General features: G+C 45.8%; 1 protein-coding gene across 1 annotated transcript; it reads right to left on the minus strand.

Annotated features, from left to right (window-relative positions):
* Positions 1-18430: 18430 nt before the first annotated feature.
* EHF (ETS homologous factor) lies at positions 18431-34542 on the minus strand. Its single transcript, XM_014792490.2, has 8 exons — positions 34443-34542; positions 30500-30745; positions 28575-28637; positions 25862-25930; positions 25675-25743; positions 20546-20608; positions 18818-19013; positions 18431-18710 (listed from the first exon to the last, which is right to left on the minus strand). The coding sequence occupies exons 1-8, from the start codon at positions 34537-34539 to the stop codon at positions 18611-18613; spliced, it is 903 nt and encodes a 300-aa protein (XP_014647976.1). The 5' UTR covers positions 34540-34542; the 3' UTR covers positions 18431-18610.
* Between the last annotated feature and the right edge of the window lie 37547 nt (positions 34543-72089).

The raw sequence follows: 72089 nt of genomic DNA on the forward strand, positions 1-72089 counted from the left end.
GCCTAGCTGGAACTGTGGTTGAGGAGGGGAGCACAAGTTCTTTGGGCCAAGAAAGGAGAAAACCCAACAGGAGTTGCTCATTGAGAAAAGCCCTTAGCCCTGTGGAGGAGCGGTCCTTTCCAGCCAGAGAACCAGGAGGAGGCAGCACGTGGGAGGGTCCTGCCCAGCATCATCACATGCGGAAGCGCACTGCAGTCAGCCGGCACTGCTGACCCCACACCGCGTCACTGGAACAGCAGTAACCATCTAGTGACAACTCCCGCTTACTGACTGCTTCTCCTGTAGCCGCTCACAGGCCTCATATTCCCACCTCAGAAGGTCGCTGTGAACATGCAGTAAGGCAATGCTTCTAAAACACGTAGTAGAGCTCGTGGCTTATAGTAAGTGTTCGACAAATGGTGGAGCACTTTGCATACACGGTCACATATGTGTGAGACATGTACAGACATACATGTACATGGCGCTTTACATACATGGTCTCATTTCATCTTTGCAACAACTCTATGAAACGGTTATGACTATTGTCTCTAGTTTACCAGTGAGGATACTGAGGCTTAGGGCGATAAAGGAACTTGGCCACGGTCAAAAAGCTGGCAATCAGTGGAAATCAAGACAAACGAGATATGTCTGAGTCCAAAGCCTGTGCTTTTAACCATTAGGATACACCGGCTCACAGGCCTGCTAGTGGAAACAGTGACCTGCTGAATAGTCTCAGTTTACTGTTGCCAGAGTTTTTCCTCTCCTGCGAGGCCTGAGGCTCGACGCCGAGCACCACAGGAGGGAGTCGAATGCTGTATTGTGCCGAAGGAGGTCTGGCTCCGTCCCCACTCTTCGTCGCCAGGAACCTCTGAGACAGAAGACTGGCTGCTCAGGAGGGAGGAGCTGGACGGGTTTTTATAGTAGGAACATTAGAGGTTACCTGGTCATCGAGGTCAGTGGACTCATTGGTGTGTTCCAGTTTGATTTGGTTTGATTTTGCTTTGGTACACTTTGCTCAAATGAAATTTTATAGGAAAGCCCAAAGTGTAAAGTCAACACAAGTAGAACGACTTTGTTGAAGATGAGTGGGAGAGCCAGACCCTCACCTCCTCCCAGGAGCCCTGACATACGCACCTCTTAACCCAAGGGTGACCCTGCAGCTGGGGACAGAAGGACCCCGTTGTCGGCATGTGGATAGAGACAGTATGGGTAGTGGAGAGTGCATGGGGCTTTGAAGTCAGACAGTCCTAGATTCATATCTCATCTCTGCCCTTTATGATGTGTGTGATCTGGGCAAGAAGAATCGCTTTTCTGAGCATGTTTCCTCCTGTGTAAAATGGAGCTCTGCCTCCAACTCGAGAAGGCTGCAGAGAAAAAACTGGAATAATAGGTGAAAGTGGCCTCAGACAGTAAACGAGGCACAGAAGGGCAACGACTGTTAGCTATTAGATCACCAATCTAGGTTTTCGTTTTGGTTTGTTTTATTTTTGTGGTTTGTTTTGTTTTTGTGGAAGGAGGAAGAAATTTTTAAGGGTTAAAATGAATAAAGAAAATATATCTTAAAACAAGCATATATAATCACAAAGGCTGAAAAACGCACATCCTGGTCTTCATTCAGCATTCACCATGTGCCCAGCACTGTGTGAACTGAGATGAAACAGTCCACATGACCGGTGCCCGCCCTGTAGGAGCCTACAGTCTGGTGTACGTACAATCAAATGTGTGCACACACACAGGAAAAATTTCCAAACTCTCCCCTGTGTGGCAGATTCTGACAATGCAGCAGGTGGAGTTCTGGACCCAGGGAATCCCTGTCCTGGTTCTTGTTACAGCAGGAAAAACACCAGAGTCTTCTCATAGGGGACAGGTTTTGTCTGGGGTCCTAGTGGCTCAGATCTGTATCTTTCTTGGACCTGGTCTGACCCTGGGATTCATCGTCAACCTCTGCCTTCATTTTCCCAGGACCTAGTATTACAGGATGACTTGAAAAGCCTTTCTTCTTTCCCACGAGTGCCCCTTCCACCCCTCGACCTACTCTCTGGAAAGAAATATGAAGACCAGAATGCAACAATCTTAAAATGATGCTTTCCTTGGGGGCTCAGACATAAGCTTTCTTAGCTAATGTGTTGAAATTTGTAAGAAAAACAGGCCCAGAGGGAAGCAATTATTCCCATAGCTTCTGGATGCATAATAAGGCCAAGATTATTATCTCTTATGAAAAACAGACCCAATGATTGCTGGTGGAGAAGGACCAACCCAAGTCGTGAAGCCCACAGTCTAACCATCTTGTCCCATCAGGCTGAAGGCAGGATGTGAGCAGGAGCAAGACCTGGGGAAACACCATGATCAAGAAGACAGAAGGCAACTCGTTGGTAAGGAAGAGGCAAGTGTGGGATCTTGGGAAGTTACCTAATGTCTTGAACTTAGGGTGAGAAACCAGATACAGATGCATTCAATTATTCCATAAATATTTATCAAGCCCCTATAACAGGTGTATTAGTACCTAATGCTGCATAACAAATTACTCAAAAACTTAGCATCTTAAAATAACGAACATTCATTTTCTCACCCAGTTTCTGAGGATCAGGAGTCTAGGAGCTGCTTAGCTGGGTGGGTCTGGCTCAGGGTCTCTCGTGAAGTTTCAGTCAAGCTGTCAGCCAGGGCTTCAGTCATCTGAAAGCCTGATTGGGGTCCAAGGATTCACCTCCAAGCTCATTGCTGTGACCGTTGTCTGGAGGCCTCATCTCCTCACCACATGGGCCTCTCCATGAGGCTGCTTACGACCTGGCAGCTGGCTTTCCTCAGAGCTAGTAATCTGAGGGAGGAAGAAAGAGAATGCCCAAGACGGAAGCCTCAATATCTTCTGTAATCTAATGCTAGAAGTGACATACCATTACTCTGCCACAGTCTATGAGGCCCACGGACCAAACCTGGTACCTGAGGGAACGAACTATACAAGGATGTGAAGACCAGGAAGTGGGGATCATTGGGAGGCCATCTTGGAGGTTGGCTACCACAAGGTGGTACAATCCTCAACCCCTTTGCCCCGAAGCGTGAACCAAACCATTACCCCCCTAAGTTAGACATTGTGGAATTCTTGGACTTTATGTATCTGAACAAAGTCATTTTTCTATTATTCTTCATCCAACAAGACCAGAAAGGCAAAGATTTTAGGTGAATCTTTGCAAATATCCCTTTCATTTATTGAGAGCTCATCTGTCAGGCAATGTGCAGACTTTCCTCAGATTGTCACTGGGCTCCAAGCTGCTTGAGAGCAGTGAGTTTGTATTCCTGGAGACAGAGGAAAGGACTGGATGATCTTTTCAGGTCCTTTCCAGACTAGGATAATTTTTCTTCTTCTCAAAGAACTCCTTTTAGTATTCATTTTACTGTAGGTCTGCTAGTGACTAATTCTGTTTTTGTTTGTCTGCAAAGTCTTTATTTGGCCTTAACATTTGAAGAACATTTTTGCTGAGTATAGAATTTTAACTTGGAGATTTTTTTCAGAAATTTAAAGAAGTTATTTCATTGTCTTCTGGCTTCCATTGTTTCTTAAGAAAAGTCATGTTATTCCTCTTTTTTTTCTCTGCTGACTTTTAAGATTTTCTTTGTCTCTTGTCTTTGTCTTTCAGAGTTTAGCAATAAAAGCCTAGGTGTGGTTTTCTTCTGATTCTTCTTGGAGTTTGCAGGAATTATTGAATCTGTGGGTTTCATCCATTTTGGAAAATTCTTGCCCATTATCTCTTCAATGTTGCTTTGGCTTATTCTCTCTCCTCTCATTCTGGGACTCCAATTATACAGTTTTTAGACCTCTTTACTGCCTCCATATGCCCTTTCTGTTGTTTAGTTTTTCTCTAGGTTTTTGTCATTTGGTCTTTTGGTCCTAGTAATGTTTTATTGAATTGTGTATGAAAAATTGTCAATACTCTGAATAATGTTATTTTCTTCCTGAAAAGGTTCACCCTTTCCTTTGCTAAGCAGATAGATTAGGGGCTATCAACTTTCAACAATCAAGCTGATTTGAAGTAGATTTGCAATTATGGCAACGGTCTGTCACTTCTGGTTTATCTTCCTTTTCTAGATAAGAGCCAGAAAAGAATATCTAGGAATAAAGAACATCCAGGAAAAATGAATAAGATAAGGTCTATCTTCCTCTTCCCAATAAGAGCCTGAGGTGTTTATTGAGGATTTTTTTACCTATTTGGTCCTGAATCCTAATCCTTGTCCCTTTGGCACTATGACATTAACAAAATTTCATTCTACTTTTCAAAGCCCAGGTTCATTAGTCTCCGGCCATAAGCAGCTTCAGAATTTGGCAAATATTGAAGAGTGGGGAATCTGTTGGGGTGTTGGGATCAGTTCTCCACCCCTCTCTTCTCACTGGTATTCTAACTCCTCAAGTATCTTCTTTTTGTCTCTCCAGCCCCGCAAGACTATCAAACTCTCTACTGTTTCTCTGCCTCTTAGTAGCTGCCTCCTGCCTGGGCCCTTTGTCTCAAATTCGAAACTGAAAAATGCCCTGAGATTAAAACGTCACTTAAAATGTCAACTCACCTTTTTACATGATGCCCTCTTCCTTGGGATTCTTTTCCCTCCAGCCCTAGTTGCCTTAGCAGCTCTCAACATCTTCAAACTTTTCAGTCATTTTGCTGGGAGCTACTATATTGTAGCTGGAAGTAGAAGTCTATAGTGTTATTAAGAATTTGAGGAGTGTTTTGGTGGTGTTTGACCATAATTTTATTTTATTTTTATGAAGGGTAAGAATAGGAAATGCAGCTGAAGAGTCTCATATGTAGATAATGGGAATGTTTTGAAGACTTTAAAGCCCAGAGGTGGCATGACTAGAAGTGCATATTATATGGAGTTTCTTGGCAGAAGTGTGTGGAATGGATTGAAGAGGGAGAAAATGGAGAGATCAGCAATTGTTTCCCTACTTCTTGTTCCTGCTTGAGAAATGACCCAATCTTTCAGGTTCCTGCTTCTTGCTCTGGAAAAATCAGAAAAAGCTGTTCTCTCTGCAGCAGTGACCTTATGGGTGACATCTCCTAGAAGAAGTGATGAAAAGTAGTTCAGGGGTAAAAAGAAGGAGTTTGAAGCCAGATGGAACTTGGTTTAAATCCTATCTCTGCTACTAACTAAGTATATGAATTTGATAAGATCACAACCTCATTTTTTTTATCTGTAAAATGGAAATACCTATGCCACATAGAGTTACTTCACATATTAAATGTGATTTTAGTATCATTGTTGAGCCAGGATTTAAACCTAAGCAATCTGGCCCTGGAGCCAATTGTTTAAATCCTACAATACATTGCCTCTCTGAGAATCAGAGATTATGGCTGAAACTCCCAAAGTCAGATATTTCCAAAAGACAATATTTTCCATTGTGGAGGTCAGTTTGGAGGCAAGAGGGATCCTATCAAGGTCGCCCAAGTCCTGCAGTTGTCCTGGCTCATGTTTTGACCAGATCAGAGGTCAGTGGCTCCGAAGTGGGACTCTCTTGGAGATTACAGGAGAGGCCGTCGTCCTGTAGACAGACGGCTGCAATCAAAATTTCTGAGAAAACGTCACCTTCATGAGTGTGAGTCAAGGTTTCTCTCACTCAGGATTCTGTCTCTGCCTGTCCCGGGCCTGTACTGTACCCAATGCCTTAAAATACTCCACAAGAGAAGGAGATGGGCTCCATCTATATGCCAGGACAAGTCCTTTCCCCATCTCCCAACTCTCGCCCTGGTTTCTTCTTGGCTCCCTTGCATTCTCCCGGTCCCAGGTAAAACCTTCCTGTAAAGAAATAACATATTATGATAGGCAAGCTGTCACTACAATGTCCTACTCCTCTGTAACAAGAATAAAGCCCCAAGGAGAAAAAGATAAATTCCCGAAGACTAGGCCACATGTTCTCTGTTCTCTGGCTTCTGAAGCTTTGTTTATGGCATTTTCTTTACAGGAATACTCTTTCCATTAGTCCCTGTCACCATCTACCTTCACAATTGTATTAACTAGTACTCTTCATTTTGCAATCCACAGAAAACTCAGAAATCTAAAATAAGGCCTTTTTGGCTCCTGTAACTAAAAAGTCTAGAAGTAGAGAGGGCTTCAGGTGCAGCCTGATCCAGGGATCCCTGATATCATCATGGATTCAGCACCAGTTCTCTGAAATTTGGTTTGGTCTGCCCCCCCTCAGTGTATTGACTTTATCCTCAGGCTAATTTCCCTTATGGAAGCAAAAAAAATTAGCTGCAGTAGTTCTATGATTCACATCCTCATATCGTGCAATCTGGGGAAGAGGGTTCTATGTCCCAACATTCCCACGAAAAAGTCCTGAGATTCACTGTGACTGCACCAGCTTACATCACAGAGATACACCCTCACCAAGGATATAGAATGCTCCTATTTTCTTAGCCTGGGTCATGTGCTCCATACCTGGAGTTGAAGGAAGGGCTTGTTTCCTCAGAACACTGGAGAACATTGGATCTCCAATGGAAATTGAGAACTACTACAGAGAGAAGAGAAGAATGTATACTTAGGAGGGACCAATAGGAATTCATTATATTGCAAATTCCAGACATCCAAAAGGTGAATCAAAATAAAGAAATACAAAATAGATAACTGAGCTAAAAGAATGGGTGGCAAACACTTAAGACACTTGAATTTAGACTTAATACCAAACAACTTTGGAATTGGGGTTTCAGTTTTGTCAAAAAGAATAAATCCTCAGCAATGTAAAAATAAAAAAATACTAACCCACATCAGTAAGTGGGGGAAGGGAAATATGAGGAATAACACGCTTTAATTTTATCATCTTTCAGAACGAGTCAATCAATCCTGTCTAAAATGGAAACATGTACTTTTAAAAAGCATAATTACTCTGTCAGCATTTTCGTACTTTATTTTCGTGAACTTAAAGGTATTTTTTTGAACTAATATACTTTATATTAAAGAAACATTTATTTGAATTCAGAGATTCCTTCCCTTTCTTTTTCTTCTTGTTGTATTCAAGTCAAATTGAATGGTTTTTAATTTTTAAATAGCATGTAAGATCACATTTTTATAAAGTTCTCTCTGTCTCCACACCTATCTATTCTTTGTTCATTGAATAGCTAATACATTAATATGGCTCAGATACAAAGTTTTACAGCGAAAAGTCTTGCTTTCACCCACATCCTTCACCTTCCCAATTCCTAGCCCTCAATCCATCTATCTTTTTATTATTCTAGAAGCCTGGACTTATGTCCACCAAATGTGTACTTGAGTGGTGGAATTTGAGGTATTTTTTAACTTTCTTACTGTTTTTCTATATTTCTTTTTTTTCAAATAATGATCAGACATCATTTTTTAGAAGTTATTTTGTTAAAAATGAAAATAATTCCTCTCCTTCAACGGTCAACTAAATCCCACTCTTTCATGACAACTTTGTTGGTTGTCAGGACCAGAAACTACCTCTCTTCTCTGTCGTCCTGCGTCCCTCACTCTGCACCACTCACATGGCACACTCAGACTCCCTGAGACCAGCACTACTCGTGGACAGGGAATGCCCTACTACTGCCTGAGCTCCTGGAGTCCAGTCTGTGGCTCCACTGGTAGCATGACAGGGACCAATCAGACTCAAGAAATGGTGAGATCGCTCGTGAGTTTTGAATTTCAAATTACACCCAATGCCCCAGGGACCTGTTTATTTTTGCACTTTTGACAAAATTCTACTTCCTGTTTCTAAGAAAGCCTACTCAAAGAAAGAAAGGACTTCACTCAGCTGTGCAAACCTCAGGTGGTGCTTCCTTTAGCAGCTTAGGAGTTCATGCAATAGAAACGTCATTGCTTGGGAGCTGGGTTTGAGTCCTAATTCTGGCACTTGGGCAAGCTGTTTAATCCTTCTGAGCCTCAGTTTCCTCATCCCAACAGAATGATGGTAATAATGATATTATCTACTTCACAGAATTGAATGAGATCGTACAAGTAAAGTGCATGGTACTCTGCCTGACAGAGTAAGCACTAAATAAATACTAGCCATCACTGTCACTGGTGAGCCATAACCTGGGGGGCAGCCTTACCAGGTGGAGACAAGGTTCTTAGACCCAGAAGGGCAGCTTCCCCCGGAACTGGCTCTGTGTGTCCAGGGATCCAGGCCCTGCTGCCTTTGTCCCCACTCCCTCCCCCTCACAGTCCCACAAAACCACCAGGGACGACTCCACGTTCACTCTGACTTCCCTATCCATCCCAAGGCAGAATCATAAATATTTAAATAAATTTTGGACTACATTAAAACTTTCTTTCATAAATTCCTGCAACTTTCTACTTGGAACAACCTCAGAGATGATCTAGTCCAACCTGTTGATTTACAAATGAAGAAACCAAAGCAAGAGAGGTTTTGGAACTTGCTTGAGGGCCGTGGTACTTCGTGATGGAGCCATCGTGGAGGTCAGGCCCCATCTTCCTGCATCGCCCTGTTACTGGTCACTCTGCAATGTAACACTCTGGTTACTTGGCTGTCTCCCCCACAAAGCATAAGCTCCAACTTAAAATTCCCGCTTGTCCACGAGGAAGTTGAGGTTTAAAGAGGTTGAGTCCCTTGGCCAAGTCACTCGGCTTGTAAGTGAAGGTATGAGATTTGAAACTAGGGTTGTTCCAACTCAAAAGCCTGTGCTTGTTACTCTGTTAGCCTGTTCCTCGGCCCGGTGACTTAAAGACGTCTCCTTCCTAGAGAAAGAGTGGCACCAATGGGGGCAGCGTGGTGGAGGAGAACTGGAAGTCAAGTGGGCTCTCCCACCAACCTGCTGTGTGACCTTGGACCGGTCGCTTGACCTTGCCTTACTCTAGTGTCCTGTGGCAACACGTGGTGCAGGGCCTGGCACCTTGGTTGTGATCAACAAGCAGTTGGAAATTCTTGAATACATGAGGCACTTTTCCCCTCTACTGTGCTGCCACGTCCCTTACTGCTTGCTTTCCCTCTGCAGGGAACCTCGCTGGAGAGTCCAACGGGGGCCTGGAGTCCTGCGTATCCCCCTCAGGTGAGACGTGTCCTCAGGTCAGACTTAAGAGAGTGCCTCTGTTTTCACAGCTCCGGCAGGGATCACCGACGCTGTCGAGTGTGAATACACTGTTTGTTTTCCTTCTTCTCTTCTGTTTGCCATTGGAAAAGTCCATTCGTACTGAATGACATGACTAAACAGTCAAGGAGAGAACAGTTGATGTGTTAATAACTCTTAGGTAAATACCATTTGTCATTGTCACCACGGAGGCTTTCAGAGAGGTGGCACCATTCCTGGTCCGGGACTGTCCTCTTGTCAGCTTTCTGTCTTTCAGCAACCTGGAAAGACGGGTTTGGAGAGGGAGGGAATCTGAAAGGGACTGGTGAGCAAGAGGAAGGAAAGGTGTGGGAAAGAAACAGGGACTCTGAGAGACACACACACACGCACGCACGCACACACACACACAGAATGAAGCAGTGGGGAGACGTCCGAGAGCTGATGATTGATAGGCTCTTTTACCAGATTCCATCCTCGCTTGTGCTCCTCCCTCAGTGCCAGGAAGGACTTCCTCCACTCTGCACTCCTCGTTTCTTGGCAGCTCTGACTTGGTCCCTCTGGTTCCACATCTTCCCTTCCACTGACTTCTAGGCTGTGTAGCTTTTCCTCCCTGAAGATGTTAGCTGGATTCAAAGAATCAGCTTAAGAAAGCTGCATGGCATCACTATGCAGGCCAGTAGGAAAAGGAACTTCCTTGAGGATGTCTCCATGTTGGGATGGAAGACCCCTGTGATTATGAGAAACCCACTGCCAGGAAGGCTCTAACTTAGGCGAAAAGATTCATGAACAAGAAAACCAGAGAGCTGGCTTTCCCTCCTAACTAAGAGCCTACGCGACCTTGGGCCTGTGCATTAAGCTCTCTTTGCACAAAATGATCTTCCAGTTGTAAGCATCTCTGGAGCTATGATTTTAAGACTGATCAGACACCAACTCCTCTTTGAATCTTAGTCCCTGGCTAGGGATAGTCAGGTATGACTTTAACATGGGGTAAAATGATTTGAAGACACTCATGTTGACACATGAAGACACTAGACAGCATTGTGTTCCCAGACTAGACACTCTCAATACCTCTCTTTGAGTTGTCACAAGTTTAGAAATAATTCCTTTACTTTGTTCAGCGCTCAATTCTTGTCATAACTCTTTCCAAGAGAGACAATAGAGCATCATGATTAAGACCCCAACTTTGGACTCAGCCGGGCAGAGGTTCAAGTCTCAGCTCTGCCTTATACCAGCAGCATGAACTCAGGTACAATTCTTTACCTCTATGAGCCTCAGTTTCCTCATCTGCAAAGTGGAAATAACAGTAGAACCTATCTCATGGGGTTAGAGTGAGGATTAAAAGAAAGCAAACAGCTTAGCACAGTGCTTTCATGTATAAACCCTCCATAAATTATAGAACGATCAAATATTGGAATCTGTCCACTCCGTTCCCACAGCACTACTGGGAAGTAGGTATGTACCCCCATTTAAGAGATGAAGAAACTAAGGAATGGAGAAGTTAAGTGACATGTCCACAGTGTCTAGCCAGTTAGAGTTGAAGCCAGGACCAGAAAGAAAACAGCCTACACCCCCCCCAAGTCTCCTTATGAAGTCTCTGAGCTGAGCTCTCAAGAGGCTAAGCTTTGAGGGAGAGAATATAAAGGGAGAAGAGAAGAGGGCTGAGGATTCAGTCTTGGAGAACACACACAGGAGGATGAGAGGAGTAAGAACTGAAGAGTGAGCTCTCAGGAAAGATGTTGCAGAAGACAAAGGAATAGACCTTTTCCAATATAGGGAGGTCACCCGTGTCAAAAGTCATGAAGTCAAAAGAAAGCCCTTGGAATTTTAAAATAAAAAGGTCATGGGCCAGCCTGGTGGTGTAGCAGTCAAGTTCACACGCTCTGCTTCAGTGGCCCGGGGTTCGCAGGTTTGGATCCCAGGCACGGACTGACGCACCACTTGTCAAGCCATGCTGTGGCGGCGTCCCATATAAAGTAGAGGAAGATGGACACGGATGTTAGCCCAGGGCCAATCTTCCTCAGCAAAAAGAGGAGGATTGGCAATGGCCATTAACTCAGGGCTCATATTCCTCATACACACACACACACACACACACACACACACACAAAATGTCCTTCATTTATTCAAAAAATATTTATGGAGTCAGGTGCATATATTAGGCACATCTTAACTCTAATAATATGTTGGTGAGCATGGCAGCTCCCTGCTTTCCTGGAGCTAACATTCTAGCAGGGAAAATAGACACTATAAAAGTAAACAAATAGAATAAAATATAGCTTCGGTTGGTATAAGTTTGAAGAAGATAAAATGAGGATAATACAATAGGAAGTGATGGGGGAGTTGGCTGAGCAGCTGAAGCTATGGTGATCAGGAACGGTGACTTTCTGAACTGAGACTTGCATGCCTAGAAGGAGCCAGCCACATGAAGAGCAAACGTGCACTTTAGGAGGAGGGAAGAGCTAAGGCAAAGTCCCTGAGGCAGGAGTGAGCTTGACTATGACCTTCAATAGGGCATTTGCAGTGACTGGATGTGAACCGAGGCCAGATCACGTTAGTTAACGGAAGAGAATTGACTCATGAGGAAATAGAGAGCCTACGGGTAGACTACTTATTCCTGAAAAGAAGGAAGAAAATGGTATCAGTGCCATCTGTAGCAGACAGTGGGCAGTGCCGGCCATTTTTATTTGGGGGCCTTTCATCGCTCTTCCCGTTTCTGTGATCTCCCCTCAACGCCGATATTCTCAACCAGAAAGCAGCATCCATGCAACACTCATATTAATGCCTGTAGGGTATCTGTGGGATTTGGAGATAAGAATAATCAAACCTTCCCACTCCAAAGCTCCACTGAAGGGATCAAACTTGTTTGTTCTCACAGATACTGTCACCATTCCAGCAAACACAGAGATATTTGCTTTGGATCTTTATTTTATTTTTTTGTTGTTATTCTCTATAATTCAGGATCACCTTTGGTTTCCAGGGCTCATTAGATCTTGTTTCACTGTTGGTCAGTTTTGCTCACTACCCTTTCCACCCTTACCCCATCCTCCCAGGTCAGATTCTAGTGCAATGCTGTGCAACAGAACTTTCTTTGATTATAGAAACATTCTACAGCCCTGCCGTCCCAATACAGTAACCGCCAGCCATATGTGGCTATTCAGCACTTGGAATGTGGATAGTGAGATTAAAGAACAAATATTTAATGTATATAATTTTAACTAATTTAAATTTATTTATTTATTTATTTTTGTGAGGAAGATCAGCCCTGAACTAACATCCATGCCAATCCTCTTTTTTTTTTTTTTTGGCTGAGGAAGATTGGCCCTGAGCCAACATCCATGCCCATCCTCCTCCACTTTATGTGGGACGCCTCCGCAGCATGGCCCTATAAACAGTGGGTCGGTGCGCACCTGGGATCCAAACCTGGGCCGCCAGCAGTGGAGCGGGCGCACTTACCCACTACGCCCTGGGGTCGGCCCCTTAACTAATTTAAATTTAAATAGCCACATGTGGCTAGTGCCGATAGTTTTGAACAGATAATTCTAAAGAGTTAAAATTTAGGAGAGTTTATATTTCCCAAAGAGGAGTCATTTTGCAAGTTCTTTGAGATTACTAAGAAATGCATCAATGCAAATAAATAATGCCCAGGGCAGTGAGGGAATTTCTTCTCAATCAGAAAAAAATGGAATACATACAAAGTGGGCCAAATTTGTTGTAAGTGAATATTATCAGAATACTAATTTGGCCCAAATATGAAAATACTGCTTCTTCTAAGTCACAGAAGTGATCTCTAAAGATCATCGCTTCCCTAAGTGTGTTCTAAAGGGTACTGGTTTCATGAAGACTTCTTTGATGGGAAGGGTCCATTGTCAAATGGGTTTGGGAAATTGGCAACACTTTTTCCTTCTCTTATAGATTCACAATGCACATCATCACAATTAAGGATCTGAGAAAGTCTACAGTAAATAACTCTGTAATGCATTGTTTAACTCAATATTTCTCCAATATATTCAACCATGAAACTGTGTGTGTGTGTATGTGTGTGTAAGATTAGCATTCTGACAAACTAGAGAAACTAGAGGGTTAAGAGTATGCACTTTGGGAAAAAGAGATCTGGGTGAACAATGCCAGGCCTCCCACTCATTACTAGCTGTGTGACCTTGAGAAAGTCATTTAACCTTTCTGACCTTCATTCCTTCACATGGAAATTGGAGATAATATTTACATATCACAGTCTTCCATGAGGATTAAATGTAAGAATGTATGTAAAGAACATGTCACAGTTCCTGGGACCAAGGGGATCTTCCCCAAATGGTTAGCTATTAGTATTTTCATTATTATTTGTGAAGTTAAGTGACTGAATGACTGAGACTTTCTGGGCCCTGGGAGAAATATGGAACGAACTGGTAGAGCTCACTTACTGCCTTGACATATTTTTAAGTATTGCATTGGAAACCTGGATGTGAGAGTGATCTTTTCTACCTCTCTTTGTTATCCTTCACTAAATGTACATCCAACATTGAAGGTCTTCCTGCAATTCATTCTCCACACAACAGCCAGAGGGGTCACTCCTCTATGGCTCCCCATCTCACTCAAAAGAAAATTAGAGCCTTCATAGTTGTATGTGATCTGGCCTGCCGGTGCTTCTCTTGCATCATTTCCTACTATTTCTTAATCTACTCTGCCAAACAGACTTCCTTGCTGTTCCTTGGACATGTCAGGAACACACTCACCTCAGGACCTTTGCACTTGCCGGTCCCTTAGGTGTCATTCTCCCAGTTATCTGCATGACTCCTTCCCTTAAATCCTTCAGTTCTTTACTGAAATGTTTCCTTCTTAACCCTGCCTAAACTTGCAATACACCCCTACACGCTCCAGCACTCTTTACACCTCTTCCCTGCTCTACATTTCTTGACTACACATACGATATGCTATGTTTTGTTTATTTGTTTGTTAGTGTTTTGTTCCTTGTCTGTTTCCACCCAACAGAACATAAACTTAAGGAGAGCAGAGTTTTTTGTCTCTTTCATTCTCTGCCATAACTCAGTGCCTGGGATGGTGCCTGGCACAGAGTAGACGCTTGATAAATGTAGGAACTGTGTGTGTCTTATTGCTATAGACTACATGCATTTCCTCTAAACCCAGTTGTGGATGGCTTGCTGAAGCATGAAACACAGCTACAGGCTGGTCTCTGTGGTTTTTATTAGTGTTTTCTGGGACCCATCAAACAAAAAAAACATATTTTGAAAAATATAATTCTTTCATAAAACAGAAATATTCAGTTTGAATTTAACATTAGGGCAAGATGTCTGATTTTTCAAAAATAGCAGCAGTAGGGTTGTTTCCCACAAATGGTCAACCCAGAAGCCAGATGAGAGAAAAGCCAGAATGATGCAGATAGCTACAGAAAGACCAACCCCAATGTAGCCAAACTTGTGAAGGCTTGTGCATTTCAGTGGTTCGTAAGGCATGGTCTCAATGGGTTTTTATTAAAGCTCTACCTCTAATTCCAGTAACGGAATCCTGAGGACCAGTGCGGAGGGTGGCTCAGCTGGGACACTGTGATTGCTGTGCTCTCTCTCACACAGCGAGTGTCCATCCTAGGGTCACAGGGAGTGTCTACTGCACCCCATGTAATCAGACAAGCCCCTCACATATATGGTTCCATGCTGTGCACATAGTAGGCACTCACAAATGCTTTTTTAACTATAAAAGAACTATAAAAGAATAATATAATTGCCTTTCCCTCTTACTATTTTACCTTTTCCTGTATTTTATACATTTGAAAAACAACACACTTACAAAACTAAAATCTAACATGTATGACTAACCTTATCAAAAGATCCCTCAGTATTTTTCAAAAAGAAAAAATATATATAAACCAACCCAAAGATACTAAAACTTGGAACTGCTTTACACTTAAATAGCAATTTACATCATATAAACACATTCATAATCTTCATTGGTCAAAACAGGTCAAAGGTTCATTACTGGCTTCTTGTACCAGGTAAGTCTCACAGGTCCTCATAAGGCAACAGGATTCTCATCCAACGTGTACTGACTTGCGGAACCAAACAGTCTGTTTTGGTTTCATTTCAGCGCAGGTAGGAAGGCAAAGTAGAGTCTCACAGTAAAATGTTCGTCTGATGGATAAAATGTCCTTGAAGGTTTGGCCGTTGTCTTCTTATTCCAGTGAAGACACGATTCACATCTCAATTACGGATATGGCCTCCCAATCTGAGGAGTCTTCCAGAAGACATTTAGTCATTTACTCAACAAATATTGACTGAGCACCTATCTCATACTAGGTACTGGGAAAACATTGATAAGACGTGGTCCCTGCCCTCAAAGAGCTCACAGCCTAGCAAGGCAAAAACATTGAGGAAGGACCAGCATGTCCAAAGGAAAATGCATGACCTGGGCTGCCCTGCTCAGAAGGCAAGTTCAAGGAGCTGCAGGTATGTCCCTGGAGCCAGGGCCTGCTCAAGTTTCACCAAGTCAAATATCCAGGAGCCTTGGATGATCTGAATCTGCTAAACTTTTAGCAATACATTTCCTGCCTTGGGTTTCCAGGAAAACTACAAATAAGAGCCCAAGCCTTTAGCTTAAGGAGGGTTCAAGGAGACCATGTGTAGTGACCATGTGAGCATCCAGCACAGATGAGCTTCTCAAGTGAGAAGCCATGAGTCACCCAAAGGAAGGGGGGCTTCACCTGATGCCGGCTTATCTCTGGGATTTGCTCTCTCTTTCAGCACTGTGGTGGGAAGTATTCAGTTCACATGCCAAGTTGGCATGGCTCGATTACCTTGAGTTGTCCAAGTCACGAACAGCACATAGAAAATGCACCCAACTCAAGCCAAGACAATAGAGAGATATGCTGAGAACTTGATACTCCAGCCTACTTAAGCAGGAACTGGGTGCCAAGAAACTGTCACTTTCAACAAATAACACAATCTGTTAATTATCTGCAGAACTGTTCCAGTCGGTACTCCCCACTCTCACCATCCAGCAAGGATTGCTCTTCAATGGAGAGGGTGCAGAAAGAGCCAAGGCCAACGTGGAGCAAGGTTAGAAACTTACAGGCTTGAGGAAGGGCGAACTCAGAGAAGGACCTAGCCACCTTAGGTGACAAACAGGCAAAGCCAGGAGAGGAATAGCAGAGAGCGAATTAGCAGATGTCCCTAATAACATCACACAATTCAGACACACGAACACTCCTGTGTTTACCTCAATTCAAATATCTGGATGTTTACTTAGTTCTGTGTAAAGTATAGTCAAATGCTGGGAAGGCCTCCTGGTTCTTGAGCCTTGCTTGGAAAGCAAGGTGTGTGTTTTACGCAGGAATGTCTCAGATCTGTGCTGCTCATTGTTACTGCGCTCAGTTTCCTCAGTAACCGTTACTTGACAACACCAAGTAACACCTTTGTGGACGTGACCAAGCCAGACAGAAATACAAATGTGCTTGGTGGTACCTTCAGAAGGTCATTCATCTCGCTAAGCTGCTGCTCCAAGGTCACCACCCATAATGGTTCTCATTATAATTGGGACAAATTCTTAATTCCTCTTACTTCCAGCCTTCTGAATACATTACAAACGCTTTGCAACCTTTGACTATGAATCATTCACCCTGCTGGGTAGGTGCTCCAGTAGTTGATGAAGAGCACTCCCTCTTTTTGGTAGGAGTCTTCGTCCTCATATTATTGTTCAAGATAGAGAGGCAGGAGGGAAGAGAAAGCCAAGGACATGAGGAGCCAAAAAGAGAAGTTGCAAAAGGGATCTGGATGTTCAAACCCATTTTCAAAGTGTCCACAGGCTCCTGTTCCTCCCAGCTAGCAGGACCCAATGATAAGTCTGCAGGTACTCCAGAACAACCCATCACTGAAGACCAAGTCTCCTTCTCCTTACTGACATGCCTCCTGAGCTGAGTTTTGTTTTTCTTTTCCATCTTTCCTTTCTTTTCCATTTCTTTCTTTTTTATAAAACATTCTTCTGAATGCAGATCTGGGCAACACACCATTCACTTTGAGATGAGTGCAGATGAGACAGAAAAGAGGTGCTCCAACAGAGGAAAGATTATGAGAATTAACATCTGAAAAGATTTTCCTTGGAACTAACTCTCCCTCTCTCTGTCTCTCTCTCTCTCTCTGTCTCTCTCTCTGTCTCTCTCTGTCTCTCTATCTCTCTCTCTCTCTCACACACGCGCGCGCGCGCGCGCACACACACACAAACTCGTCTCTCAGCGTTTCATTCTGCACTATAATTTTGCCTCTGCTTTGTAATGCCAGTGCAAATGTCTTCTATTGTAGTTCTTGCTACATTACTATGTTTAATTTATCAGACTTTGGCTCTCCTCTGGGGTTCTGAAGAGAAGTCCCTCCAGATATTTCAAACCACTGTCCCCACCATTTTAAAAATTCAAAATAGGTTGACTTTGGAGTCTTGCTTCTGTCTCACTCTTGGGACCAAAAGATCTTACACATCTTTTTGTTCTGAGAATAAATTAGCATCTTCATCTTGACTGGCTACATCAGTAGTTCTCTATCAAGGGATATTTTGTCCCCCAGGGGACATGTGGCAAGGTCTGGAGACATTTTTGGTTGTCACAACTTCGGGGATGGGGGTGCTACTGGCATCTAGTGGGTAGAGGTCCTGGCCACTGCTACACAGCCTGCAATGCACAGGACAGTCAAATAACGCACAACAAAGACTCATCCAGCCAAAAATGTCAAGTATGCCAATTAAGAAACCATGGACTACAGGACTACAAGAGCAAGCTCATCACCACCTCCTTTTTCTCACTTATTTTTAAGCAATTGGGATAAAAATAACCAACGCTGGACCCTTTCTTAAATAACTAGAAGTGAGCAGAGGTGGCAGTTGAAGTTTTTCACCAGTCATCCAAGGGGGAGGAGGGAAGATAGCCTTGGCATCAGGTAAATCATTTCCAAATGAGTATAAAGCCCCCCACCATTATTCTCGCTGATTTAAACATTACAAGTCACGTGATTATGGAGTAACTGGAGTTACTCCATACTGGAGTAAATCCAACTGGATTTTGGAAGTCCTCATCCTCCACTCACTGGCTCCTAAAGGTCAGGTTCAACTTCCCAGCATTTTCTGGTTCATCTCGTCAATCTGAGATGCTAGAGCTAGAGCTCATCCTCGCAACCACGCCCACCTCTCTGGTCGAGGCCCTGTGGATGCCTATGTGCGGAGGACACGGCACCTTTTCCTAAACCATTTTGCGTATAAAAACATTTAATGCCCTCTGATTTTCTCTTTCTCTTAGCAAGAAGCACAAGGCTACACACCCTGTTTCTCCTGCAGTGGTAAAGAACTTCACAATGGGGGCGAAGCACATCACAGCCACGGACGGCATCATATTTCACAGAGAACTGTGTACGCTTGTTCCCCAGATAGGACATACTTCAAAGTAACAAAATAATTTTATCATCTGTAGTGTTCCTTCTTCCCGTTAGAAGTAGACTTTTTTCCCCCTCATGGTACATAAATATCAGAGAAAAGTAGTCTTTGAGATATTTAAGTCCAGGAGTTCTCAGTTTGTTATCACTTGGGATATGTGTTGGTTTGTGTTCAAAGTGTCAGCAGCTTCAGTTTTCATTTTCTCTCCAGCCACGCGCATTCTTCCCAAATTTATACACCAGCCTTCGCCCGTCCACACGTTCCAGAATTTCTCTTTTGTAGTAGTACCTGTAACAAAGGACATGGCATAAGGCGGCTGGTCAGACAAAGACTGCCAGGGAAGTGACTGGCCGTGTGGCCTGATCACGTCTGGAGACTGGACAGTCCTCACCCACCTCATGGCTCGGCTGAGTTTTTCGTAGGTCATGCTGCTGTTGTTTTTCTTTTTTCCCCACAGCTGAGCCACGGCCTCTGATTTCAAGAACCTGAAGATGCCCTCAGACCGGTCTTCCCACTTGATTAACCCTGGATTCTTGTCTGGGTTCAGGAGGATGTCACGGATGAATTCCCATAAGTGAGTCCCTCGCGGGTCTGAGCAGAAGCAGAGAAAAGAGTCTCAGGATGGCCTGAGTCACAGCAAAGAAGGGACAGAGGAAGTACAGAGTCTGGACATCTTCCATCAAGTAGGAGACAGTCAGTTCTCTCCTACTCTCCAGCAAAGCCAGATCACAGAGTCACCAAATATTGGATATTAAAAAAAGGCATTTGAGAATGAGCCAGCACAATTTTTTATTTTACAAATCAGGAAACTGAGACACAGAGAATGTAAGTGTCTTGACCAAGGTCACACAGTTACCTAGTAGCAAAGCCAAGACTAAGAAACAGGCCTCTGGCCTCCTATGCCAGGACGAGTATCTTCTAAGTATTGTTGACAAACTGCTCGGGATTCATGTCAGCCTGTTACTTCCTCAGAGAGCAACCTTCAACCACTTTTATTTAGTACCTCAACCAAGTAACTCGCTCCCATCTAGCAGCTGTGCTTCAGCCAAATACACATCAATAGGGTTCTAGAAGTTTAAATCCTAGAATATACTGGGGGGAGGAGTACACAGGGGTTAAGGGGGCCAATTTGAAAATGAAGCAGCTACTGTAATGAGATTAGCAACCAAATTCGATTTTCCTTCCCCTAAACTTGTGACACACAACACTCCGATGTAAGGGGCTGTGTTAATTCAGTTCTGGGGGGTCACCTGGGGTAGCAGACAGTAAAGATGTCCAGTTCCCTATAATTTCTACATTACACCATCTTGATTTCTTTCCATGCCCCCTAACTCCATGTCTCTGATATTTCATATACTTTCATAAGGTGTTGTTAGTGGGGAAAATCCAGCTCGCCAAGAGGTTGTTTTTTTGAGGAAGATTGGTCCTGCACTAACATCTGTTGCCAATCTTCCTCTTTTTCTTTTTTCTCCCCAAGCCCCAGCACATAGCTGTACATCATAGCTGTCGAGTTGTAGCTCTTCTGTGTGGGACTCGGCCTCAGCATGGCTTGATGAGCGGTGAGTAGGGCCGCGCCCAGGATAGGAACCAGGGAACCCCAGGCCAACAAAGCGGAACGTGCGAACTTAACCACTATGCCACCGGGCTGGCCCCCCAAGAGCACTGTTGAATCTTAAGAATAAACAGTCATTTCTTGGAACAATAGCTTCACAAAGGTAAGAAGCCAACATTCAGCAAAAGAAAAAATAATACCTCTCAACTGTTTCTTCCCATCTTTCTCCTCTTCCCACCCTTTTCTCTAGAGAGAGGGAAATCGCTAACCCACGCCTGCAAGAAGTTCTTATTCACAGGTGTCTCAGGTTGAGAACAAATAGGCAGCCTGGGGAGGAAATGCGCACTGGGGCTCCACTCGAGACAGCGGCGGGGCGGAGGGCTGCTTCCCCAGCAAGCGACGCCTGCATTCTCCACCCCCCAACCCCCCCACCGCCCCCCCCCACCACCCGGCCTCAGGGGAGGAAGTGGAGGCAGCGGGCAGAGGCAATACCTGTCCGAAAACTAGCCACCTCCAGTTACACCCAACTTGAGGGAAAGGCCAAGAGCCTTCGGTCGGCCCGCCAACTTACTGTGCTTTTTGGTGTGGGTCTTGGCGGGGTGGTCTGGCTCCTTTTTCATATCAGGTGACTCAGCTAAAGGGAAAAATGAGAGCGGCTTAATTTACATATTTCCCACAATCATCATTTTCCTTCATTCATCCACTCAATTTACTGAGTACCTACTGCCTGCCTGCCTGGCGCTGTTCACATGTGTGGTATGACCAAAACAAAACAGAGATGATAAGTCCTGTGGAGAAGAATATCACAGGGCAAGAAATGGGGCTAGAAGTGTAGAGATGGGAATAATTTATGATTTAATATAAGGCGGTCACAGAGGATCTCTCTGATAAGGGGAACAGAAGGGTGTGAGGGAGACAGCTGTGCAGAGAGCTCGTGTAAGAGCCTTCTACGAATGAGAAGTGCTACGCTCAGAGGTCCGTGCCTGTTTGTATGTCCACAGAGCAGAAGGAAGCCAACGTGGCCATCAGCAAGGGCAGGAGGTGGGAGCTGAGGTTCAGATAAGGCTTTGTGAGATGTTTTGGGATTTTAGCTTTTATTCTGAGAGAGATGGGAAGCCATTGAAGGATTTAAGTCATTGAAAGGTGTTTTTTTTTTTTTTACATAATACAAAAATGTAAACGTTTATAACAAAGAAAGATGGCATTTAAACCAGAGGAGTGCCTTTTCTTGGCATGGAAAGTTACATTTTAATCAGCCTGACAAAGGGGCCATTGACTGGCCTGAGCTCAGTACAGAAGGACATGGTGGACTATGAAAACACAGATTAGTTTAACAAATGACTCATTTTGGTAACCCTTGTGACTGTCACCAAAGAGGAGATGACAGAGGCAGATCTGTGAAGTAAAACTTCTTAAAAAGAAAACTAAATGATCTAGCAGTGTGTGTGTGTATGTCAGTGGGCCATTTGGGTGTTGGGAGGACCCAGGCAGATCTTACCAAAAAATCTCACAATGGAAAATCTGCCAATAGAGCAGTCCCTAAACACAAGCCAACCCTGTTAAGAAACTGGGCCAGTCAAATGCATCTCTTCTGTGCACATTACTCCAGGGCTTCTTAACCTGGGGTTCACTGCCCCATGTGTGGCCTTCAAGGGCATTTTGGACTGACTGAAACTGGATGCAAAGGGAGAGGGTCCATAGCCTTCATTCTGATTGTCAAGAGTGGTCCATTATTCAAAAAAGTTTGAATAACCATTAGCTCCTAATTCAAATGGTTAAGAAGCATAGCTACTGTTTACTGAGCACTTACTGTATACCAGGCACTGTGCTAAGCACTTACATGAATCACATTATTTAATTCAAACAGTAACCCTATGAGGTAGGTACTATTATGATCCCAAGTTCACAGCCGTGGAGGAGCTGAGACACAGAGAGGTCAAATTACTTGTCTAAAGCCACACAGCCTGAAAGTGGAGCCAGGATGTGAACACAGTTTGAACTCAGAGGCACTTTACTCACAACCACTATTCTGTGCCATTCCCAAAGACGGTGGCACATAACAGATTTCACAGAAGTCTTCCCTGCCGAGAATCAGGTTCAGTTCCATAATGCTCTAGTTGGTGAGAAAAACTAATTCCAGTTTGATGATTCTGTATTTCCCAAAGTGCATGGACACATTCACCAATCTGATCACCCAGTTTGTCACGACTCAGCAGTCCCAGCAGTTTCTCTGAAAGCCATGGTGGGAGGGAGGGGAGGGATTTAGCAAGATCTGGTCAGAAGAGAAACCTCTTATTCTAGTTATGAATTTCTCTCCTAGCGTTGTCAGCAGGAGGGCCTGCACCTGACTTGGGTTTCTCTGAAATCTGGAAGGACAAATTCACAGGAAATGCAAGGAGACTCCACTCTCCCTCCCTGTAGCTTTCAGGGTGAGGTTGCAACACCCCATCAGGATGTGACAATATTGCGACAGGTCTGGCACCCACCCCAGTTTCCAAGTGATACATCACTCTGACAGAGCCACGTTGTTCTGCAGACAAAGAGTGGCATTTACCCAGCAGGCCACAAGCAAAGCTCATTTTCAAATGGCATCCAGGAGGGATGTGGGGCCATTATTTCAGAGCCAGGGGTGGATTCAGAAGAACCCAAGTGTCTCTCAGCTTATTGGCCTCAATAACTGTTTAGGGTCCAAGCCGACATAGAATCAATTACTTGGGGTTAAGGTACCTTTGTGAATAAGATGGAAAACTTGGACCCTCTCCCCAGGAAAATGCACGTATGGACACACTCGTGAGAATCTGTAAACAATTTCAGGGGTTTGTGGCTCACTTTGGAGTCCATGGACTCAGATTTAAAAACCCCCAACCAGACAGACCATGAGGGAATTTTCTTTTGGAGATGTCAGCCCTTTACCCAGACTAGACCTCCATCCAGCTTAAGAAAGACCAAAAAGAAAAAAAAGAAAAAATCCCCAAATAAAAATGTTTCCATCATCGTATGGAGTAATATGCAGCCAAAGACAAAAGAAAACTCGAATTTTTCCAGCCTGCTCTTCCCATCCCCAGTTGCAGGGCCAGGCTGTGGAATCATTGATCTGCTTAGCCTAAAATCTTTTGATCTGGAACCTCACCTTCATATGATGGCCTCTCCCCCATATCTTCCCCTCGCCCCAAAAGAAAAGTTAAACTCTTTGAAGTTAGCCATGTGGTTAAGCAATTCATTCTTATAAAATAATGGCTTGCTCTGGGGAAGTTGCCCAGCTTGGCTGTCTCTTGCTCTGCTCCCGGGCACCTCAGGCCAAGGTCAGGTCCAGCAGGGGCAGCACCAAGCCATGGGTTTATGATGCAAGTTCCAGAACATGACTTCAGCTAACCTGCTTCGCAAGAAGCGAAGATTAGAAGCATTTGCATATGATTCAGCTGTGAGCCATTTCTTTACGGGATATACAAATTTCAGTGTTATAATAGACCGAGCCACCCTAGCTTGAGGCTCAACAAGTCAGTGAATAAACACATCAAGCCTGAGTTGGCGTGATTGGCTCGAGGACTATCGGGCAGATCAGGAACACTGGCGGCGGCCATTTTATGAAACAGGCAGATGACAGAGAAATCAAAACAAAGCTGGCTTCCCACCTGCGTTTATCACAGAGGGCATCAGTTTATGTTGGGCCTCGCCTCTGCTGGGGCTTGTAACTTGCATTAAAACATAGAAAGATGTTTAACTGCACTCAATTTAATGGGAACTTGAAATCTAAAGACTCACAAATGACAAAGGTCTTTGGGGTGGGGGGTTCTGGCCCCATTTAGTAGACTAAACTATTCTAGAAGGGATTGGCCCATACAAGGCTGTAATTAACTATCCTACTGGAAGCTGTTCCTACAAAGAATTTACCAACCCCAGACAATGAGTTGATTCTTTAAGAAATAATTCTGTTAGATGTCATGGATTGCTTATCTCATTTTCCAGCTGTTACAACTGCAGGACAGGAATGGGGAACAGGGGATCAGGGATCAAGAGAGATAAAGGAGAGCAGAATTGTAAAGCCCATTTTAAGAAGGACTATTCAAAAATAGAATAGGTGGACCGAAGAGACAGTGAGTGCCCTGTGACGGCAAATATGAAAGCAGAAACTGGCCCCTATTGATTCTGAGATTCTAGAAGGTAAGTCAGGACACAGAAGAGAGGAGGGCGGCCTGGTTGCGAGGCCGGTAGAGCTGAGACTATGGCTTCTAGGGTTTCCAGGGGCCTCGAGACCTTAACAACCCCTGAGGCTCAGGAAGTGGTTGGTTCAACTTTATACTTAGTTGGAATCTTTTGCCATAAACCAAAGACCCAACCGGAAGGACGTGGGAGGCGACACCTTAGGAAGTGTGAGAGGAAGTCAGAGGGTGACCAGAGTGGGTGGTTTCCTCGGCTCTGAAACCCTACGACTGGACTAGGCAGCAATGGCTGCCACAGAAATTTTACCCCGATTGGCTCAGTTCCCCCAGAATGGCAAAGACACTACAGAGCCTTTCCAGTGTTTGATCTGTTTCTTAATTTCAACACTTAGAGTGACACATAATGCTAGGGGCCATTGCGGGGAGGGGGAAGTAGAGAAATAAACTGGCCTCCATTCTTAACCTCGATTCCAGAAGCAGTTACACTAGCTCCCAGTTCTGTCTCATTCAAGGGGCTTGACCCAAACAAAACCTCAAACCAAAAGCTTTCATTATTTCAGTTCTTGAAACATAATCAACAAAAGAAAAAAAAAAAGGGCAGGAGAAGGGGTTGTTGTTTGAGTCCATGCTTTCTTTTACAAACACTCTTTTAAATCCCAGTTCTGAAGTTGCCCCAAATTCAATTCCAGGAAAAGAGCAATTTCCTTGTGACAAGTCCAAGCTCCATTTCATAGACCCACACAGATCCACAAGTTCACCCCAGATCAGGGGACAAAACAAAACCCTCTCTCACCTCCCAGGTGCACTCATTCCTACCCCGTACATACCAAGGTACCTATTTGTAAGGGGCGGGGGATTATAATCTGAAAGCCCCCTCCCAGACTCCCAACAGACCAACACTCTCAGTGGAACCTTGACTGAGGGTTATGGATAGCCCCCAGTTGCACCCAATGTTGACCAAATACAACTAATGTGAACATAATTCATGAAGGTTAGGTGTTCTGACTAATTCGAGAGTCCAGATAAGCCATCAAGGTCAGACTTAAAAAACTGACAAAATGGTATGATTCCTAGGGTTCTGGAAATTTCCAATTGATGCTCCTCTATCCAGAGATAATCACCACAGTTTCACTGACCTCTGAATGCCACTGGTAGACATTCTTACTCTAAAGCAAAATAGAGTTTGTTGAAAATTGAATATAACCTCTTCTCCCATAAGTATACCTAAGTATGAATAATTTTATCAGATAATTTCCCAAGAGCAAGTTTTTGTTGAAAAAGAATTTTTGTTGTTACAAGTGAGTGACGTAGTTTCACAAGAGACAAACACTTTGCCTACAGGCATCCTTGCTCGTCATTTTCAATGTACAAATATTGACTCAAAAGCAGATCTTTTATAAGTAGTAACTCCATTCCTTTTCTAGCCTTTGAGTGAGAAAGACTCCAGCAAAGCAGAAATGTAGGATGTCAGTAATTCTCATTAATTCTCAGTAAGCTCTTGCATGAGGCACACTCAGCCTCAGATGTCACGACAACTTACCAACAGGAAGGTGACTGGTGGTTGTCATGGAGATCTGGGCCCTGCAGAAAGTTTTGCTGTCCAACAAATCTGTGGTAATGAAAAGATAAAGGACATTGAGAGCCCCCTCCTTACAAGATAACTTTTTGGCTGTTAGAAAAAGAGAATAAGAATGTAAAAGGGCCTGAAGTGTTGGGGAGTTAGTTACCTACTGTGCTACCATAGTTGGCGTCATATAAATAGTTTTCTTCTTTCCAGGTGTTCATGATGGAAGGGTCTAGAAAACACAGAATGTGGGAACGGTCAGCAATCATCTTCCCCAGGTGAAAAGTTTGCCTTTTCTAACTCACTGCTCATCAAAGAGGCATGGGACCTAGGGGGTGGTCTTCAGAGAGAAGGGATAAGAGTCTGCTTCAGCCACATGTTACTTTATGGGGTCACAATAATGTGACCCCATTTTTCTTCCAGTGTCCCGGGGGAAATGGACTTTGTTATGGGCCTATCCATGTGTTCTGCACCTGTTGCCTTTTTAGGGAAGTTGCCACAGTGGGATCCTGTCCCAGATCAATGCTTTGCTGGGAAGTTTCCCAGTCTGCACATGGCAGGGGTGGGTTTGGGAGCTTGACATTGTCTTGCCTTCTATTATACAATTGCCAGAATGTTTTAACACTAGGACAAAAAAATGCCGTGTTAGGGACAAATAATCTCATGATTAATGAGCATCTTTTCCTAGTAATGTCTTCCTGGGAGAATTAATGATATTTCCTTCAGAAGAAGTCTGGTCAGTCTTATCACAGTTTCCTCATTGCTGAAATCCAGTCTCTCCTCAAGTTGGGTGACATTCCCCTCCCTCTGGGGTTTCTTCAATTAGCTTAAGGGGTGACATAAAATTCTCAAAACAAAATTAAGGAGAAGGGGAAGAGAATGTTCCCAAATCAAATAAACAGCTTTTAAGATTAGGGCCCCATTGTCTCCTCTCGGAAAAGAAGCCCTCTCTCCCACTCTCTCTTTCTCTCTCTCTCTCCGTCTTCAGTGTGCTGGGTAAGCACGACTCACTCTGATTGACTCTTCAGATTTCAGATTCAAAGGAAACTCTGCTCCACCTACCCCAAATGAAGCCCAACTTCTACACAACCCCTGCATCTGGGCTGGTCTCCAACAGAAGCGTTTGCTTTCCTGGCTGGCCAAGAGCTGGTCCCCACCAAAAACTCCTGCTTTCCCTCTTCACAGATCGAGGCTGCCCTCAGCTCGCTTGCTGCCCAGGTTCTGAATTTCAGGGCCAGGGTGGTAAGCCACTGGCCGAGTTTCCTTTTGTTTTTATAGCATAAACGGTATAAAACCTGACTCACTGGCTAAGTCCTCCTGTTTATGACATAGGGATTTAGCTGGTATTTTAACTAATAGCTACGTGTTTGGGCACCCCAAGCCCAATCTCTTGGGGTTACACCCTCTTCTCCTTGTTGGGTCACCTCATACACCTGTTGTTGTCTCTGAAAATAAACTGAACCAAAAAGGTTTGGGGGTGTTGGTCCGTCTATGAGCCTCTTCTCCCCTCCTCCCAGGGTGGACCTTCTTCTCCACCCCTTCAGCTCAGCTTTTCTAAACTGGCGACACAAGAATGTCTGGATGGTCAAGGAGAAATTGTCAAGGTATGTGGGACCTCTCCAACACCATCCTGGCTCCTGCGGTGGGGCCACCTGTCAGGTCAGGGTGAAGAGAGCACCATCCTCTCGGCCAAGTCCCGTGTCTGCCTCTAGGGCAGTCAAGCCCACAAAGCACAGACCATCCGGGTAGCCCAACCCCTGGTCTCTGGGGGGAGGGGCAGGGCGAGGAAAACCTAATTAACGTGCTTAGCAGCTATTGTTTTTTCTTTAATAATGTTAGACTAACCCCCTTATAAAAGAGTAAATAACTGCATGGAGCCAATTTCAGCCCCAAGTGACTCACAAATCACCCCAGGTTGAATTCTGTCCTTGGTGACTGGCACGCAACCCTCAGGGAGGCCTGTGGCAAACCCGGTGGGCCCACGTGGCTCGCAATCTCACTGGTGTGAACACCAGGAGCGACCCTAGAGCAGTGGCAGCTGCACAGTTTGATCACGGCCAGCGGACTTTGGGGGACTTGCATAGCTCTCGCTACACTGAGAGGTCACAGGCCAAAAGTCAATATGCAAGGAGCTCTGATTGGTGCAAGGCCAGGGACCGCCACCTGCAAGTCCAACAGACTGACGAGAGTCCCCAGGAGAGAAACTGGGACAGAGGAAGGAGAGATGATTAGGCAGGGGGAGGAGAATCAAAATGAATGTAGATGTAATGGGAATGCAGACCCTACTTAGAGCCCAGAATAGTGTCTTTTATCTAAAAGTGCACTAAGGCAGGAGTGGGCTTTAGCAGCTGCATTTGGACATCCCTACAGAAGCTCCAAGGGCCCCCCAGAGACTACAGTAAGGACAACAGCAAGTCCACATCTTCCTCCTTTTTGTGAGACACATTCCCACCAAGGGAGGAGCGGGAGAGGAGACACTGACGCTTCCTCCTCTTTCCCTTTGCTTCTCATACCTTGGCCAAGTCCAATCCCCTGGCTCTGTTTGTGGTGAGAAGGAGGCCCACCTAGACTCTGCATTTTTCCTAGCTCCTGGACAAGAGCCTGGACGATGCCCTGACCAGTAGTGGGAAGCAGAGAAGTGTGGGCAGAATTAGGGTCACCATCAGCCTAGAAATCAGACATGGTTGGCAGGCACTGGTCCCAAGGTCAAGGAATGAGGCTCATGGGAGGGCAGCCCCCTGGAGACAGCCAGGGCAGAGGTGTTCCTGGGTTTCCCGCCAAATACTGGCTCCGTCCTGATCCCACACTCTCCCTCCCACCTGTCCTCCCCACGCCTTTGCCTACCAAGTTGACTTCCTTCATCTGCTACTACTCACCGGTTTGTTCAGTCTTGACAACGACATTGTGTGTCGACTGGAACAGGTCACTGCTGCACTGGCCTGTGAAGGACAGATTGGGAAAGTCAGAACAGGCCCATGTGGAGCCAAAACTTGATGCTTGAACAAGGACGGAGCTGGCTTCTTGGAAGAGCTTCTGCCAATCCCACTGCCTGATCACATCTGTTTGCTCATGGGAGGGGCTTCCCTCTCCGCATCTGCAAACTCAAGCCTGGGGTCTCTGGCCCAGAAAATCAGTAGCTAGGGCATCCACATCAGATGAAATTATTTGGCCTGGTATAGGGAAGGCAGCCAGTATGGTGGAAGTATAACTTCAGAAGTCAGAACTCCAGTTTTTCCACTAGTAGATTGGAGGCACGTCACATTTCTGGGCTTGGTTTCCTCATCTGTAAATTTAGGGGATTAAACTAGACCAGGTCATTAGATGGCCTCTAAGGTGCTTTCCCATACTAAGATATGATATGAAATGAAAACACAAATACAAGGAAAACCATTTTAATTTAACTAGCTTGATTCTTCTTTGATCTTAAATTTAATCAACCCCATTTTGATTAAGTCCAGTCTATGAGAAATGTGTGGTTAAACGCAATGATCCTGCCCTTGTTTATCCCTTGCAACTCCTCCCTACATGTATCATATATAAAGCACACACACACATGGGAATGAGTCTAGTATGTTTCTCCTCCCCAGCCAATTTATCAACATCTCAGGAGAAGAGGCTGTGCCTTTAACCTCTCTGACCTTCTGTTTTCCCATCTGTAAAATGGGTACAACATTCATTTTCTCATAAGGTCACTAAATGAATCATTCACTTAGAGTACCAGTATAAGCAAATACTCAATAAATGTGAGTTAATAGAATATCTACAAAAAGGCAAACAATGAAACAAAGGTGAGAATTAATTCATCAAGTATAAGTCTGCTCTTTCTGAAGATTCCTGGGGTTATTTAAAGAGCCTTGTTTGGTTTGGTTCTAGCAGAAGATAAATGAGCAATCACCTCCGTGAGGTGGGTGGGAAGAAGGGAGTGCCTGGGAGCTGAATGAGGTCATCCACAATGGCCGCCACAGCTGCCCTCCCACGGCCAGACTCTGGTCCCCTCAGTGTTGACAGTAGCTGTCAGGGTCTGAACCTGTCACAGCCCTGGAACTCGTGCTTCCCAAAGCCCCAGCTTCCTGCCCAAACACAGGTTCTGTTAAGACAGACGTACCCGTTCTTACGTATCGCTGCTTTCCAAGATGCCCATAGTTCTCAGAGGAGCTGATTCTTTGCAGGCGTGTGTGCGTGTGTAAATAAGCCATCACTGATGGACAGCGTTTGGAATGGTGGCCTGCCTGTGCTGTGGGTGAGGCCTGATGAGAGGCACATTTGGGGTCTGGGGCAGCACCAATTCCAGAAATTATTGCAGAAACATCCCACATGTGTCTAGAACATTCGTGCTAACCCTTTTTTTTTTTTTTTTACAGATCTTTTAAGAATCTGCTAAATACTGTGAGCCTTCTCCCCTCCCAAAACACATAGATCTAATTTTGTATATCTTCTTACCACCTGCGGGTCCCATCTTAAGAACCTAGGTCTAAAAGTTAAAAAAAAAAAAATGTCCATGATGATCATAACAAGCAAGTGATTGGAAATTAAACTATCAAACCCTGTTCACAAGAGAAAGCGGAAAAGTTTTTCTGAGAGTAGCAAGTATTCTGTGAATACCCAGCTAGCCCTTGTCTCCTGGGAAATTAACCATAAGGAGAGAATTAAATTACACTGGTTTATATGGGATCAGACACACCTTGTACCTTAGGCTTCATGCCTGTTCTCCCACCGCCCTTCCGCTTCCCTACCTCAGGACACAGCCATTTGGAGGGGAGAGCACCCTTTGGCTCCTAGCGGGGGAGGGAGAGATAGTCACCGTTCCACTTGAGGTGCTGCAGGTTGCTGTAGAGCAGCTGCCCTGCCGTCCCCGCCGCCCGGGTGAACTCCTGCAAGCTCATGCCACAGAGGTGCTCGCCGTTGATGTCGAACTCCTGGAAAGGGATGCAGCTGGCGTCCAGCTGGTTGGTGTCCAGGAGGTGCTGGAGCCACTCCCACACCTGATACTTGCTCCAGTACTGAGGATGGATTTCATGCCACTGGCCTCCAAAAAACCCGCTGGAAACTGCAAAAGAGGAGGTGACCCGGTGAGTGACCCATAGTTGTTCCCGGGCATAATCTCAGACACGAGGAGGCACCACTGGCTGCCGGACACCATGGAGAACAGAACCACAGTCCATGGGCATCAGTGTGGGGGTTGGAGCATGAGACAGGCTCTGGAGAGGAGGCTTTCGGAAATGTGGCTCTTTTCCCAGTTGTCGCGGGGACCAGTCATTTAGCCTCCATGCATCTCCACGTCTTCCTTAGGATAATACTCACCCCTGGGTGCTGGGTGAGGACACAAGTCCTGAAGTGCTCTGAGATCATGAGCTCCTTCCCCACCTCCTGCAAAGTACCATGAAAGCTAAAGCATTGCTACAGTTCCAGCAATTTGTAAGCTTGTTGTCCACACCCACGTAGCTCTTTTCCTCTCTTCTCCCTCGCGCTCTCTCCCATTTTTTCCTCTCTCTTACACACACACATATACACATACATACCCAAAATTCAGACCATTTTCAATCAAAAATAAGGCCTGAGAATAAGGTTCTTTTCTCTACAATGCCTTTGCTTCTTCCCAGAGTGGTCCAGGTTACTCATCTGCTAACTGTGCTGATAGCCCCACCCCCACTGGTTATTATAGCTACTGTGATGTCACTTCCCTACTCGGTTACCTTCAGGAGCCTCCCATTATCCACTGAAATGAGGTACAAACCTGCCAAGCCAGGCATTGAGGCTCTTTACTAGCTATTCTCCAAGTAACTTACGAGTTTTGCCTTTTTTCTGTGTTGTTCTTTCAGCCCAATCACTCCCTGCTGAATGCCTACCCAGCCTGCAGACTCTAACCACCTCATAAAGCCACCACAGATCCCCTCGACTCACTGCAAGGGCTGCTGTCTTCTGAATCTCCAGGAGACATCCTTGGTATTTAGTCTAATGGCTTTTGTCATGTTCTGCCTTTCTTTATGGGTCTCTAAGTACCGTTTTATTCTCCTTTGTAAATTGTATGCCCAGGGTCACGGACTCTGTCTCACCCATCTTTGTATCTCCTATAAAAACTACCTCAGAGCCTTTGCCATCATAGGTACTCCCTCTATATTTCTTTAGTGGAATTTGTTGCTGAAGAAGAAATGATGTAGGAATCTGGAAGAGTTGGGAGGTGCACTCACAAAATGGCTAATTCAAATACCAGTGAAGAAGCGAACGTCATTCAAGCCAATAAATATTGCAGGCTAGTGGTCTAGATGACTCTTATCTTCTCTTAAGGGAACAGCACCAAGTCAGCCCAAAGGCCTGGTGGGATGAGAAGAATGAGCTGGCCTCTGGGGGCATGTAAGAGGGCTGAGATCTTACAGTCCCCTTGGAAACAGAGATCAAGGGAGGAACTCTCTTCCAGGAAAGGTGAGAGGCAGGAGCAAGAGAAGACACTATTGCAGCCCAGCAAGCTGAGGGAGGGGATCCAAATGAACATGACCCACAGATACTCCCACAAACTCAAGGATGGACCAAGAGAAGAAACTGTAGCACGAGGACACCGTCCCTAACTTTTCCTTCAAGGTCATGCTAGATCAGTACTTCTCAGACTCTAATGTGATTATGAACCACCAGGGAATGTTGCTCAAATGCGGATTCTGATTCCAGAGGTCTGGGGTTGAGGCCTGAGTTTCTGCCTTCCTAATAAGCTTCCACGTGATGGTGAAGATGCTGGTCTGTGGATACAGCTTGAGTGGCTAAAGAACTCCAAAATGTTTGATTCCCGTAATGCCCACAGCCTAGCCCTCAATGTCCCCAGAGAGAAGGCTGATGGGGGATGTTTCCAACCCAATCCCACTTTTGCTCACCCCTCAGAATTCATCCACTACTCCAGACCTCAGGAGCACTAAGGGCAGGAAGGTGATTGCCTTGGGGAATCACTGCCACTCACGGTACGTGCTTTACTCCTCATACCTCATGGCGGCCCAAACCCTTAGTCAATGGTGGAGGGGAATAGGGGCAAGGATTGGAAAAATCTAGTCCAAAATGTAATTACATAGAAATATTCCCAAATATAGAAACACACAGAGCTTACACTGGATGTTTCCATTGCCCTGCCAATTTTTTGGTGCCTCACAGATACTACTGTTTTAGGATGAGAGGTATTTTTTGTGGCTCCCTGAGTCTTTGTTCTCTTTTTCTAAAATAATTGTGTTGCTATGACAGTGCAGTTCTGGGTTTGCAAACGTGAAGCAACAACTCTCGATAACCCAGCACCAAGCCTGGCGTAATTTCTTCTCTCAACTTGACCTGATCCAGATTAAAGGATAGTTCCTGACAGTGCATCCGTGCATCCTGTTAGAACTTGGGAGAGCCAGAGAACTGTGTCTGAAGTTGACTGGGGGGGTTCTCCCCGTCAGTCAGGGGACTCATCAGATTCCTGAAGTTTCAAGAGATAACACTGAAAATCCTGAGTTCAGCTCTTCTCTGTCATTTAACTGACCTCCCCCACCCCATCAATCATGACCAAGAGCTGGGCCTTCTTTGGGGTCTCTGGAAGTTAAGAAGTAAAAGTGACACTTAAACTCTACTGCCTGCTCAACACATTGCTCAGCTTTCTCCAAAGCAAAGGGGAGGAAGGCTGCCTAATCGCGGGTCCAGGGGCCTGGGGACGCCAAAGACTTACTAGTCTGAAGAACCTTCCTGCCCTATTTGGAATCCTCCTTCGAGGTCCCCACAGGAGTCTGAGGCCTGCAACAGAAAATGTCACTGCCCAGAAAGGGTAGCAGTTGGGGGAACCTTCAAATAAGGGAAGGTCGCCCGTTCACGTTTTCAGCCCTGCTTGGCTGGGGTTCCAAACTGGAAGAGAGAGAGCCGCACGCGGGCCAGCTGCTTACTGGAGAACATGCACCTGCCATACCCTCCAGCTCCTGCTTCTCAGACTCTGCTCATCAACAGCTATTTCCGTTTTTCAAGGGAAGCAGGAAGAGCAGAGTCTCCGGCGAGGAGATTGGCAGCAGGTATGGGGAGGAGCTCCTCAAACCTGTGGCAGTTGGATGCACAGCAATCTGCCCAGACTGAATGCCTTCACAATGGGGTGTGGGGCCTGATTCAGCAATGGCTTTGTTCAGTTCAGCTTTTACAGTAAGCCACGGGCTTGATCACCAAACCCTCTATAAGCCCCACCACCAGCCCCCGCCCTCTTCTAATCAGTAGGTTCTAGATGAAGGCACTAAAGGAGGGCACCTGGTCTCCTAACAATCTCCTCTCCCTTTACAAAGAGAAGTCACTGGAAGATGAAGTAGAAAGATCAAGCTGCTATAACCCTCTGCTCCTTGACTTTCATGCTTCCACGCGACACACACACACACACACACACACACACACACACACACACACCCCTTTCTTTCCTATCCTATCTTGATATCCCAGCCAAACACTGTTAAAAGCTTCACCAGGTGGCCTTCCCTTTGTGCATCCCTTCTGCCACCCTCCCTGCCAGGCTGCCCAACCAGAGCCTTGAATTTTGGGAGGAAACAATGGAATATCTCAAATGGGCTTCTGTCTGGAGGCCTGGGGGCCTGGAGGGACCTCCAGCATGAAGTTTTCTCCATTCCCCTGGTCCTCACACTCCCAGCTGTATAAAACCTGTGTCTTTCGGACCTTAAGTTGGGAAATGAAGCCTAAAAAAGTGAAGAAAGAACCCCCATGGTGAGTGACACTGACCCCCACCCCCACCCCGGCCTCCTTACCATTGCATGGGGGGTAGCTGTCTGTCCAGGCTGGCTGCTGGTGGAGGAGGTTGTTGCTGGGGTTGAGATTCATTACACCACTTCCTTCCAGAATCATGATCTGTAAGCGGATCAAACAGCCTGTTCAGTTGGTGCCTCTTGGAGAAACGTCATTTGAGAGTGCAGATCATAGAGTTAATTTAGGGAGAAAAAAAAGAATCTGTCCTTCCAGCCATTGCCTCCAAAGCATGTTGCCACAGCCCTTTCAGTGAAAGCAAAACTCACTGGCAATGAAAAATTTCCAGGTTCAATTTTCACATGTATGAGGCAAGTTTTTACAGCCACCCATTCATAAATGAATAATCTCTGATCAGGAAGGGAGCGGGAGGAGAAGGCAATACCTGCTCACAGGGCGAGTCTGGCCAGCAGCCACGGGTTTCTTTTTTTACAAAAGTGAAAATGCCTAAGAGATTTTGTTTAAAGTGGAATTGCAATCAACGAAAATCCAAGCCACCGCCGCACAGACCTGGCACCTGTGCAGGAGCCCTGAGCTGAAGTCGGATGTTCACGAGTCCCCACACAGCCGCCTGAGCACCCCGCATGCAGCACCCCGCACCGGGAGCCCAGCCAGGCTCCTCAGCGCAGACACCTGCCGCAGGGCGGGCTGATGGCAGACGACCTCCGTCACATTTGAGCCAGAGCTCCCCAAGGACTTAGCCCCTTAGTGATAACATCAGAAATCACTGGCTTTCTCTGACAAGACACTGCCCCTTCCCCTCCTGCCGGGCAAAATTTCTGACTAGCTTTCCTCTTTTTTAGAGACCTGGAGAACACCGCGAGCCTCAAAGCTGACCTAGAGGTGACCTTCTCAGCCTGAGGGCTCATGCTCTTAGTGAAGGACCCATGAGAAGAGCCTCTCTTCCAGGGGCCTGTCTGGATTTTTTAAGCAACATAAAAATTTTGCACTTTAGAAATATTTGCTTTAATCCTCCGCCATCTATAATGTTCCTACCCTCAAGCCGGGTACCCCCCACCTTTCAGACTTAAGCCCTAGAAGTGTGTTCAGTCACTCAGAAGAAGAGCAGCCTGTTTCCAGAAGATGACTGAGCAGTACCCACAGCCTCTAAGGGTAACTTGCTCTTTCTAAAATGTTGGGGTGGGGAGAGGAAGCCAGCTTTATAGCAGCAGATCATGAAAATTTTTCTGCCTGTTTTGAAGAAATATTGCATCCTCAGGTGTCACCAATGTCCCCAGAATTGAAATTACCCTCCCAGAGCAGTTCCAGCCTTCAAAATCCCTTTCTCTAATTTGGGTATTGCTCCTCTGGCTCTGTGTAGGGCCTGAGAGGGGAGAAGAGGGGTCTGGGAAAAGCACAAACATTCATTCATGTTTTCATTTATTCAACAAATATGTACAAGGCCTATAATGAGCTGGCCACTATTCTAGGTACTGGGGAGAGAGCAGAGATTAAGAATTGAACTAGGCTAGAGAGGAACATTTATGATCATTATTAACATCATCATGGTTGTTTGGCAAATAATTAGGTCCGAATTCAGCCTACGTGGAAGGTGGAGAAGGAAAGAAGGGATGGGAATGATGGACATGCTAACAGACCACCACGTGGGAAGGTGGGAGAGCTGGGGTGTATGTGGTGGCACCACGTATAAGAGTTTGGAAGCCAGAAAGCACTGGGGTTGATTCCAAGCTCCCTCACTTACTAGCTAAGGTTAGTACAAACCTAGACAAGTCTTTGACCTCTGTGAGCTGCAGTTCCCTCATATGCACAATGCAGATCATCATACCTACCATGTGCCTTGGCTGGAGATTAAATGAGTTTCTATACCTTGAGCACTTGGCACGAAGTAGGATGCAAGTACATGGCAGGTTTTATAATGACAGAGTCACTATCTCGCTGGATAACCCAAAATGGAAACAACCATGGGCCTCAGTTTCCCCATGAGAAAATTTAAAGAAGGTGACCAAATTGATTCCTAAGTTCCCTTCCAGAAAACTCTTTGATTCTCACCCTCAGAGAAGGAAGAACAACCCAAGTCAAACCTTCCTCTCTTTTTCACAATAACTGGTCCTTTTCTCACCCAGCCTTCTAGAGCAATTGCCCAAAGCTAAGAAATCAGATGGGGGGTACTTCAGGGCAGAAGAAAACTCCAAGTCCCCAGAGGGGTGGCTGGGGCAGGGAGGGGGCATGGCCTGGTCTCCTGTTTGCTCAAGGCTGGGCTTGTTCCTCACCAGCATTTGCTCAACCACAAGCAGTAGAAAGGTTACTGTTTAACCCTGAAAAGGCTGAAGCTCAGAGCCCAGCCCATCTGCATGGAGGGATCGGCCCTCAGGCTGGGGGGATGGGCAGGGAAGACTGCCTTGAAATTCTTTCACAAGGATTTGCCTGCAGGGCTGTTTCAACGTGGCCATTTCAGTGGAAGCAAGACCCGCCCAGGGGGCCAACAGAAGCTTCTCGGCAGGCTCCGGGCTTCTGCTCACCACTTCCAAAAAACCAGAAGGCATGGTGGTGTCAGGGCTAAGTAGAAAGCCTTTGGAGCTGGGGAGAGGTGGGCTCAGATCCTAGCTCCCCTGCACACGACTTTGAGCAAGTTCCACGTCTGTCTAGCCAACAATTTTCTGATCCTCACCTTCCCCACCTGTACAATGGGAACGGCCCCAGACTCAAAGGGCTGTGAGAACCTAGTGAGGCTGTGAATGTAGAGAGCTCAGCGGGCAGTGCAAAAGAACTCAGTCAGTGGCCAGGACCGCGTGGGCCAGTTCCCCACTTGCGACCAGTGCTCCCAAGCCCTTTCCTCAGGGCAGACATTGTTTCTCACCGTGACCTCCTGGAGGCATCCAGAAGTACTCCCAACCACAGAGAAGCCTTTAGGACTGTGAGGTCTCAGCTGCCCCATGGCCACAGGCCCCTCAAGAGGCTGGCCTGCATGCAGGAGTGCTCCCCGCTGGTACCCCCCTTTCCCAGGGAAAGCCACCAGCACAGCAAGGGGCCCTTTACAGGGCTCAGTAAATGGTTACTACTCATAAAGGAGTTTGTGCGGCTTAACACTTAATGAGTCAGAGTTCACTGGAGCTCACCCAGGCTGGTGTGAAGAAAGGTCAGCGTCTCCAGCCCCATGTGGCGCTGTGGGGACGGTGCCTCAGGGCGGGCACAGGAGGCCCTGAAGGCCTGTCACCAAGTCCTTCCCCTCTGGAGGCCAGTTCTCCAGGTGTAAAATGAGGACATTTGCCGGGACAGCCTCACAAGATGCTTTATGAGCTCAGACGAGATAATGGATAATAAAAGTGCCTTGAAAATTGTAAAAAAGAAGCATTATTGTAACCAACTCACCTCCACTCCCGTGTGCTAATATGGACTTTCTACGGCACACAGTGATTGTGGGGTGTAAAAAGCACTCCTTTTGATTAGAAAGTGGGGGGATTAATTCATGCTGCTCTGTAGGCTTCCTACTTCACCTTCAGCATGGCTTTGATGATTCCCTAGAGATGTATTTCAAGTATGTGAAGTAGACTCTGGAATCTTTGAGGCCTGCGTTACCGGGATCTTTGAGCCATGTGACCTTGAGTATATTAATATTTTTGAGCCTCAATTTCTTCCCTGGTTTCAAATTGGGAATCGGGGGCGGAGGATGTTGATTGCCTCTAAACCTAAGGGTTGATTTGAAGGATAAAGACTATCATAGAGGGCCGGCCCCGTGGCTTAGCAGTTAAGTGCGTGCACTCCGCTACTGGCGGCCCGGGTTCAGATCCCGGGTGCGCCCTGACACACTGCTTCTCCGGCCATGCTGAGGCCGCGTCCCACATACAGCAACTAGAAGGATGTGTAACTATGACATACAACTATCTACTGGGGCTTTGGGAAAAAAAGGGGAGGAGGATTGGCAGTAGATGTCAGCTCAGAGCCGGTCTTCCTCAGCAAAAAGAGGAGGATTAGCATGGATGTTAGCTCAGGGCTGATCTTCCTCACAAAAAAAAAAAAAGACTATCATAGATTTAAAGGTGTCTAGTCTGGCGCCAGCACACATGCCCTCAATAAAAATCAGTTTCCTTTTCTTTCTTTAAACATCAGTTCTCAAGGTGTTTCTCTAACACACTTTACTTCCTCCAGGCCTAAAGAAGTAAATTCAGTGCCCAAGTAAGAATGATTCCAGCCTTCAAAGGACTCACCTGTCTTCATCCAGCTCAAGGGGGAATACTGGGGGTGATGCTCACTGTGTGTGCTAGGGGAAAAGCACCGTCATCAGCCTCTGAACCACTGACATTTAGGGCTGGGATGGTTCTTTGCTGCGGGGGCTGTCCCTGCATTGCTGATGTTCAGCCGCATCCCCGGCCTCTAGCCACTAGATGCTGGCAGCACCCCATCCCCAAAATGTCCCCTAGGGCCAAATCACCCCCAGAACACTGGTTAAAAGTAGACCGGCAGAGGCCACAGCTCAGGCTTTGATCTTGCTGGTGTGGTGACCTTGGGCTATCCCCTAACCTTTCTGAGCTGCTATTTCCTGTCCTGGGAAACGGGCGTGGCGTTAGTACCTAGCCTAGGCTTGCTGCAGGATTAAATGAGATAAGCAGCTGTAAAGTCCCCAGCACAGTGCCTGGTACATACAAGTCATTGCCTCCTAAGTGGAGGTTTAAGAAAATGCACTGGCTATCAGGGCCACCTTTGACTGTTCCCAAGTGGTATGTATTCTGGGAATATAGTATAAGTTGTGGGCTATTAAAAACTGTACATGCAAAAAAAAATTGTACATTTTATTTCAAACCCAAAGAGTGAAATGAACTGTGAATTATCCAGGGATTTTTTCATCTACATTCTCTGATCCTCCCTTCGTGTGTAGGAACAGTTGGAGGGAACTGTATTGGACTCTGGGCCTCGTTGATTGTCCAGGCTTTCACATGCACCCAAGATGCTGCCCTTCGTGCAGCAGTTTCTAAGACTGACAGCTTGGGAGACAGAAGTCTGCTCTTTATTTGAAGAGGAGGAGCCATGCATGCTACCCGATAGACTATAGGACAGACGAGAACCTCGTGCCAGGCTTCCAGCCAGGACCTATCTGATCCTAGGCAGCAACTTCCTTGCAAATGATGGGTCACTAGGGTTTGGCTGGTCTAAGACCCATTTTTGCAGAGGACTGCACTGTGCTGTGCTGGAGTGGCCACAGCCTATGTCACGGAGGCAGAGATAGGTCATCCTCTGTTTCCCATTTTGTTAAGGGTCAGTTTCAGGTTACACACCAACTCCCACAGCGCCCTAAGTTGCTATGGACTTGCAGCACTTCTGGGCCACTCATGCAGAGAGACAGCCCACCACCCCCATGTCCACGCCTCCTCCAGGCCTTCCTCAGAGGCTAGATTCCCTTCCAGCACCGGGGGACCCATGGGTTGGGAGGGCAGTGGAACACTTGGCCTGACCCTTAAGAGTCTCATGTGTCGGCTGTGCTGCTCAGCGGCACAAAGGGGAGAGCATGAGGGCTAGCTGCAGAGACTGACTCTCACTAACATCTGAGTCGACAGGACACAGTCAAGGCGTGAGGGGCTTCAAACCCAGCCCCCACTGGCTGTGTCTCTCGAGGCAGCTCTGAAGTGTAAGAGGTCATCGCTCAGACAGCAAGAGTCGAAATCTTGATTCTGCCCTTTGGCAGGCTGTGTGGACCTTGGGAAAGCGCTCTTCTCTCTAAAGCCTCAGTTTCCCCATTACGACAAAAAATGGAGTGGATGTGCGGATTGAATAAGAATGTTTGTAAACTCCTCACATATCTCGTACATGGCAGTGCCCAGGAGACGTCAACCACTATCATAGGGTCTGCCCCGAGCCTCTCCTTCGGCTATGTTGGTTGCTTTGGGAACATCCTTGGGGTGGGATAGGCTCTACAGAGGCAGAATAGTGTCATGGTGGAGGCTCCAGGCTCTAGGGTCTCACAGCCTCGGTTCAAACCCTGGCTTTGCCTGTTTCCTAACGGGGCGAGCTTGGACAACGGATTCGACTTCTCTAGGCCTCAGTTTCCTCATTTATAACACGGAGATGATGAAAAAGGTGGTTGAAAGACAAAATGAAATGACACTTGTAAAACGATTAGAAAAGTGTTTGACACACAGTAAGTTCTTGGTAAATGTTAGCTGGTTTTTATAATAATAGTAATTGTTTATTGTGTTGTTACTATTATTTTGTTAAATCTCCAAGGAGGAAATTGAGGACCAAGGTTATTTCAAGCAAGGCCTCTAACATCTACCATCTGCTCGGTATTCTGCAGTCTCAGCTAGCTGGCACAGTCGAGCCTAGGGCTGAATTTCCTGCCTCCCCACCCCCCATTCTGGGCTGCTGTGTGGATGCACCACTAGGCTGGGCTGTGATCAGCATCTCTCAGCCCCTGCTCACAGAAGTCGTGCTACGCCTCTCTGGGTATGGTCCCTGCTCTAGAGACTGAAAGCCATTCCTCCTGCTCCCTTTTCCTCCCACCAGACACACTGTGCCCGAGGCCGCCAGGAGCAGTGGGAGGGCACATCTCCGCAGGCTCCAGGTACCGCCCCGGCAGGTGCAAAGGAGAGCAGCACGTCTGCAGTGGGAGCTCCTGGCAGAGTGCTCAGAGGGTTGCTCTATCCTACAGGGCCCCTTAGCACCAGGAATGCTCAATTATTGCAAAGAACAGGGTCTTGGAGTTGAGCTAATAGGAAGGAGACACCACTGGGACTCTGGCAGGGAGCTGGAGCCATGCACCCCAAGAACCCGGGAGACCCCGCCCAGTCCCAGGGGTCCCAAGAAAGCCAAGGACTGCCCAACTGGCTTCTCTGAAGTACGAAGAGAGATGCCGCCAGCAGAGGCAAATGCAGCCCTACTTGGGCTGCTCAGCTGGAGGGAAGTATATCTTTTGCTCATTTGTGGGGCTACTGAGACCCAGTACCAAATGCTGTAAAAAGTAATAATAATAATAACTATACTATAGTATCGAGGGCTTATTGAACATTTAAAATGTGCTGGCTCTATGCCAGCATGGCTAATATGTTTAAATGCATTATCTCAATTGATACAATAACTCAATGAGGCATTATTTCATTTCACAGATGACCTATCTAGGGCTCAGAGAGTTTAGGTAACTCCTTCAAGGTCACACAGCTTAGCAAGAATTAGAGCTAGAAGAGAATTCAAACTTGGCCTGCCTAGCAACAAACCCTGGGAACTTAGCCACTTTCTGCTGAGAAGGGGATGCTTTGCCAGAGAAGAAATTTGCCCTCGACACAGCCTTACCCCAACCCCCATTCTATACACATTCACAGTGTTCTCCCTGTGCCTTCTGCTGCCTCACACCTTTATAAGTCTCTCCAAGGCTATGAAATTCTCCGGTCCATTTAATCAAGCAGGGACCTGGATTCAGACCCTCTCCCTTCTTTGCCAGAGCAACTTGAGGCTTCCCCTCTTCCCAATGTATCCAAGAGCTCCTTTCAGGATGACAGAATAGACAGCTGCCTTCATTTTGCCACTTACAAGATATGCTCAGGTAGGAATATGTTAGTGATTCAAAAGCTGGGCCAGTTTTACCCATGATACTCTTTTAGCCATTAAAACAGATCTATATGTATATAACATATATATACATACATATACATACACACACGTATATATGCATACATATATATAATATAAATAGTCCCTGTACAACTCAATAAAGTTATTTTTATTTAAATTTTAGAAATAAACTGGTCTATAATTATTTGTGCTTCATCTGAATTAGACCTCAGGCCGAAAAGCGTGGTTTGCTCCCGCTGTGAGGATGAAGATACACCAGGAGCGATCAGGGCAGATCTTAAGCAAGGCTTATGCCTACATTCCATCTCCCCAGCCGCAGGGGACTGAGAGTCAAAGCCGTGGTCTGCCTTCTTCCCATCTCCTTCATTCATTCAACCACATCATCCCCAAACTGCCACAGAACTGCCTGCCTTGTGGGTATTTTTACTCCTCAAGCCAGAGGAGCAATTAGGCATTTTAAATAATTACTTTTGCGATGACAGGGATATCCAGACCATTCTCAGTCCTTAACCAAAGTTACCAGCAGGTGAATTCACAGCATCTGCCCTAAGGATGTTGCAACAGTTTACTGACTTCCTGTTTCAATATGACTGTTATTTCAAAAGAACTACTCCCAAGCAGGAGAAAAGCAAATTCACGTACATGGGAAATCAAACTGAATGTAATACAGACAACAATTCCTGTTTTTCAAATGAATCAAAATATGAATCAAGCTTGGGGAATGTATTGGATCCTCTCGGGATTACATCACAGGTAATTTCATACCCTTGTAATGTGTTTTGAAACAGACATTTCATGTTCCCAGGGGCAACATCTGAAGTATTATCCTGGGCTTTCAAGCATTTTCATGAGCCAGGATGCAGTATTGGAAAGCCAAGTGTTGATCCACTATAGATACACTTTTCTGACTGTAAGCCATTTGGAAATATACACATTATGCTGATCTTTATCATTCTTGGTCCCAGACCCAGACCAGACACAGATACTGACAGTGGACAGGCACCAAAGTTGATCAAAAGACAAGATTTCCTTACATCACCACTGGGGCCTTTGCCAATCCCATTCAGATATGACAAACCAAGAAGAAAAGGGCAAGCTTTGACTCTTAAAATGTCACAGAGCCTTTTGAGACCTCAACAGAAACTAGGACTCTCTTCTACCAAAAATCTACATCCACATCTGGTTTTGTACGTATTTTGTGGGCCACAGGCCCTCTAAAGACCATCCATTGACCCCTACAGATCTATGGACACCATGATCTTTAAGGAATCTCTCTTCCACTCATGTTGGATTGAAATTTAAAGAAAACTTTGTAGTGGAGGCAGGGTTGGGCAACATAAGATTACTCTGACCTCTGAGAGAAGGCCTGAGAGATTCTGTTCTTGCCCTCTTACTCGGCATGGGCATTGCCGCGTTCCCCTGCAATGATACCAGGAAGAGCCCCCTTGTCCCTCTCCGCTGGCAGCTGAAGTAGGCACCGTGCTTCACCCAGCAAGGTCGTTCTGGACCTCTGTTTGGCAATGCAATGAAAAATTCAACATTTTCACCACCATCCTGAACCTCAGTATCTGTCTGCCCACTAATCCTCTCTCTCTACTCTAAAACCAAATAATCATAAAGTAGAGTAAAGAACATGTAGCAAGAAAACCAGGCCTCGCTTCTTATTGCAACTGTAGGTCTTTGGAAAGGCACAGTTGTGGGGACTGGAGCATCCAGGATTACTCTTATGATGTTTATTTTCCTCCTTGGCTGAAGAGGCCATACAAGTGTTTCTCAAAGTTTGGTCTATAGACCGCCTGTATCAGCATCACCCAGGAGGGGTTAAACTGGAAGTTTCGTGGGGTCCCCCCACCCCCAGACCTCTGAATCAGAATCTACATTTTTAAGAACCTCCCTTAACCAGTCCTTAAGCACTCTCACAGTGGAGAACTTCCTACTTGCCTTCCCTCCATTTCCCACAAGATAACTAACTCCAGGAGATATCAGCCTTGAAGGAAACATCCATAAACACCAGGAAATCCTTGTAAAGTCAGAGACAGCATATTCAATCTGGAGAACTCAAGCTCCAATCCATTGTGGAGATGTTATGGCTATATTATTTGCCAGCTTGAAATAAAGCAATTCCTAATGCTCAGTCCCACTAAATTATTAAATTCAACAATGCTCAACTACTTGCAAGTGTGAGTCTCTGAATGTCGAACAAACAAACTGGCCTCAGAGCACAGCATTTGCAGAGGAATTTTATGATGATTACTTCCATCAAGAGATCTCATGGCTGGCTGAGATCCAACCCTTACCTGATCCCACCCTACCTTAGCCCTTCAAAAGATTACTTAGCCACCCTGGATTTTAGGCCTCAGACCCAAGAAGTTGGTATCTTAGGCTTCAGTGGAGAGAAACGATCATCAAGAAATGCTAGTCCTGGGCCGGCCTCGTGGCTTAGCGGTTAAGCGTGCACGCTCGGCTACTGGCGGCCTGGGTTTGGATCCCGGGCGCGCACAGACGCACTGTTTCTCCGGCCATGCTGAGGCCGCGTCCCATGTACAGCAACTAGAAGGCTGTGCAACTATAACATACAACTATCTACTGGGGCTTAGGGGAAAAAAAGGAGGAGGATTGGCAATAGATGTTAGCTCAGAGCCGGTCTTCCACAGCAAAAAGAGGAGGATTAGCGTGGATGTTAGCTCAGGGCTGATCTTCCTCACCAAAAAACAAAAAAAAAAAAAAATAGAAATGCTAGTCCCACTAATATAAATATTTATTCATTCCCTGCAATTAATATGTACTTATTAAATGTCTACTAGACACCGGGCTCTATGCTCAGTGCTGGAGACACCATAGTGAACAAAACCCATGTGCTGCCCGGCCCTGAGAGACTATTCAGCAAGGAAGCCACTTCCAACACAACTGTCACTCTCTCCAAAGTCGCCTGAGCTCATTCCCCACCTCCTGTTAGGGACAGAGTGGAGTAAGAGCAGAGAGAGCCAGGTTACCTGCTCTATCGTTTGAAAATGACCAGCCTTGGAAAGAACTCAACTACGTTTAAAAGCAAGACGGATCCTCTTCTCTCTGGCAACCCCATGCCTTTGCCTTCACAGGAAACCCTTACTGAGACATGGAGTTGGCAGACAGGGTAATGCCCCTGAGTTTCACAAAGCAGCCTCAGCCAAAACCAATCTCCACTCAGGCAAAATAAAGCAGTTGGTTGTCTGGATGGCTGAATGTCTTTCCCTGAGACAATGGTGTGTTTATGTGTCAGAGGGTTAGGAGCAGGTTAACATAAAACCCACCGTCAACAGACCTGTTAATTCAGTTGCTGGCAGGGGCTTCTGTTATCTTCTGAATACCTCCCAGAGGGTATAAGCTCTACCTTTTCATTTGAGTTGGCAGCATAGTTATTTTTTTGCACCTGTTGCTCTGCTCCGATAACAACGCAGTTAAGCATTGATTTGTTGGAAAATAAACAGAAAAAAGCAAAGAAAGGCATCTGCCCAAACAGCCTGAGCTGGTTTGACTGAATGTTCATGCCAATTTGTTTTTCCTATAAAAACCAAAGAAAAACCTGTGCTTTCAGTTTGGATGCTACCCTCCCACTCCCTCAGAAGAAAAAGAGGTATCGAATAGGCCAGCCAGAGCTGGCAGGGCCAAGAAGCCAGAAGACACCGTACTTTTCCAATGGCTGGCTCTGCGAGGGTGCTGAGGGGTGTCCAAGATCTGCAGAATGACATGGCCAGCCTCCAGCCAGCCCAGGTTAAGATCATGATTCAGATTAACGAGGGCAGAGAAGGAGCTGCCGGGATATGATCAAAACCCAACCACACTCTTCCAAGTGCTTGACTTCCGCAAGTCAGTGTGGTTCAGGGAGCAGGTGTGGTCTATGGGTTACCTCTGAAAGCAGAGACTCAGAGTCCCTGGGTCTCAGACGAGCCTCCCCCACAGACTTTCTACCTCCAGCCCTGGGCAATGAGCATAACATGAAAACCTCGGTCCCTGGACCATATTTTTCCCATCAGGCTCCACACCTACCTCAAGGGCAAGCTGTGTAGACTCACTCATGTCCTGCCAAGTGACTTGAGGTCCCAGGTGCCAGGTGAAAAGGACCTGAGATGTTCAAGGTGTGATTGCTGCATTAATTCAAGGATCCTCACACTCTCATTTCTCATCACTTTGTCAATATCACATGATGAACTCAAGCCAAAAAGGGCCACAAAGAGCTGAACAAATCACTCAAATGGAGATCGTGACAACACCAATTAAGCAATGGCATCATCGCCCAGCCTTCAACACACACATGCAGAGGCAGCCTCTTACTACCTCTTTTTAAGCCTTGAGAAGAAATCACCAGACATGGACAATGCACAGTGTTCCCCTGGATGCCTACCTTCCCCAGCTTTCTCTCACATGGAACTTTCACTATCACCGGACTGCTGGCTCGGTGGGGAGTCAGGGCAGTGGGGAAAGGCCTCGGAAATGGCTCTTCTCAAGGAGCATTAAGAACAGGGTGTTCCAACAGGGGCGGGTATGGCTGGCTGAGCATTCCCAAGCATTCTTGTCCTGAGCAGGGCAGGGAGTGAAGTGCCTCGGAACCAAAACAGGCAGCCAGAAAAATAAAAGATTTAACGACACCCTTAGTTGACTGAAAAATAAATAAGACGAACTGCACAGGAATTCAGGAAGGGTGGAGGGAGGTAGAGGTGGGGACCAGAGCCAAGGAGGAGTTGGGATGGACAGGGACAATGGATTTGACCAGTCTGAGATTCAAGTTTCTTCCCAGGAAAAGACCAAGATGCTTCAGCCATGGAAAGATCAACAGACACCAATTTGTAATCTCACAGACTGTGTAATTACAAAACAACAACCAAAACTATGATGGTGATTATGTTTTAAATTTATTGAGCGTTCATGATGTGCTAGGAATTGAGTGGGCTTTACAGGAATTATCTCACTTAATCCTTGCAATGACCCCCAACATTGGTACTAATATTATCCCCATTTTACAGATGAGGAGGCACAAGAGAGGTTAAGCAACTTACCCAAAGACACAGAGCTAGTAATTGGACTGGATATATTATAATAAATGTCTTGGGGGGTGGAGGGAAGGAGCAACATCATTCTTTGTAGCTTTGAAAATGGATCCTTGTATTTCTAAAGAGAAGGATGTCTCTTAGAACCTCATACTTTTATTCTGGAAGTTGAGATTCTTTCAGTACAGCTCCCAAAATTTTTCCCCTACACATGATGAGGAGGCATACAAATCACCCTTGTGTCCTACTACAAAAGTTCCCCTTAGCATACATCAGCGTGGATGCTACAGAAGCAGCAGTTCATGGTCACTCAAATCCATCCATCAAAACTTCAGTCTGGCTTCCTGTTGAAAGCCCCAGATTGACTCAGGGGTTGGGCTTGGCTGCCCGAAGCCACCTCAGACTTATTATCCATGATAAAAGAGTAGTATTAATAACAAGGAAAAAACTGTTGAAAAATTAAGGGGAAATTATGACCCCTTTGAAGAGCACCTGATGTCCGAGCCATCACATACAGGTCCTGATGACAGACCTGCTGTGCTGTGGACAGCCCACCGACGAGAGAAAGATTGCGGACGTGTCATTCTGGGAGCCTGAATTCCATCACTCTGACAAATAAATCTAGCAAAGTCCTCCCCCTCGTCCACCACGTCCATAACCCTGTTTTAAACCTTGGAACAGTCCGTACAGACATAACCATAAACTACAGGCAGGCCCTCACAAGGCTTATTCTATCATCATCTTTGCAGCTTAAGAAGCAAATAATATCTGAATTTTCTCACAAAGTAGAAGATCTCCTCTTTAGAAGAAGTAGGGTTTTCTTTTGTACAGATAATCATTAAATGGCAGCTTGGCATTTAATGATTTTGGCATTAAATCATTCTTTTCTTGGCAAGAAAGCTGAGTTCCTTTTCCGCGCCTTCCTGCGAGAGCGAGAGGCTCTCAGCTCACTGAGTCTAGCTTTCCCTCCAGAACACACCTTTGCTCTGCTTCTCCTAGCTCACTGATCTATGTGGTAAGCCCTCTGGAAGATGGAAAATGAAAAAACCCGTCAGCAAGGCGAGCAGCTCTCTACCAGAAAGGTTTTCCAAGGAGTCAAATTCCCTCCAGCCGATTATTCAGCCATTCCTCCAGTTGCTTTGGAGGAAAGCTCTGGTGCACAAACAAAATTATAAAACTCACCAACTCAGAAACTACAGCATCCCTCCTCGACAGGCCTCAGCTTTCCACCAGAGCTCAGCTAGATGAGCGAGATAAGGTCTCTCCACACCTCTTCCAGCATCGGGAGTTGTCATGCATTCAAACAATTTCACCACATCCAGACGCAGGCCCAGCCACATAATTTGCAGGGCTTGATGCAAAGGAAAATTCAGGCCCTCTTGTTCAAAATGTGTTAAGGATTTCAAGACAGCCACAGCAGAGCATTAAACCAAGCACAGGGCCTTTCTAAGTGTGGGGTCCTGTGTCACTGCACAGGATGCATATCCAGGACACAGGTCCTGTCTAGTGAGTCAGTCCCAAATTTTGCCTTCACCTGCCCCGATGCTCTATCACCAAGAGGGCCAGGGGGGAGTCTTTTCTGTCTTTGCCCCACAAACAACCTCCTGAAGTAGTTGGGAGCATTAAACAAAATAGGACATTGAACATGCCTGTAATAGCTCCTGGCTTATAGTAGGTACTCAATAAATATTAGCTATTATCACCATTATTATGATTATCATTATCTTCATTATGCCAAGGTCCCTCCACAGCTCCAAAGCTACCCGTAAGCAGGAACAATGAGTGGGAAGAACATATACCCCTATTTTGACAGAGACGATCTATTACCTGATGCTGCTCAGAAGCCATTTCATTAGCTCTGTGCGAGAGAATGCCATAAATTAGGAGTTCTTAACCTTTTATTTACACCATGGACCCATATTGCAGCCTAGTGAGGCCTATGGACCCCTTCTCAAAATGTTTTTAAATTACAAAAGATTAGAAAAGGAAGTTTATATTGAAATACAATGATCAAATTCTTTTTAAAATACATGTGTGATATAATAATATGTGCTTCTTTATTAATACATCAAATAATTGCAAATCTAATAACCTCCACGATATCAAAGTAGTGAGGAATATTGATATTTTGAGACAATCTGCAACAAGTGTCATGTGATGTGAAAATGTCATTTTTCTTGGTGACAGTCACAGTCACAGCTAATGCTACTGTGGAGTTTTGCCTACATTCACATTGAAAGAAAATGTTGAATTTTAGTTAGATTACTGAAAATAAATGTAATTTCTTCACATCCAAGTTCACAAACCCTCTGAATTCTCTCCGTGGATACCAAGAGACCCTTGGATCCCAGGTTAGGAACTCTTGCTATTTTCCAGCAAGGACGGCTTGTTCAACTCAAATAGCCTCTAGAAGCCACTTCCACGTGGCCAGAAGCCTCATTTGAACAATTTACCAAGAGGCAGACCCTATAGTGTCTTGGCAAAATAAGTAAGTAGGAATTTTTTCAAAGCCTCTAGGACGCCGAGAGTAATGCCTTAGCTACGGTGGTCAGTAGACCCCTGGAGAGACTATCAAGAATGTGAGGGGTGGGCAATGGTATATGAAGTTGCAGTTAGTCATGTGAACTGCCTGGAGGGGGATCCGTTTCTTCTGGAGGCTCCTACTTGGCAGCATCAAGACACAGGGAAAGGAATATACTAAGTGCTCACCGAAGGTCTTCCCCAGAACCCCCACAGGTTGCGGTTTGTAGCCAGCTCAAGACAAAGCTCAGTTTGGGGGTCCAGCATCAACATATTCATCCTGTCTCCCTGCCAGCCGCCTTCCCCTTGAAAACTCTATTGCATTTCTTTCCCAAGGTTGCAGCATAGAACCAACATCGATCATTTCGAAAAACAAAATCCCAGAATTATTCATCCACTACAACTCAATAGAGACGCAATGAAGACACCCATGTCGGGGATTTATCCTCAATTTCCATTCCACAAATTACTAATTATTTACTCACAAGCATTTGTCCAATTGCTTTCAGATTCTTTGTCTAATTTAATCCTTACAACAACCCGGGGCAGAAGTCATTAACCCCATTTTCCAGATGAGGAAATTTAGATTCTAGAGCTTACATAACTCACCCGAAATCACTCAGCTACTCAGTGGCAGAGTCATATTTGAACCCAGCTATTCTGACTCTAAACCCAGTATTACTTGCATCACATTCCAGCTGCTTCCAGGCAACAAAAACTCATAGCCTCCTGCCCCTTCAGATACACAAGCAGCCAAAGTCTACTCTTTATTAGCATTTCTCAACCTGCAGCCTTCTGGCCAGTGCAGTTAAGAGTGGTGAAAGGCGAGCTAGGGGCTCTCAGATTATCTAAGTGGATGTAATCAAGACAGAGGCTGAATTTGATCCAAATCTAAAACCCACTGCAGAGAAAAAACGAGTCTTGTCAGTAGCCACCATGAAGACACAGCTGAAAATACCTTCATCTTTCAGACCCCACCTACCTCATCCACCAGAATATATCATTAGCCCTACTGAGGGAATATTTTTAAACATCCCAAAATAGTCTCTATGACACAGCCATATTCTCCAACTCTGTTGTCATATACAATAAGTAGCATATCCTCTTCATATTCCAAGAAAGACTCAATAGACTTCTGGAGGAAGTTTGCATCAATCTGAGAAAGGGCTAGCAGGGTGATTGAAATATCTCAAATCCACAATTGGGCCAATAAGGTTCCAGCCTCCAAGATTGTTTTTTGTGTGTGTCTATGATATAGAGTGAGGGGGAAGTGACAGAATATGAAATTTTAAGTTCACCACAATTCCAACAACATCAAAGAAAGTGTGCATCTAGATAAGGTCATACAAAAGTAAAAATAAGTAGTTATGTTAACATAGTGGGGTTAATAAGGTGATCTATTAGTCTAATAGTCAAAATATTATAATAGGCATTTGGGCTTCTTTTTATTTTTGGCTTTGTTTTCTTCAGAAAGTATGTTTTGAACGTACCTATTTTAAATAAATAGGCAGATACCCTTAATAACAATTAATATGCTTCTGAGAAAGGAAGGGAAGGAGGCTGTGAGGGCCAGGATGTGGAGGAAGATTGGAAGAGAAGAGATAATGTGAATCCAATGAACCAGAACAAGGGGCCTGGCCCCATAAAACAAACCAAAGACAGAGTGTGGTTAGGTGCTTGTGAAATCGATTTTCAAAGGAGTATTTTTACAGGATGTCTCTTTTAAAGCAAGGCCACTTAAAATCCTGGGAGCCTCTTTACATGGGCCACCCTGCTTGACCGTGTTGCAAGCTCCGGCTGCTCCAGATACAGGCTGAGGCCCTCGAGGAACACCAGAGCCTCCAGGTTGGGCTGCCTGGGGGCTGGCCAGCCACGCTCCCCTTCTAATTACCCCTCAGATCTTCTTCTAGGAGAAGCGAGTCCACGGCCATCCAATCTACCCAACAATTCATGGACAATCGGTCGTGCGAGCTGATCAGCACCACGCAAACTCAGTAGACTCATGGACGCCTGAGTGTTCACTCTTCCGCAAGCTGCATCGATGTTTTATAGAGGATGTCATTAGAGTGCCTATTCGTGTACACCGACTGCTCCCTGTGGTCACAAAACAGTCGGCTTCATCCACTTCTACACTCCCACTAACTTTGGACACATGAGGCAAATTGACAAAGATAGGATGTTGTCATGGGAACAGACTCTAACAACTCTAATAAAGTCTCTAGGTATCCACTCTGAGTACCTCCATGAGGCATATCCCTTAGGCAACATTCTGAAGACCCTAAGGAAGCCATTTAAGGGCTCCTATGGATCTTCTTTCCTATCTCATCCTAAGGAGGGTATCTCCCACCCTATTCTCAGCTTTCACAGATTCAATCTAACCCTGCTGACCTCTAGGCATGGCTGGTTCCCCTCAATCATCAGAATCTGAGGGTTGAAATGGATCTTAAAGAGGATTGGGTTCAAACTCCTTTGTCCAGATGAAAAAACTAAAGCCCAGAGAGGTGGAGTGTGTTGCTCTGGGCACACAGCTTTGCAGGGGCTAGAAAACTGGGTCTCGTGACTGCCAGTCCCAGCACACCGTCCTGCACACTACCCTGTCCACTCTGTGCTCCGACCACCAAGTGTGAGTCTGAAATTCTTCAGGAAGATTCTTAAAGGAATACCTTTTTTTTTCCTCTCTGAAGTCCAATACATTTTTTATCCAATAACTCTGAGGGATCCATGGAAATTTCTACTCCAGCACATCTACCTCCTGACATCAATGTCATTTGACTTGAACTTATGTCCCATCCTAATATTAGCTGCTGTGGGGAGCCATTCTCCCCACTGCACTGTTGGTTTCCTGCATAGCTTAATAGTCTGGCCCTTTAAAATTCTGTCCAATTCAAATAAACATAGTAGTCACGTATTTCTAATAAGAGCATAATTGCCTGCTCCTTAGAACAAATCACATTATTTAAAATCATAGTATTCAAAATTAGATAATAAAATGTTAAATAAAATGTATTATCTTACCCATATCTTCAGTTATTCAACAACAGATTTAAGAGAACCCTGGCAAGACGTGGCTGCCTTCCTGCCTCTGTCTTCAGATGACAGTACCCACCACAGATTCGGCTTACCTAAGCTGAAAGCCACCGCACTCCATCAGTTACCCAGTAACAAAGCCAGGGTGAGAATGTGTGGTCTCTAAACACCAAGCCTGCAGTGGAGTCGATGCCTCCCGTACAGGGCCCCACCCACAACAGAAATGATTGTCACTTCCATTCTACCAGAGAGCCATCTTAAGAGAAATGGGCTGAAACGGCAGCAAAAAGATGTCACCAAAAATCAGGTTCCAACTTTATATTTGGCTCATTAAAACTGTGGCATTCCTTCTTAAGGGTGTTAGCAGGTTCCACCACAGCATTCTTGGTATCCACCCCACCCCACCTCCCAGATGTCTCTGAAAATCACATCTGTTTGAAAGCACATAGGGATGATTCTGTCTAGAGGAGGGGAAAAACTGACTAACTTTGTAATGATTTGTACAAACTTCTATGACTGTGCTTGATGCTTTAACATGAAACATTGGGCTTTCAGAAAAGCAAGATGCTCTAAAGAACACAACCAGTGCTGCCCCTAATTTGGGGCAGAGGGGGGAATGAGGAAGAAATAAAGCATTATAAAACTCCAGAAAGCTCAATTCTATTTCATACAAGTGAACTTTGGCCCAAAACACTCACATTCTGACCTGAGACCTGATAAGAGTTCCTTCTACTTTCCAATTAGCTAATTGAATGCAGTTAAGTAAATATTTTAACCTCTCAGTTTCCATTTTGTCTCAGTCTCTCAAGGCGTCAAAAAGATATTGAAAGAGGATCTGGGTAAAGTTGGCAAATTAATGGGAGCATAAACGTGGAATCATAAGTGTGAACATAAGGCTTCTCGGAGGTCCAGAAAGGGCCATGGCATTTCCATTTGCGGGAGCTCACAATATATTAAAAAATGGAAAGAATATCAAAAAAGTTTGTTTTAATTTAACAAATAGATACTTTTTAACACAAAAGAACAATTATAATTGAATTTGAGATCTTTTGTAAATAGACAGCCTGGATCAGATGCACCACCCTACCCACAGCCACCTTAAAAACTCCTGACTAATGCCGCCATCTTGAACAGTAACGCAAGAGAACTTACAGCACAGTTGTTTCCTCAAAATTACTTTCTTTTAAAATACTTCTGTAGATTACTTTGGAAACATGGAGAAGGATTGTCTCCATTATATTTATTATTTTTTCAAATGTGATCACAGGCTTCCAAGTGATCCTCATTTCACATTCCATTATTGTTTTTAAAATCTATCCATGAGCCATCAGCAATTGGAGTGCAAATGGTGTGATCCTACAACTTCAGATTAAAAGAAGACGGAATTGAGTAATTTCATAGTCTCAGAATTCTAGGTCTCAAAAAGAGGACAAGCGGAGCCTTCTGCAAACTCCACATGCAGCCGTTCAAGTCATTCTCAAAATCTCGTAAGAACTTTTTCTGATAGTATCGCTTACCCACCAAGTCCTTCCTAACAACATGACTTCATCTCTCCTGCTGGAAATCAACTCTTCCCTTGACCTCAGTGGAATTAGCACATGAACACGTATGATCCCCAACTACCCTTTTACACATTGAAAGGCTCTATGTGGACACATCCTCATAGAACCAAAATTCGTGAATTAGACCTTCCATCAGAAAGTTCTCAGAATCCAAACACTCCCTTTCTCCCTTTAAGGTCAGTGCAGATAACCAGCAGAGACACCTGTGCACTTAGACTCACAGAATCTTACACTTCATCTTAAAAAGACACATGCTCCCACAATACTGGGAGTATACTAAATCTTGGCAAAGACGGATGGTGAAAATGTTACTTTCCTGACTCGGTGTTGTTATCTACCAACAAGAAGATTAATTCTCCACTGTTCTCAGTTCTATTCACACTGGGACCATCTCCATGGTGTCCAAACAAAACCAAAGAGTCTTAGAAGGCATTTGGTACTGCTGACTCACGTCTGCCTGTCTGGTCTGAGTATCCCATTATGGAACAGGCAAAGGGTTAGTTTGTCCCCTTGCGATATGGTGAAACTCTTTGCCAAAATTGATGTTTTTTTCTTTTTTTTTCTGGACAGAGTCATTTTAAGGTGTGCAGCTATCCCCAGTGCCCTTGCCCACCTGGGCTGCCTGACCACTTTTTTCAGTGTGGACACATACACCCTTGCCTATTTCCAGTCATTTTTCAACACCAGAACATGCCAAAGATGAATCTGCCTTTCCCTACAACCAATGAGTCAGAAAAATTACCAACACAAGACATCTCTAGAAAGTGAGAACATGTGCTCAGAGCCCCCACAGCTATTTAGCCAACCAGTTCTTCACTGAGCACTATCAGGGTCACCTATGTCTGGCTGCCTATTTGTGTCAGAATTCAACCCAGGGCAACGGCTTCGTCACACACATAGAGGGAAACCAGGGGGCTTTTAAATTCACAGGGACTGGAAGTCCAGACGCAAAGCAGGGAATTCACAGATACCCACCAAAGTAGTCCAGCTGCCCTCCAAAATAAAATTCTGATGAGACCCAGTGAGTTAAGCACAGGTGAGGCGAGCTCCACTTCCTGCCAGCTGCCTCAGGGAGTCAGCTTTATTTTCATCCGTCTGATTCCAGGCAGACTTCTCTTTCCACTCAGGTACTTGAATTCCGGATTCAAATGGTTTAAAAATAAGGACTTACCTCATTTACCTAAAGATTCTGGGTGGGAAATCCAATAGCTGTGGCTGGTGGAGGGGAGGCGGCGGGCAGCACTCACACCAGATCCTACGGGGATCGGGAATGAGGGGTGTTATCACGTCTGAGCCCTCATCAGAGGGAAGATAAATGCATATGACAATAATTTTAAGTCATTTTGTAGGATGTTAAGCAATAAGCCACCAACCGGGAATTCCCTAAGTCACTTCCCCCTCTTCTGATTGGCTGCGGGGCTCTTTAAAAAAATAAAATAAAGGATTACAAACATTGGCTCATTTGCATGTGGCCAACTCACACGTTAGTGTTCAAACAAAACAGGTCTAACCAGGTTATGCCTGTGTCTCAAGAACAGAGACAACCTGTTAATGGATGAGGAATTGATTTGGTGGTGGCTGTTCTTTTCAGCTGAGAGGCTGTTTCAGGTGAAAAGCACACGCCTGCTCCCCAAAGACACTATCAGGAAGGGAGAATATAAAAGCAAAGTGAGCAGAGGTCACATCTGAAGATGATGGTATAGGGGAGCGGGGCCCTCTTAAACCTCTGTCTCGTGTACTGATCTATATTTAGTCCACTCTGCTTTAGCATCAAGATCTTTGCCCTGGCTGTGTGGGTACCAGGTTCTGAAGGGGCTCCTGGCCAGGTAGCCTGCAACACAGGTTCTCTCTCTAGGCGCCACGATCGCTCTTTGACAGTGACCCTTGGCAATTTCAGTGGACTTTGAAAAGCCAGTCTCCCCCACGCACCCCACGTAAGAGCCTTGGGAGAATGTTTGAAGGGAGAGTTCCAGGAGGGAGGGCTCACTCTGAGTTGTTCAGGTGCAACAGTCAACTCTCAAAAATGCAAGGGCTGACTATCCGGTTGGCGGATTATCTTTACTTCCTCTTGACACTTACATGGTCTTTTTTTACTATCTACCGACACTCCCTATGGGAGCTAGAGAGGAGAAGACCAAGATGCTGAAACTGGAGATAAAGCAACACAGTTTGGGCAAGAAGAAGGTGGGGTCCTGGGAAAGATCTATGGATTTCAAATGTCCGTGTAATCCCCATCCCTCTGGGCCAGGGGCATGCTTCACTGGGTCACAAATACAGTTCCACCCATACAGGCGAGTGACGGCTCCTGGCAAGGAAAAATACCATCCCCTAACCATTAACTTTTTCTCTTGGATCTTCGCGGACACTGGCCTGGCATGAGCTGAGCATCCAAGCAGGTTTCTGTAACTCACCAGGCCTCCCCTCTGTGGGAGAGTAAAGGGAAATTGAGTTTTGGCAAAGAGACAAAGATTTTGTGATCAAAACCAACAAGTTCCCTGTGTAAAAAAGAAAAGTCTGTATAATGGCAAAGACTGAACAGAACAAAAAGTGAGAGGTTGTCCTATTAAGGTAGCATGGTGAGTGCGGTGGTAACATTCTTTTCTTGCCTGTTTCCTAGTTTATGCAACATGAATGCGGAGGTCTTTGAAGGTGTAAAAGACTTGGTGGGAGGGCAGGGGTAGAGTTGGGAGGGTCTTGGAACTCAGGTCTTGAGGGTTTTGAAGGTTGGGGGAGTACAATTTAGGGAGGCTCTGAAAAGCCCCTCTGCCTCCCTCGCCTTCTCTAAGCGTTCCCACCATGCTGTATCTTCAACCTGTGTGTTTCCCAAGGGGCCTGTTAAAATGCAAATGTCTGATAAAAACAGTAAATGTCATTACTACCCATTATCACATTAGCCCCAATTAGTCTATCAGCTTGAAATCTTCGAGCAGGGCCCTGAGGGAACAGACTGGTGAGGTTTTGCTTGAGAGATGAATCAGGAGCAATCTGAAATAGCAACTCCACCCACTGCAGGGTACTTGCGTGTGTGTGTGTGTGTGTGTGTGTGTGTGTGTGTGTGTGTGTGTGTGTGTTGGAGAGGTGTCAGTACCAGTGTGACTTCAGGAAGCAAACGTGGCCTTCTTTATAATTTTTTCTGGAGTTGTGTGGTCAAGAGATGGTGAGCTTCAAAAGCAGCTCCAAAAGTGATGTCTCCAGTCCCAACCACCTTTCATTATAAGCCCTTTAATTTCTTGCTGAAGAGTTCCAGTTACATTTCCATTGTTTTATCCATCCTTATCCTGCCTATTTCAGGTCAGAGGACTGCTCCTCTAAGGCCCTCCTGAGAAGAGTCATTTTGGGATGGTGGTGGTGAAGGGGACGGAAAGATGTCACCACATACTCACGAGCCACTTTGTTCATGGAGTTTTTATGTATATAAAGCACCTAACAATGGATCTGGTACTCAGTGAGTTCTTATCAAGTATTGGTTCTTTTCTTTACTTGGGACTTAGTTGAACCTCCTAGAAGAAAAACAAAAACAACATCCTCCCCTCCCCCCCAAAAAAGCTAGAATTTTAGGCATGTTGCATCCATAGAGAAATTCCTTCTAAGTATGTGGTCTTTTATCCTACGGTCAACTTCAACAAGACAGCACTTGTATCAAATTAGATAGGTGGATGAATAGAAAGAGAGAGAGAGAGACAGAGAGAGAGAGAGACAGAGATAGATGGAATGGAGGGAAGTGCTGAATTTTAACTGAGAATTCTAAAAGTTGGATTTGATGCTGAGGTCTTCTACTGCAGAAGTCCCAAATGTATCAAGCATGTCTCTCATGGATAAGAAGTTTAAAAGTGTAACCACAAAAACATCAAACCTACCAGAGCCTTTATACGGACCCATTGTTAGTTTCAGGAGTCTCATATCATGTCAGAGTTCCAACTCCAGCATAGATTCCATTTGTTCTATGTTCCCAGGATGATCTGGGAGATGGATAAAGACCTAGAGAAGTGGACAGAGTGAGGAGACAAGGCTGATTGCCGGGGTTTTGTGGACTGTAAGACTTGAGAGAGGCAAAGCAGCTTGCCCTCAGGTCAAGATGAAGATAGTACTGAGAACTGGAACCAACTCTACAAACCCAATTACTCTCACAGAAATCTTCCTGGTCTTCCCCACAGGTCAAGGCCCTATCACGTCTCAGACCTGTGCAAAGACACAAGCATTTGAGTGGTGTCCTGATGCCGGTTCCCACAGAGGAAAAGGGGGGCAGAGCGAACCAGGCCAGTTGTGTGCCGTGGCCTGGGGACCCTGGGTTCAGTTGGATTGTTTACTAGAAGATCCACACCACAGAACCAAAGAACCCCAAGGACCTTAATTCCTAAATCAAGGCCAAGACAAAGAATCTCTGTGAGTTAGGTATTGAGCCCTGAGGGGTCTCTCTTAATACCAGCACAGGCTGTGATGACAAGGTTAGCGAGAGTTGTGTGCTTAGCTGCAAGAAAGAGGATGCTCACTTACTTTGCATGGCACCTTCTGACTAGAGGCCCTGTAGTTATTTTTGAAAGCAAGTGTGTGTTTGTATATGTTTCTGTCTGTTATCCCCTCTTGACGACATGGAGTTACCTCCAGGGCAGAACATGCCAACTATTTAGTGAGAGCCACACAAAAATATTACTGTGAGACTGACAGGAATAAGAGCCTCTGTCTGTGTTGGGGGAGGCGGGAGAGGGGGAATTAGAGCAGAATATTATCATCAATTACCTTGTCTAGAGTCAAATACGGAGCTAGGGTTAATAAATATCATCTCGCCTTCTACCCTACTCCCGTCTAAAGGCCACATTTCCAAAATCTTTACATTTTGACTCAGATTAAATTCCTGGGGATCTTCGAATCCTCTGAGGAGCTTCGTGGGCTCTGAGGGTGTCACCTGAGTTCTGTTTGGGAGGTCTGACATTGACAGCTGTCCTAACAGATTTGCATGGCACCTTCTGAACAGGTCTTTTGCCATCACGTCTGTGCCTACACATTGAGCAACTCCTCTGCCAATGGCACTTACCACTGAACTGCTGAGTGGTAGAACCTCCCCCTCAGTGCTGGAGCGGGGGAGGGTGGCATATCATTTCTGGAAAGAATGACCCATGCATGAGCATGCACACATACAAATACCCCTCAGGCATCTGAATATGTCGCCAATCTTACCTATGGACCAACGATGAATTTTCTGAACTCCTCCTTCATATTTTAATTATTCTCAAGACACCTCCACTCTTGCCTAACTCAACTCACCCCTGGATTGCTCCTTCTGCCTCACCTATGTGTTATTGCTCTCTTTCTGGCCTTATCTTTCCTCACAAACAGCTTTACATGGTGCCCTGACTTAACGCCTACTTCACTGTTGGGATAAGCACTTTGGTTCTTGAATCAAACTTCTTTGAGCATCTAAACAGTATTTCCAACAGGGTCTTCAAGAAGGCTCGCCCCTCAGTCTCGGAGCTGGAGGGAAGACCAGGCAAACGCTGGCTACTTCCAGACAACCTTCTTGCAACCAGTATTTTCTTCTTTTTTGTGTAGGGAAGAGTTTCTTATAATTATAGCACTTGTTTTATATATTATTTTAGCATAAGAACTCTTTTTCCACTATCATGGAACCCCAAATATAAAACAGAATACAGAGATGTTGCTGCATATGGATTGGAAGTGAGTCTGCTACAGCCTCCCCTAATTGATTGCCCTTCCCTCCGCCCACAGGCGCTCAGCCTTCTCTGCTATATTGTCCTTCTGACTCAGTGTCCTTGCCCTAAGCCAATGGAGCGTCAGAATCACCTTTGACACTCAGGACTTCCTCCCCACACCTACCAAATTGGCACCCTCAGGGGTGGATGATAGCAGAGACAATAATCAATTTTTCGTCCATCACCATCTATTTATATTTTGTGGGCTCCCATATCATTCCACTAATGATAAACCAGAAGACTCGATTCCTACTGTTCAAGAGGACATTTTAAGAGAGCTGACCTTGGTGAAGGTCTTGGTGCCTGGTCTCTTTCACCCCAGGACCATGAGAGACAGCTGCAAGTAGAAAATGTGTAAAATCACCATCTAAAATGTCTAATTATTTGGGAGAACCTGTGGTGTTGGAAACTAGAGATGTTCAAACCTATTCCCTCACCCTAAAAAAATGAGATGGCCCAGGTTTCCCAGTAACTGCCTGGAGGGGTGGAAAGGACATAGATTTGGGGGCAGACAGACCAAGACAACCTTGTCACATTTACTTAAACTTTAGGTCTCAGTTTCCCCATCTGTTTCCTGGGGATATAAGCGTTCTCAGTGAGCTGTATGGGGAGTTAAATGAGAAACTGTATGAAACATTAGCGGGTGCCTGGCACTTTCTCAGGAAAGTTTCACTCTCTCCTCTAAGTATGGAGTTGAATCCCAAGAGATCCTCGTGGCGATATATGCAGTTACATATGCGTGGTCAGAGAACTAACTCTCCATGTTTCCAAAGACAAAGTAGAAGAAGGGGGTGAAGCTGGAAAAGTTATAGGAAAAAGGAAGAGTAATAATAACTAGTCACATTGATTAAGTTTTAGCCATGTCTTACTCACTCAATTAAGAATTTAACTTACATCACTTCATGTAATCCTCAAAACTCCATCAGAAAGGTACTGATACTATTCTTGCTTTACAGATGAGGAAACTGAGCCTCACAAGCCTGATAAGTAACTTGGCCAAGGTCACACAGGAAAGCAAGTGGCTGGAGCTCAGCCCAAAGCCAGTGTCATCCCAAGACAAGATCTCTTAACCACAACCCTCTTCAAAAAAGAGAAGTTTAAGAGCTTGTTGAAATTTGGACTGTAATATCTTACACAAACGTGGAAAACCAACTGTAGTTCTGGAAGGCAATTGGAAATGTGAATGTTTCTTAGAAGGGTGAGATTGTAAAGTTGAAATGAAAAAAGTATGAAATAAGCAAACATGTCTGGGTCTTATAGGACAGTCTGCAGCCCCTGCCCTTTAATACCAAATATTTAAAAAGCTAAGTGCTCAGAATAAGAATCGAGGGGAAACCCATTGGAAAAAGTTGTGACTTGCCTGGGAAGTCATAAGACTCTTCTGACACAAAGGTCACTCTGCCACCCCCAGACTAATAGCACTGGGCAGGCTACATACCACAGTGAGAAGCCCTTAGGCATCTGGATCCAGAAATGGCAGAGGAATAGAGCAAAGAGTTGGAGTGATGGTGAAGGCATTAAACATGAAGGTTGAGGGCAGTAGTGGAACCTAGTTAAGACTAGGAGTTGCCATCACTTTCTCAATCCCCATTCTTCATAAGCAATTGAGAGAGTGACTCAAGAAAATGTAAAATGCTAATCAACGAATTCTGCTCCTAATGCCTTCTACATAGAAATTAGGAATTCTAGACCTGCTCATGTCTCTAGAAAGACTTCATCTAGAAACCTCCTGAAAACGATAAACAAGAGTTGACAAGCTCATCCATTGGGACTATGCAAAAAATATTTGCATGAATAAATTATCCATTCAGTCCATTCAAAACATGTGCACCTGCACATTGGTGGAACGTCAAGAAAGAAGCCCTTGGAACTATTTCTGAATAATTCCATATTTGGGGGAAATCCAGATGAAATCTCCCCACATGTATTGTGGCACGTCTATGCTTTTTCTCCCCTTTCTGTTCCCCACCCCCATACTTAGCAACCACATGTGAGTTCAGGGTTTGGAATTAGTCAATCTGTCTTCCTGGACAAGGAGAGGATACCAAGCAGACCTATTTTGAGAGCTAGTTTCTTTTATGACAGTGCCCCAGGAAAGTTTTATGAGAATCCTGATTTAAGGTTGGAGGTTAATTGCTTTGAAATTCTGAGAACCAAAAAGAATTCTGTAGGTGGGTGTACAGTAAAACTGAAATAAGGAACTTCTCTGCAAACTGAACCAAAAATCTTCAAAGTTGGTTCATCTGAAAACTTCTCTTGGGAGGACAGCCCTGCTATTAAAGGGACCAGGCAGTCTACCCACTCTGTTACAGTGGAAACATAGAGGCCCTTGAGCTCTGTTATGCTGGAAAGAATGGGCTATGGGGACCAGGGGCAGGAGCTACCCCTGACAAGGTGAGTGTGCAAAAAGGGCGTGGTCAGCTTGCTGTGGATGTTTTCCATCAACACCAGGAAACTTCAAAGTCTGCCCAAGGTTTACGGTCCTCAAATTCACCAGTTTGTGGTTCTCCAGGAGTTGCCAGAACCACTAGAGTAGAAAACCTCACGGATCCCAACCTTAGATCTCACGATTGTGTGTGGTTGTGGTGGGGGTGGGGTACCCTTGGCCAGTGTCTGATTTTTGCTAATTCATTTTTTTTTCCAGCTTGGCAGGTCACCTTAACTTAGAAGCTAAATGCACAGCTGGGAAAAATAGGCTTGCTAGGGGATGGGTCAATGGTCTGTGAACTTGAGCCTTGGCTGGGGGTAACATTCTTTGAACATGCAGGTAAGACGAGGTAGGAAGCTACAGCACTATGCCAACATGGACACAATTGCCAGGCATCCAGACCCACCCTGGGTCAGTGCACAATGCACAGCCTCAGTCGGAGCAGACCGTTCAGTCCCCTAGCCGCAGTCCCTCTCCATTCCTCAGAGTTGTTGGCACAAGCACAAGGCAGAAAGGCAGAGTTGCTGGGAAAGAGGGTAAGGTGAGACCAAAGCGGAAAGAGACAGAGAGGGAGCAGTTCCTGTGTGTTTTAACCTGATGCCCATAGAGAGACTGCAAAATGCCCCCAAAACTCACCTGGTGAGATTTCTTACCATTTTAGTCACAATTGAACCAGAATTTCATATATACACTCCCATTCTTCAGGTTTGCAGCCTTCTCAAAAAGCCACTAGATCATTCCCTTATTCAAAAATCTTTGGGGGCCGGCCCGGTCGTGTAGCGGTGAAGTGCGCGCGCTCCTCTGGGGCAGCCCGGGGTTCGGATCCCGGGCGCACACCACTTGGCAAGCCATGCTGTGGCGGTGTCCCACATAAAGTAGAGGCAGATGGGCACGGATGTTAGCCCAGGGCCAGTCTTCCTCAGCAAAAAGAGGAGAATTGGCGACAGATGTTAGCTCAGGGCTGATCTTCCTCACACACAAAAAAATCTTTGCCAGTTCCTCATTCACCGGAGCTGTGATCCTCAGAGGGAAGTACACCTACCAAGGATGGTAGATAAGATGATTTTAAGTGCAAATAGTAATTTTTATTTTAACAGTTATATGTTTTTGATGTGAAGACAAATTTAGTAAAGTAAAAAGGAGAGTCAATGTAAGTAAAATTATTGAGTAAATAATATAGGTAGGTATACAGACAGGGCAAAATGGTGACAATAAAATGTGAGTGATTACCATTTGAAATTTGGGAAACACTGGCTTAAAGATAGACATTCTACAGTCCCTGAGGGCATGCCATTGACCAGTCCTCCACCCTGTGGTCTCCACCATGTCTGAAGTCCCATAGTCTCCAACTGTACCTCACAGGGTACATCCCAGACACAGGGGTGGACCCACGTCCCTTATGCACGTGTCCCTGCTTCCTGTTTGTCCCACCACACAGACCATCCTTTCCCCCATCTTTGCCCCATGGAACCCAACCCATTTTCTCCATTCAGTCTTCCCCAATTGCTTCATTGGAGTGAAATCTCCTGAAACAATTTGCTTGTACTTGGAACCACTCAGGAGTCACATTCAAGAAACGTTTATTGAGATTCCACCCTGTGCCAGGCTCTATGCTAGGCAATGGGGATTCTGCCATAGGAGGAAAAAAAAGACAAAAACTCCTACCCTCACAGAATGTAAATTCTAAGGGAGTGGGACGTCAGCACGTTTCCTATTCTGCCATGTGAGGCTGCTTTGGGACTCTGCTCTCCCCCAGCCAGCCTGGGTAACCCGGGCAGATGGGGTCTTTGTTGTCCTTCCCCCAGAAAGGCCTGATGTGACTTCTACCAAGTAGCAGGACGTTGAATTGGCACTTTTCAGAGGTTGAAACCCCAGAGTTGGGGCGCGGAGATCTAGAAGCAGTGCATGAGCCACACATCCTGTGTGTTTCTGGCATTTTAGAAACTGCTTCCTCTGTGTGTCTTCTCAGATCCTTCCAACACCCCTGGAATGTGTGATGCTGACAAGATGGTTGAAATGACTCCACGGGGCTTGTCATCTCTCCAGAGGTTACCCAGATGGTGCGTGGTGGGCAGGGGCCTGAGGTCAAGTTCAGGGTCCCCAGGGGCTGCTCTTGCCACTGTGAAGGCTTGAGGCTCCTCAGGCCTCAGGGTGAAACACCTCAGGCACAGACAACCCTAATTCCCGATGACAATCAGAACCACAGGAGACACGGAGCCCCGACGGAGCAAGCTCTGCACGACTGCTAGGAAGAGGAGCCTGAGAACACCATCAGGAGGGGGAGAAGCCCCGACATCTTCCCAGAAAGAGGCAGTGCAAAGGCGCTCCAGCCTTCCTCCCCTGCATCTCCCTCTTCTCCTCTCTCTCAGCCCCCCTCTTCCCCAGAACCACTGTCTACCCTCAGCAGGGAGGCTGCAGGTAGAGCAACCAACTCATCCCAGGCTTCCCCAGTGTTAGCGCCGAACGCCCGGCATCCCAGGAAACCCCGCGGTCCTGGGCACACCAGGTGGACAGGTCAGGTTAGCTGCCTGTCTCATAGACTGTGCTGCAGTCGGATCTCGAGCAAGCTGTGTGTCCTTGGGCAGGTACCGACCATCTCTGAGTCCGTTTTCTCATCTGCAAATGGGGCTAAGCCATCCCCCGGGGCTGCGGTGGGGATTAAAGAGGTGATGCGTGTTTAGGGAGTGCAGCAGTGTGCCCTAAATTACTGCTGTTATTAACGCCTGTGGAGGCTGGACTGAGAGCAGCATACAAACGAAGAGCTACGGTTGAATCAAAGGACCTGTGAGTGGTTAATGACCGCTGAGTGGCTCTCTACTGGAGGCCGATGTGACAAGGAGCATATGGCCACAGCATGTCCTCTCACCAGTCTGATTGGCAGGAAACAAGAGACTTGCTAGCAAAGTGCTGTAAACCAAACGCACAATCTACCGGGCTCTGTCTTACCATTTTATTCAGCACTTACTATGTGCCAGATGCTAAGTACTTTATTTACACGCAATTTCTCATTTAATCCTCACAGCAGCCCCTCAAGGTAGCAGTATAATCCCCGGTTTTCAGGATGAGGAAATTGTAGCCGAGAGATTCAGTAACTTGCCCAAAGTCACACTGCTGGGAAGGGCAGACAGAAACCAGGGCTGCCTGCCCTCAGAGCCGCTATCGCTCACCCCACCTGACCATGGGTAGGAGACAGCCTCTCCCCGGGCCTCGGCAGGAGCCCCCCGCCCTTCACCCTCCAGAGAGAAGGAAGTGGCGTTGGCTGGGCACCAGGCGATCTGCCCAGCCCTGGCAAGAAGGGGGATGAGCAGGCGAGCCCTGGCTTGCTGGTGGATGGCCTACCCTGAAACCTGCCGGCTTTACCAGGAGCCTGAGGAAATATTGACATAATCTCATTGCATTGCTCTCAGCTCAGACTGAGGAGAACACAGGGAACCACCCCGGGCCAACGAACCATTGTAGTTGGACAGACTGTTCTTCAGCCCACAGCAGTCGACTGTGTGGACTAATTCCTACAGACTGTCCATCACAGAAGAAGGGGGTCTTGGCCTGGAGACAGACTGGGGTTCTCATCCTAACTCTGCCACTTACTAGCTATGCCGCTTTGGACAACCTGAGCTTCAGTTCTCCCATTTACGAAATGGGCACGAGGTTTGTCCCAGCAGCAGCAGCACCCCCATGGGGTAAACGTGCTAAGCACTATACTTGCATCTTTGCACCAGCTCCTCTCAAAAGCCCTTTCATTTTAATTCAGGTACTATTTTTAACTCTGTTTACAGTTGAGGAAATAGAGGCTTAGAGAAGTTGGGAAATTTGGCCAAAATTTGCTTTGTACCCCTCTTTACCTCGTTCCCCATGTGTACGATCTCTTGTAACCTGCACTGTAAAGCTTTCAGCGAAATGACACATGTGAATGTGCCTGACTCGTGGGTCACCCTGTGGTAGCATCCTTGGTTCCACAAGTCTCAGCTCACCTCTCCTTACATGTGCCTGGAGAGGAGAGGGGGCTCTCAGGGGAGCACTCTCTCCATGGGAGCACCTCCTCCTTCCCTTACAGCATTGCCTTCCGAGGTGAGAGCAAATGACCCACCAGTCTGCATAAGCACATAGGAGCCTGAGGGTGACTCAGGAATCCAGAGGGACCGAGGACAGAGCAGCTCACAGCAGGAACAAAGCCAGGCAGCAGCCCGTGGCAAAGAAAACGACAGGCAGGCGAGGCAGCATGAGGGCTAAGGGCCGGCTGGTTTATACTGTAATGACTCACAACCTCAAAGACTTCGAGGAGGTCTAGAGGCTGCACCAGGCCACTGCAGACCCAACCAGAATTTTAGAAATAAAAACCTCCCACCGTCCTGGCCACCACGCTGCATAATCGGCTTGCCTTTCCTCCCTCCACAAGTCCATGCCAAAGACCCCAATATTGCCCCCACAATTCTCGAAAAGGGCAGGAGAAGAGTGTGCTGTCGGGAGTGTAATAGAATTGTCAAATATACAAAAATCAGCAACGCAGTTGAAAAATGGAAGCCATGGTTCTTCGTGTTGTCCTACAACAGGGTAAAAATAGCTCATTTTTCATCAAGATAAAACAAACACCTACCACTATCATATCCAGCAATCTACATCACCAACCGCCACCCCCAATTTGAGCCCTGCCATGCCGAAATAGAGGCTCTACTCAGCATTTTGGTTTAGGGTCAGATAGACCTAAGTTTCTGTTCCAGATCTGCTACTTGTAGCTGTGTGACCTTGGCCAAGTGACTTGACTTCTCTGAGCTTCCACTTCCTTGTTTATTAAATATTTGTGGACTATAACAGTACTAACTCTGTAGGGTAATTAAGGGATTAAATTAGACAATACATGTAAAGGGCTACTTTTGTCAGTTATTTGATTTATTGTTCCTATAATTCTGAATTCTGCCTCCTCTCCCAGTTCTCAGCCAACTGTCTTACACAGTTTCCATTGATCACCACCTCCCCATAGTCTGTTGGGCTTAACACCCTGTCCCTTCTGCATACGAGAGTTTTAAAATGGGGTCAGTCAAGGGTCCAGCCCAGTGGTGTAGCAGTTAATTTCAAGCTCTCTGCTTCAGTGGCTGGGGTTCACAGGTTTGGATCCCAGGCGTGGACCTACACACCACTCATCAAGCCACGCTGTGGCGGCGTCCCATGTACAAAATAGAGGAGGCTTGGCACAGATGTTAGCTCAAAGACAATCTTCCTCAATCGAAAAGAAGAAGATTGGCAATAGAGGTTAGCTCATGGGCCAATCTTCCTCACCAAGAATAAAATAAAATAATAAAATTAAAATGTTAAATGGGGCCAGTCAATTGGCGACCAACCCCAACCTCAGGTTTCTAAGTCTTTGGTTATCCCAAACATGACAGCAGTGGCACCTCCATTGTCAGTGGTCAGGTCCTGGGACTTTCCAGTGGCCCCTTGTTGTAGGTTTCAGGGGCAGGAGAGGCCCCTTCTCTCCCTCCCTCGCCCTGCCCTCCTGCCCTTTCCGAGAGTGCTCACTCTCTCACTTGCACACAGCACCAGAAGGTCACAGGCACTTACCGTGGAAATGATATTTGGTTACCTGGCATTTTGCATTTTGTGACACCAAAGGCCTGGATGTGACCAGGACATGTGACCAGCCACAGCTTGACAATGACAAAGTCACTTTTTTAAACAGAACACCTCACATCTTCTCCACACCTTCCTCCTCCCTCTAACTACCATCCCTCCAAACACAGCAAAGATCTGTGTGTCAGAACTTTCTGGGCGGGCCCCGTGGCTTAGCGGTTAGGTGCACGCACTCTGCTGCTGGCAGCCTGGGTTCTTCGGATCCCGGGCGCGCACCAATGCACCGCTTCTCCGGCCATGCTGAGGCTGTGTCCCACGTACAGCAACTAGAAGGATGTGCAGCTATGACATACAACTATCTACTGGGGCTTTGGGGGAAAAAAAATAAATAAATAAAATTTTTTTTTAAATATGCATGATTAAAAAAATAACTTTCTATAACAATAATAACAATGATACTTTATTGTGTCAGGTACAATGTTTAAAGCAGATTACTCCATTGCTTCTAGATTTAACGTTTGGAAATGTGGATACTCCATTTAACCCTCAAAGCAAGTTTTCCATATATTTCTATGTATATATTTCCTACCATTTTATCCGGTAAGCGTTTCTCAGATGGCCCCTGCCCACGGCTGTCATAGAGCACTCTGCTTGTCAGGCAGAGGAACTGTGGAATTAACCTGCTCAGTGGCCCACGTGGCCAGTGGAGGAGGAGGACGTTTTCCTAGTTTTAAAAGCCCCAACAGAACTGGTAATACCCATGGTTGGCTCAGGCATGGGCAGGCCAGTGTGCTGTTTGTGGGAGGGTATATTTGTACAATCTTTATGGAGAGCAATTTGGTGGTACCTATCAAAATTTTAATGTTCATATCCTTTGACTCAGCAACCCCATTTCTCAGAATTTTTCCCATAGAGGATATATGTACACAAGACCACAGAAATATATGATGAAATATTGAAAATTACATTAGTGTTCATTGATAGGAGAATACTTAAATAAACTATGGTCCACTGATACTACGAATATTAGAAAGACAGATCTATATGCTATGACATTAAAAAATGTCCATATATAGTGTAGGGGAGGAAGACATATCCTCTACCCCTTGAGTCCTTCTGGCTGGGCTACAAATTAAATTCACATGAGACAGAATAACAGGAGAAAATCAAATAAAGCTTTATAACATGTATACATGGAAGAGACCCAAGAAAAACTGTATAACTTGACAAAATGGCGGAGGCTCCCATCTTGAATAATATCTTCAGCTAAAGAAAAAGGAGGATGTTGGGGGTGAGGGGAGTCAGTTATGGGACAGTACCAGAAAAGCACAGTAAACTAGAGTAAGGTTATTATGCAGGTTTAAGTCCTCGCCTTCCATATTTATAAGAGTTTCTAGAGAGAAGGTCATCCCCCCTTCTTCCTGGTACAGAGAGGGAGATACCTTTACAGATGGAGATTTCCCTTACAAATGTAAATGTCTCTTACAAGGCGTAAATTCTGCTTTTCAGAGCTTCTCCCACGTCTGAAGTTTTTAAAAGTAATAATCCTCATTAGCCCAAAATAATCCTCATGTCAAAGAGACACATTTTGTGGTAGCCAATTCTGATCCCCCACAATAGTGAAAAAACAAGCTAAAGAACAAGGCTTACAATATGATTGTATTTTTTTTGCTTAAATCTATGTACTCTGTGTATGTCTGGGAGAATATACAATCAACAATTAATAGTTGCTGCTGGGGGCGGGACTGGGAGGAAAGTTCGAATTCTTCTTTGTTTAAATTTTGTTACAGGTGTATATTTATATCTAAATGACAGAAATATCCCAACACAACAGATCTCTTTGTTTCTCTCCCTGCCATCCATCTGGTAGAATCCTCTAGCAAAGCAATGCATAATAACCCAGAATAAACATTTACTCAGAGGTTTGCAGTGTATAAAGCACTTTCCCAAATAAAACCTCATTTCAATCTCACACCATCCCCATGAGATTATCCTCATTTTACAGATGAGGAAACAGAGTTACAGAGGAAAAGTGGTCTGCCCCATGGCAAATGGCCAGTGGTTGGTAGAACCAAGACTAGAAGCCCTGGTCGTCCACCACCACCCGTACCAGGCACCTTTCCAGCCCTCCCAGCTGATCCCTGCAGTATTTCTTCCGTGGCCAAAATCAAGTGACGCTGGCCTCAGATCTTCTCTGGCACACGGTGAAAACCAGAATACCTGGGCATGGCTGAGAAAGCTGAGGGTGGAGGGGAGACGAGCAGAGTGGAGGGGAGGTGAAGGGCATGGTGGAGAAGAGAGATTAGAAAGCGTTTGAGAAGGACAAGAGGCTTGCATCCTGTTCAACAATTAAATGCGTAGTCCATCAGCAAACCACGTGAGCAAGACCTTAACAGGTGCCTCCTTCCTATGACTGCTTCATTGTGTCATTTGGGGATGAGTCATTTGTCACCACCTTGCTCTAAGCTGTATGTGAGCCGAGCCTAAACCCCAGTGTGGCAGTGGGACCACTCCCATCCTAGGTATGTCACATGAACTTCTGCCCAAGATGCTCTTAGGGATCTGTCCTCAGAGCCACAGGATGGAGAAGAGGAGATCTCAGAGGCCTTCCTATAACACGCATCTGCTTGTTTAACACCCTCCAATGGCTCCCATGCCCTTTGGAAGCAAGTCCAGCCCCTAACATGATGCCCAGGCCCTGGGACCTGGCACCCACTTATTTCTTCAGCCTCATCTCCAGCTGTTTCTCACCCGGCCCACCACATATTGACTCCATTGACTCTGATCAGTACCCCAAAGAGGCAGGCACCCTCCCATTTCTCTCTGTCTCCGCCCACCACCCCACCAACTATTCCACATGCTGCACCACCCGCCCAGAGCACATTCACTCCCGTCTCCTGGCTGACTGCTACTCATCCTTCAGATCTCAGTGCAGACATCGCTTCCTCTGGGAGCCTTTCCTGATCGCCTCACCCTGCCACTATCCCCCCCACACCCAGACCCTGAGGTGCTGGCTCCCTTCTCCTTGTCTTCCTCTCTCGCATTTACTGCACTGCATATGCATGTAATGGTTTATTTGCTTGTCTCTCTCCCTAGCTGGATGAGCACAGTGGCTGGTGAGTTATAGGAATTCCTAAATATGTCATTGATGATGGGGAATGACATGGTATGACTGTCACCCCACGGTCGATGACAGGTGTCAGACTTCAGCAATGGGACTTAGCCTTGCAGCCCTGGAGCCTATTACATAAATCTTGCTACCTTCATCCACAGGGCCAGGCCCTCGCTGCCATTGTCTGGGAAATCTTAAGCCTTGAATGACAAGATATGTTATAAAGGGCAGTGACTACTGGCAGATGTGTTGTGAGAAATTTCTGGCAGGTTCTAACCACAACTCCTTAGGAGGAAAAACAGGACACCCTCAGGTTTACCTGGGGAGTGATAATGAACCAGAGTGCTGTGACTAGTCTCAGGAGGTCAGGAGGGCAGGAGTCCATTCCCCTGCCTCCTGGCAGGACTGGCTCAACTCCAGACCAGCGATGTCTCCTTACATTATTAGTAGGAGTAATATTGCTATTAATAGTAGTAGCAATATAGTAATGTTTCCACTAAAAATAAACACAGGGAAGATGGCGTCACAACCTGCCTGGGTCAGCCTTCCCAGTAGTCGGGAGAACATGGAACAGTCTCAACAGGGTGAGGTCTGACTGCATCCCTCATGTCAGCACAACTGCCCAATGCGAGGAGAAGGGAAGCAAGCAGGTTCTCCTTCAGAAGAGGCAAAGAAAATGTTCTAGAATCAGGTTTTGGGCGCACAAAGTCACCAGGCCACAATCAGACACCTCCCCTGCCATTGACAATAACTCAACCCTCCCCTCGTGCACAGGGCTTTACGGAGCACAAAGCCCTCGCCGACCCCGATCTCACTGGTCCTCACCACACAAGGGGGCGCGTGCAGCCAAGGACTGGGAAGAAGCTGAGGCGGGGGCAGGCCTCAGGGCGGCTTCCCGGAGTTCTCAGTCCCAAGCGAGTGGCTGGGCCAGAATCAAAGAACCAAGACATTCGACTGCCAGTCTGAGCCCCCCCCACTTCGACATTCTGCTTCTCAGTCTGGAAAGAAGATAAGGAATGGAGCAAACAACCCACATGCCCCACCATCCGTGTTTTTAATAAATACGCCAGCACCTACTATGTTGCAGGCACTGTTGCAGGCTCTAGGAATAGAGCAATGAATAAAACAGATTTAAAAAAAAAAAAAAACCCTGCTCCTATGGAGCTTACATTCCAGTGCTGCAGCATT

The sequence above is a fragment of the Ceratotherium simum genome, chromosome 34, assembly GCF_057802395.1.
Source record: "Ceratotherium simum simum isolate JZ-2026a chromosome 34, ASM5780239v1, whole genome shotgun sequence".
NCBI lineage: Eukaryota > Metazoa > Chordata > Mammalia > Perissodactyla > Rhinocerotidae > Ceratotherium > Ceratotherium simum.

Bases quoted from the DNA above. Each gene is read 5' to 3' on its own strand.
- EHF (XM_014792490.2), bottom strand. From the start codon at position 34,539: ATGATTCTGGAAGGAAGTGGTGTAATGAATCTCAACCCCAGCAACAAC. The intron at 30,746-34,442 runs GTAAGGAGGCCG...CCTCTTTTGCAG, and splicing joins CAGCTACCCCCCATGCAATG to TTTCCAGCGGGTTTTTTGGA. The intron at 25,744-25,861 runs GTAACTAACTCC...TCATTACCACAG, and splicing joins CAACTATGGTAGCACAGTAG to ATTTGTTGGACAGCAAAACT.